The 72,089-nt window shown below is 36.3% G+C and overlaps 1 protein-coding gene and 2 long non-coding RNA genes across 4 annotated transcripts; 1 reads left to right on the plus strand and 2 right to left on the minus strand.

Annotated features, from left to right (window-relative positions):
• Positions 1–2,731: 2,731 nt before the first annotated feature.
• On the minus strand, positions 2,732–11,244 carry LOC143238736 (uncharacterized). Of its 2 annotated transcripts, none has more exons than XR_013020731.1 (2): positions 11,028–11,244; positions 2,732–2,893 (listed from the first exon to the last, which is right to left on the minus strand). It is a non-coding gene; the product is annotated as an uncharacterized LOC143238736 (long non-coding RNA). The 2 variants fall into 2 exon arrangements; XR_013020732.1 differs by having other exon boundaries at positions 10,985–11,244.
• Positions 11,245–17,804: 6,560 nt separating this feature from the next.
• Positions 17,805–21,453, plus strand: LOC143238739 (uncharacterized). Its single transcript, XR_013020736.1, has 2 exons — positions 17,805–18,670; positions 21,029–21,453. It is a non-coding gene; the product is annotated as an uncharacterized LOC143238739 (long non-coding RNA).
• A 29,474-nt stretch (positions 21,454–50,927) lies between these two features.
• Positions 50,928–52,681, minus strand: LOC143238734 (uncharacterized). Its single transcript, XM_076479239.1, has one exon. It carries the CDS (start codon positions 52,451–52,453, stop codon positions 51,494–51,496), a length of 960 nt encoding a protein of 319 aa, XP_076335354.1. The 5' UTR covers positions 52,454–52,681; the 3' UTR covers positions 50,928–51,493.
• Between the last annotated feature and the right edge of the window lie 19,408 nt (positions 52,682–72,089).

A 72,089-nucleotide genomic window follows, 5' to 3' on the forward strand; every position in this document is an offset into this window, starting at 1 on the left:
TCCGTGATGTGATTACAAAAGTTCTTTAGGCCTAATAACACAATTTAATCTAGGCAAAAATCAAGAAATATAAGTTTTCTTTATCTTTGGAGATCCTGTCACATCCAGACGATTCCACCTATTCACGTAAGCGTGTTCGATTCGCCTTCTTCCACAAGACGAGTTGAATAACTTGATGTAGAAATACAGCGAATGTTAAAAAACGTGAAACGGTAGTAGCCTCTACTTTAACGAAACGAGCTCAATTTTGAAACCATTCGAATCCAATAAAACATTTTTATTATATCCAAATAATGACAAAGAAAAATAATAAAAAAACGTATTATAATCATTTATTTATTTGAGCAGTCTATAAATAAAAGAGAGTTAAATTGGACTCTCTGCCGATAGAGGGATGATAGTATGATGTGAAAAGTTGGAATACCAATAAATTTAATATGAGCTATTTTTTTCTATTAATCAAGGGTTATTAACCTGGAATTAAAGTTAGAAGAGACAAATATAACTTTCCACTTCTATACAGGTGTCTGTACAAAGCATTATCTAGAATTTGAACATCAGTGTTACACAGACAATTTCTATCTTTCCAGTCTCATGTTTTATCTATATTTCCGTTAAATAACATTTTTTCCCTTTAAAAAGCACCAATCCCCAGTAGTACAGCGGAAAGTCTGCGAACTTCTAACCATGTTTCGAAACCCATGGTGGGCACAACACAGACAGCTCATTTTGTGCTTTACTACAAAGAAATAAACCCACTAAATGGGATTTCAGTATTTCGGGTTATATACTTAAATTTTAAAGTATGCTTAAAGGAAGGAGAAAATATTTATTGAAATTTAAAAGCACAATTTTTTTATTGAGGCACTTAAAATATATGCAGCATTTTTATTTTCTTCTGACTTGTAACTACAAGACGCACGTAGTTTTTTGTTGTTATTGTTTATAGTATGATTTCCTTTTCAAACTTGGACGTTTTCTTGCACGCTAAACCTAGAAAATTTCTTAAAACAAACCTGCTTAATCGTTATAAATCAACGTTGTGCGCTGTTACAGGTGTTATAAATGCTATTAGATACTTAAGGATATCTTCGTGTGAAACAATAAAAGTAAAACAGTGTTGCAGGTGTTATCATAAACGACATTTGTTCCGATACTTAAGCAAAGCGACATAAAAGTTATCTGTACTAGTCGTCCCTAAATGAACTGGAAGAATAGAAGGTAGGCAGTTAGTCACAATCACTCTCCGCCAACCCTTTGAACACTTTAATGGAACTGCATTATGTAATTTTATGGTAACGGGACACAAACCTTAGACTCACAGTTCGGCATGCTTACCGTTAGGCTACGTCAGCACAATAAAAATATATCTGTTTTCCATTTTGGAAAAATAACGACAACAACAAAAAACTGATTGTTATACAACAGATTATTTTGTATACAGTTTCAAGTAACGTGATAAAAACTGGTGATTCGAAAGGTAAACTAACAGAAAGTCTAAACGTGTGTATATATTTTTAGAGAGGTAAGAACGGGTGTGTGATGTGTTCATATGTGAACGTTTTATTTACATATTTCAGACTCTAGGACTACATCTATAACAGAAGCAGTACGTGCGTTGTTGCACGTGTGGAACATAATTAATTAAATAAACTTGTACGCGTTCATATAAAGGCAAGGCGAACGTTTCGAAGAATTCTCCGAAACGTAATATAATGAACTCGTTGTCTGTCGCATGAGTTGTTTTTTAAAAATTTCTTTACAAAGTTCTGCTACAACGCATGTCTGCTGACTGGAATCATTTTCTCTACTGTCTTCTCTTGGAAATTATCAGAGAAAAACAAAACATGCTTCAAAACCTGAGATAAAATATTCCAGTGATGCTCTTGTTGTATAAATGATATTCAAATCGTCTATTCTTGCTAACCCTATTTACTTGTCAAAAGCGTTATTTTTACCAGAGCCTGTAACTAGAGAGAGAGAGAGAGAGAAAGACTTCAGCTGTAGTCTGCTGTCCTAGTACAAGGTACACTGTCATTTTAGACCTCACTGAGTACAAGGTACTTACTAGTTTCCTTCACATAAAGTAGTATGAACATTATTCTTTAAGTACATGTGCTTTTATTCGCTACCCGTATGCACGTGCATCACGTTGTTTAGTTATTTCGTAGTCTCATATATGTACAAGATTCTATCGTTAATATGTATTATCAGTAGGTTTATCCTACTATGATAGACAGTTCTTCTCGACAAAAACACGGTGATTTTATTTTTCAGAGAAACTGTACCGCATATCACCAAACACAGTGTTTAAACAAAAACGGGCCTTCCAGAGTATGTACACATGTTTGTAAAGTCTTGTTTGTGTTGTGAATAAACCCGAATGTTCAGAATTTTTTATCTTTTTTTCTTTGTCGGTATCGAGTGTGTATTTGTGGTTAACTCGATATAACGTAATGATTATTTTAGTTGTTGATATCTAACTTGTATTTTTTAAACTCTGTAGAGAATATATATTATCCTCAGCTCTTCAGTCAGTATCCAACGTACGTGTTTGTTTAACTCAGTATACCGTATTGGTTACCTTCATTGTTATCTTTTGTCAGTATTTTACGTGTGGGTAGGTTAAAGAATATCCTAAGACCTAAGTGTACCCAGAATGTAATAATATTTACGTTGATTAACAAGTGTTATGTTACACATAAATAAGGAAACAACTTTACAAAACCTGTCAAACATAACACGTTTTATTTCTTGTCGTGAGTGTCGATACTCAACGCCAGGGGATGAAATGCTTGACTCGCGTCATGTGCACGGGTTCACCAAACGCTCTGCATGTGTTGATGACGTCATTAGCCAAAAATCAATACTCCAGCACGTGTGTGTCATTAACCTGGAAAAGAACAAACAAGCATTTTTAATACATACACATGTGTGTGAAGCATGTTATGAGAACTTATTTGATTTACGGTTTCAAACTTCAATACCCTAACGTTTCTTTGATAATCTACTGATAATATTCAACAGATTTTTTTCTGTTTTATCTATCGCACGACCTTCATAAAAAATTTCAACTATTCAGTATGCTTTGGAAGCTGTGCGACTTTCTTTATGTACGAATTTTAATGTTAATGTAGATGTGTATTACATTTTTAAGTCAGCCCAATCCCCAGGGGCACAGCGACATGTCTACAGACATGCATAGTTAGAAATCGGGTTTCGATACTTGAGAGTACAGATATTCCATTATGTTTCTTTGTGCTTAAATACAAACTAGAAAAAAAGTCAGCCCCAGAGATAAAAAAAAATATTGTTTTACTGAATTTCACACAAAGCTGTACTATGGCTGTCTGTGCTAGTCTTCACTGATTGAGCAGTGTAAGACTAGAGGGAAGGCAGCTAGTCATCACAACCCACCCTTAGGCTACTCTTTTAATAAATAATAGTGGGATTTAGCGTCGTTTATAATGCTTTCACGGCTGAAATGGCGAGCATGTTTGGTGGGACGGGGATTCGAACCCGCAACCCTTAGACTGCGAGTCATGCGCCCACGCCGGGCCATTTAGTAGTGATAGACTAGATGGAAGACAGCTAGTTACGACCATCAACTTTACTTTCTACCAACGAATAGTGGGATTGACTGATACATTATAACACTCCCATTACTGAAAGGGAGAACACTATTAACGACGAGTTTCGCTTACGCGACAAATAAACATGAAATAAACATGAAAGATGATTTTCAACTTTTCTATCTCTTATTGAAAGGCTTTCACAAAATCAAACGACTGTTACTCGGTTTCTTAAATTTTCTCCAAAGAAAAAAAAATTATAACAAAACAACAAGATAAATTAATATATAAACGATTTATCCTGAACATAGTTTTAAAAACATTACTAAAATTTAATAATAAATAAAATACTTGAACAAAAGTCTAAAATTAATAACCTAAAACACAATTCTCTCTAATTTCGAACATTGTTTATTTTCTGTTTGAAATTTCTCTTTTTTTTTTCACATTCTAATATCCGGCCATCTATTGTGTAGTTTCCGCTTAACTACAAAATAGACAAACAAGCAAATTTGATCGTTGTTGTTCATAGATTAATATACTGCCAACATACTATATATTTTCACCTCTCTAGCGGTGATTTTCAACATTTTTGTTGGTGTTTAGGTCCGATTTATAAGTCTTCCGGTGAGACTGCGGTAAGTCGAAGGGGCTACAAATTTAAAACCAGGGTTTTGATTCTTAGCGGTGGACACAACAGATAGCCCAGTGTTGCTTTCCTTTAAAGAACAACCAAACAAAAGAAGCCCGTCTGGAAAGTTTAGAATTAGCTCTAATAGAAAAATAAATGCTTCTGAGATGGATGATTAATATAATAATTTTTAACTGATGTCTGTTCTGAAAATCTGTTTGTGATCTTTTCACAATTTCTGAAAATCTTTGGATTGAAAAGCAAGAGGCCACAGTAACAAATATCTATATGTTAAGTGATGTTTTGAAACGTTTGTGAAAATTAGGAAAAAAATTATTGCATATGAAAAGAGACAAAAAACGTCTCAGAAAAACAAGCGTAAGTGGATTGCACATAAAAATAATAAAGAAAAGTGCAGAAAAAATCTAAAAAGTGTTGCACATGAAAAAAAGAAGTAAAGAAAACCACGCTTAAAGCGTTGCAGATACAGAAGCTGATAAGTCAGAACGTAAACTGCAATGTTAGAAATGTTAGGTGTTCTTCAACTGCAGAGGTATCTTAAGAAGTACGACTCATACATTTGGGGATACACTGTCTACCAGCGTTGAACCTTTATTAGCAGCTCTTCACCGTTATTAGTCAATAATGGTCACACGTACATATTAGATTGTCTAGAAATAAATGTCGTTTTTGGACTACGAAGTTTGGAAAAGTATAAACCAGCGTTGTAAAACATGCTTTAATCAAAGTAAGCACCATTTGCTTCAACACACTTTTGCCAACGTGTAACGGTGCTGTTTATGACCCTGCTGTAGAAATCAAAGTTTCTATGGTCAGTGAACTCCCTAAAAGCGTTTATTCTTCAAAAAGTTGTCAGAGTGTTTGAAAAAATGAAAGTTTGTACGGGAAAGGTCTGGGGATAAAGGTGGATGAGGCAGAACCTCGATTCCCAATTCGTTCAATTTTTGGAGCGTCATCTTTGACAGGTCTCATAACACCGATTTTGTTGATCTTCAGTCAGCTCATGTGGAATCAACTTATCCAACTTTTTTTGTCTTTCCAATCGCATTCATGTGGTTATTTATGTTTGATTTGCTTGTGCCTAGCTTTTCTGCAAGCTCACGTACTGTTGTGTGAGGGTCTGTCTCAACTGCTTTCCTTAACGTGTTTTCAACTTATGATAGCTACCTTTCACGACCTTAGTGATCTTCAAGACCTTCATCTCCATGTAAAAACCTTTGAAACCAACGCTGAACTGTACGTTCAGTAACATATCCATGGCTGAATGCTCGGTTGATGTTCCGTGTAGTTGTGGTAGCTTTTCGACCAAGTTTGAAGTCGTAGAGGAAAATCAGACGAAAGTCCTTCTTGTTCATACTGCCTTAAGGGTTGCGAAACTTCCTCTGAGTAAAATTGAAACAGCAGACAATCAAGACACCTTACAAGCGACAAACGTTGGATTAAACCAATCAACCAACGATAAGTCACTCAATATTCAGCTTCTAAATGTCATCGTGAGAATTCCGACATTTATTTCTGAGCAACCTAATATAATAGATTTGTATAGACACTGAATGGACAGTTCACAAAGGTGATGAGTGGTACTTGCAAACCTGTAGGTCGGTACTGACATAAAAAAACAAAAAAACAGCAATATTATAAAAGGAAGGGGGAGATACACAGGGACCGTATGTATTACAGATAAGAGGGGGAGATACACAGGGACCATATGTATTACAGATAAGAGGGGAAGATACACAGGGACCGTATGTATTACAGATAAGAGGGGAGATACACAGGGACCGTATGTATTACAGATAAGAGGGGAGATACACAGGGACCGTATGTATTACAGATAAGAGGGGAGATGCACAGGGACCGTATGTATTACAGATAAGAGGGGAGATACACAGGGACCGTATGTATTACAGATAAGAGAGGGAGATGCACAGGGATGTATGTATTACAGATAAGAGGGGAGATACACAGGGACCGTATGCATTACAGATAAGAGGGGGAGATACACAGGGACCGTATGTGTTACAGATAAGAGGGGGAGATACACAGGGACCATATGCATTACAGATAAGAGGGGGAGATACACAGGGACCGTATGCATTACAGATAAGAGGGGGAGATACACAGGGACCGTATGTATTACAGATAAGAGGGGGAGATACACAGGGACCATATGCATTACAGATAAGAGGGGGAGATACACAGGGACGTATGTATTACAGAAAAGAGGGGAGATACACAGGGACCGTATGTATTACAGAAAAGAGGGGAGATACACAGGGACCGTATGTATTACAGATGTCGACTAAAACTTGTCTGACGTACTAAAATGTTACACTTCTTAGTAATTCAGACGTTTGCGACGTAATCTCCGAATCGGTGAAACTACATGAACGAAGTGTGATTTTTAAAATTCTGTGAACAGGAACATTCCAGCCAGATAAAAGCAGACAGAGAATGCATTTCAAAACCTACTTGTTGTTTCTATTACTAACTAAGGTATATTTGATGTAAGTAATTTTGTAAACAAATGACATGATTAATACTACTTTGATTATATATTATTATATATTTTTTGTAATCCCTTAACTTAAATAATTTTATAAAATGTCCGGAACTCAGTGAAAAGTGAAATCGAATTAGTTGAGTAATTAGGATATTTCTCTCATATTCTCGTTTTAACATAATCTATAAGCCTATAACAAGCGGGATTAGGGTTAGGAGTTTAGATCTTTCCTATAGCTTATGAAAAGCATATTTAGGAGAATAGATCTTTTTCTTAAATTTTGTTTTAGCAGCTTACACCCAAACCGGGCCCTGCATGGCCAGGTGGGTTATGGCGTTCGACTCGTAATCTGAGGGTCACGGGTTCGAATCCCCGTCACACCAAACATGGTCGCCCTTTCAATCGTGGGGGCGTTATAATGTTACGGTCAATCCTACTATTTGTTAGTAAAAGAGTAACTCCAAGAGTTAGCGATGGGTGGTGATGACTAGCTGCCTTCCCTCTAGTCTTACATTACTAAATTAGGGACAGCTAATGCAGATAGCCCTCATGTAGCTTTGCGCGAAATTAAAAAAAAACAAACAATACACCTAAACCATAATAACAGCTGAATGATAAACCTAAATTTTCTGTTAAACTGTTAGTGTAATACCCCCTTAAAACAATTAGCAAGGCATTAAATGATCCGTGCCTGTCTCTTTTTCTTTTTGCTATTTTAATTGGTAAACCTGTGACATGTGTAACATATTGTTTGTTTGAAGTTGAACACAAAGCTACACAATAGGCTATGTGTGTTTTGCCTATCACGGATTTCGACACCCGATTTATAGCTTCGTAGGTCCACAGACATTTCGCTGTGCCACTGAGGACGTGTAAAAATGTCCCAATGATGATTAATCAGTACAAGAGCTGAACCACAGCTACCCATTATGGTAAACAAAAGTTGGATTAATCTAAAAACTCTCCCTACATCATTTTATCATATTTTAAAAGAGTCTGGAGCGAAATCGTCTCACATTGTCATTGTGAGTCAAGCTGAAAACTACGCATCTATAACTTTCTCACAGAAGTTACGAAGTGCAACCCAATAGACGTGGTAGTCTTACCACTTTTCAGTAGGACCCAGAATACCAGGAAACATTGGTAAAAATCAGTTTTGCACTTTTTCTTTTTCTTTTTTTAATCATTACCCAACTCTATTTTGATTTTATTAAACGTATTACATTAACTTTGTTTCACAGCGAGGAACGATCCAATATGTCTATTTATTTGTATTAAAATATCTGTGGCTAATTCAGAAATAAAAACTTGAAAATATTTTTTGTAGTAGTTTCCCTTATTAGACTGTTTGGTCAAACTAGGAATGCACAACCTAATCTGCTCAATAATAAAGAAAATATTTTAGTTTTCAGGCTACACTTTGCTCAGGCTAGCTCAACTAAATTTATTCGCTGTTAGGCCTAAGACATTTGCCAACTTGTGTCATGGATACCTTGTTTTAAGTTATTCGTCGAAATAAAAACTATATTTACAAAACTAAACTAACTAAGTAACTAGCTAGCAATAACAGAAATACTGACTAAAACATTCACTTACTCAGTCATCATCTACACTAGCGTAACTCGAGTTTTTAACTTGTTCAGATCATTTTCTAACATTTCAAAAAAGTTCTTGCCATCAATCCACGAGCTCATCACGAGACGTGAAACCTCCCCTGTGTAAACAAACTGTGCAAAAGCTTAAATAATAAAAAAAAAATAGCCTACACGATATGTTCGTGAAACCTTAAGTTTAACTCGTGTAAAATTTACTTAAATTAATAAGTTTTAAATACATTGTTTACAGTTAAGTATCATTCTAGATTATCCAATAATTCTTAGTTTTGGTTTCTTTTCTTCGATTTGATACGGTAACACTGAAACAAACTGAATACATACATATCTATTTGTTTCATGACAGACGTTTTTTGAAAGTTTTTAGAAATTAAACAAGAAAAATAATTCATACAAACGGAATCTATAAAGCTAGGATGGAGTGATTGGTAAAAATCTTTAAAAACCTATGGGTTCTTTCTTTTGCTGGACCTTACCCTCACAGTGTACGTAAGAATAATCAAGTTTCTTTAAAGTTAATGGTATCTCTTACGTCTTCATAGACTTCTCAAAATGATCTGCCAAAACAAATACTAAAAAAAAAAGAGAAAACTCTCAACTGGCTTCCAGTAAAAGAAGAGGTAGTCAGAACCGGTTTGTACCAGCAGAATTCACACCTGGACAAAACTAATTTTATAAGTCATAGCGAAATATGAAAAATAAAGCACGACACTAAAAGGAAAAACTACAGGACGAAGCAAATTAAGTCATGTGAAACAAAAAGAGTTATACAAACATACAACAACACGGATCAGATTTGAAGTAACGATTTTATTATTGGACCTGACAAATCACCGCGATCGAGAGACAAACAGATGTGCTTGAAATTTTGATCAGGGACAACATTGAGACCCCTATTTCACGATTTGACCTACAAACCTGGGGAAGTACTTTCAGATAAGTGACTAGCACAAGGAAACAGGTCATGTGGTCACGCTTAGTAAATATAGGATGAAACTGAAAGTGCCGCGCCCTGGTTGACCCCAAAAATAATAGGTGTAAAAAATAAACAATAGTCTGTCGAACGGAACGGCCTGCCCTTGAGACTAGTCCTAAACGGACTTTTCTCGGCCAGGGCTAACAACATTTAATTTGAAACACTGACATAATAACAGCATTCTCTATTGTTGTTATTGATTCTTTAAATATGTAAAATAACAAAGCTAGAGACTTAGGAAAACGAGGTTGTTGTAAGTGGCATATCGTATATTATATCATTATCCCAGAAACATGTACATTTCTAACCCATATGCAATAAACTAACCTAACCAGCATCAGTAACGACGCACATCTGATGCTCCCCAAGTTGTTTAACAACTATTAATTATCGATTATACTTTATATTCGTATTTTGTTTGTCCTGAAAATTCATGCGTACTTAATTACGACGGATTTAACATGCTTTAGTACACATTTCATATAACAATATATTAAAACCTTATTGAAGTTTTTAAAAATATACTGACGTTAGAACAACATTATAACGTTTATTTATTGACAGTATTCAGTACGGTAATGTTTAGCCCTAACTAAACCACACACACACAAAACGTACACAAGTTATATACAATACTAATTTTTCTCTTTATCGAATATAGCCAGTACTTAAGACGGCTTAACTAATATCAGGCGTGAGAAAGATGAACTTGAAGATTTACGTGTATACGATTAGAATTCCTTTTTTACTATTATAGAAGTTGTGTATTTATAAAGAACTGTTGCAATAAAAATATTAATTTGATCGCAAACGTTTTATGACCTCTCCAATTATATATATATACAGATAAACTGCATAAAGACATCCTTGACAGATAAGACCGGGTCAGGCATGGCAAGGTGGTTAAGGCACTCGACTCGCGGACTCAAATCCCTGTCACACTAAACATGTTCGCCCTATCAGCTGTGGGGGTTATATAATGTGACGGTCAATCTCACTATTCGTTGGTAAAAGAATAGCCCAATAGTTGGCGGTGGGTGTTAATGACTAGCTTGCTTTCCCTGTAGTCTTACACTGCTCAATTAGGGATAACTAGCGCAAATAGCCCTCGTGTTGCTTTGCGCGAAATTCAAAACAAGCCAAACCAGATAAGACCGATCGCCAAAGTAACTAGTGTGCTGGATCTAAATCGAAAGATCTAACGTTTGAGCCATGATATATACTCCTGAACTTGCTTTGCACTTTAGGCCACGGATGCTTTATAAAAGTAACAACAAATTTTGTGTATTGGTTAAGTTGCTGACTGGTACAAAATTAGGGACAGCTGCATCTAAGCCTTTGATCTTTGGCCTGACCCTTTCAATGAAACTGGTACTAAAACGTAATAATAAATAACTGTTGTTAAAATTAAATAATAATAACATTTTTGTAACTCTTGTTCTAATTCTGTGTTGTAAATAATTCCATTAAATTGATAATAATTATATTTAGTTTTCTCAATCTAGTTCATACCATAACAGTTGATGTATCTGCTAATAATATATACTGCATTTAGTCTACTGATTAATTTGTAACCTAGTCAGCATTATGAGATTACAAGTTAAAAAACAAATGTCATAAAACATTCTATAAGAGACAATGAATATATTTACTAGAATCTATATTCACCATTAATCAGTGTAACGATTTAAATCGTTCCCTTGGTATTTACCTATTCCTTTGTGAAGGCAGAAAAAACAAGAACACAAATTAAGACTAAATTCAATTTATCTTCACGTCCACCCTTTCAGAAAAAAAACACACTAAAGGACATATAGTACCACTGTCACTGCTCTTTAGCCTAACGCTTCAAACCCATCCGTTGGTAAACCTTCTCCTAGACTTTAAGATTGTGACGTGTATTTGATTAACTGAGAAAATTTTGTGTAGGCCTATTTATGTGTATCCGTAGATAAAATAGTTCAATATAGATATAAAAGATAAATTGAAATATGACAGAATTCTCGCACTATGTTTCGTCAAGAGTTGATCTCCTTTCTCGGTATACATTTTTATCAATTATGTTTTGTGTACTTTGTTCTTATCCAAGTTGCTGCCTAAGGTATGTTGAGGTCACAATATTTGTACTAGTTGCAAGAGAGCGGAAGTTCTTCCTTCTTTATCACTGAATTAAGTACAAGAGTCTAACTTTAAACAAACAAAGGATAGTGCTGTTGACAGGAAATTCGCCTCAATTAATCTACGTTCTTTGGGATTATCGGACTTAGAGCGAGTGATCTTGTAAGTTGAGGTTACAGACACTCATTGATAAAGTGGTTGCAGTATCTTTTTTGATGTGATAACGTACAAGAACATAGAAATTCAAAATTATTCCTAGTAGATGATGTTGTAGCTTGTTTGCAAAATCTGAGTCACCGCAATCACTTCACTAACCTAAAACCAATTTTCACGCTTGTCTGCTTCAATTTAACTCTTAAACCTAACTAGCTGAAACAATCAAAAACCACAGCATGACATAATCTATGACCAATTGATAGTTATGTAACTAAAATAGTCATAGTTTAACGGTAAGACAGAAATTACTTATACAACTTAGTACATAAGAATTCACGAATTAGAATTTAACACTTGTCTCAATCTATTTATAATGTATAATTCTAAATAATTAAAAACAAACTGTACAGTCGTGTTGGTAAGACAAAAGATAACACAGGAATATAAAAGAGCTACATTTTTTTTACCGAACGGTAAATCTTAAATGGTATTTTGTGTTACACGGATTTCCTTTAGAGTAAATGGGTAGGGTCCATTAAACAGAAGGTTCAACGAATACTGTGTTACTCAGCAAGTGAATGAATTTGTCACAAAGAAAGAGTCCATTCACTGAAATACACAATACAACAGTATTAAAAATAAGGCTAAAGACACAACACAAAATAAGGGTCAGTATTTTTGTTATTTTAGTATGTAACTGACAAGAGAGATAGTGTGAAAAACCTTTATTAGTTAAATGTAAGTTGAAAGAAAGAAAAATTTAAAAATTTAAAAACCTTCTACGTTGAATACAAAAAATAATAAAAGTTAAGCATATCAAAACAATTTGAAAAACGTAATGCTCACTTAACAGGAGAGAGCTCGACAATTTTTATAAAAATAACGCCAGGCTGGTCACGTCGCGCACAATACTAACGTTAACACTAAATTTGAACTATTCATTCATTACCTAATTCAGCAGTAGAAAAGACAACTCTCAGTGTTGTTTCACGAATGAAGTGCCACCTATATTTTTTGCAAAAATGAACAACGAGGGTGATTCTCACCTTATACACAGGGTTCGAAGAATGCGAGAAACTTAATCGAGCGACTTCCGTGTTCAAACGGAACTTAGATAAAATCGAAATTTCAGAGAAAATTACGTACTAAATAAGGAAATGCAATATTTTACTACCCTTTGCGTATATGCCATGGTTTGGTGGTTAACGTCGGAGGTTTGAATTCTATCACCATACTCTTACACTGCTAAATTAGGGACAGATAACGCAGATAGCCCTCGAGTAACCTTGCGCAAATTTCAAAACAAACCAAACGAACTATCACCATACATGTTCGTCCTTTCAGCCGTGTGTGAGTTATAATGTGCGGTCAAACCTATTAGTAGTTAATAAATAGTAGCCCAAGAGCTGGCGACAGGTGGTGTTGACTACTTATTCTATTGGTTCCATCACTTTTAAATTAGGGACAGCTACCACTGATGGTCTTCTAGCAGCTTTGTGCAAAATTCAACAAACAAATAAACACAATATGAATATGAGATACAGAAGACGATGTACTAAAAATTACACACAATAGAAATGTTTCTCATAACCCAGACCAACTTTAACATTACACACAATAGAAATGTTTCTCATAACCCGGACCAACTTTAACATTACACACAATAGAAATGTTTCCACAGTTCTCATAACCCAAACCAACTTTGGATAGATAAATAAAAGCTTCCAATTATCACAGTTTTACGTATTTAAATGGAAGTTGGGAAAAAAAACATACACTTCATTTTCATTTGGTTGTCGTTAAACGCAAGTTTAGCTATACAATGGATTATCCGTGTCCTGCTCATCACGGATATCGATAACTGAATTTTTGCGCCATAGTCCCTTAGAATTATCACTAAAGTATGAAGTAATTCTCTTAACCCTCTTGTACGCTAAACTATTTTAGAGTGGAAACAGCGAAGTTTATTGGTTGGAACACCCATATCTTTCTTGTTTATTGTTATATTATTAAAGACAAGTTTGTTTTTAAAGAATAATATTTCTGAATAAATATGAGCGACCCGTGTTAACTATAAGAAAGGTCAGGAGACATGGTATGTGAGTTAAGCATGCTTCCCAGTTTGTTGATAGATTGGTTGTTTGGCGTTTTAAGGTGCAAAACAACTCTGGCTATGCTATCTGCGCCAAACAACCGGTAAAAATTACACTAATAGTGAAACTACCATAAAATGTAAAAGTTAAAACAGTAAGATAAAAATTTTAAAACATTTGTAAGGTGGACAGTGTTACCATCGTCAATGACACTGACACTGTCCAGCGTCAGGAGGGCAAACCTTGGACAAAACACAGCACGACAGTAAAACGCGGGCTATTGTGGCCTGATTGTTACACAGACCACACGTTGGTGCATCAGTCCCAGATAAAAGAAAACGATGAGTTAAAAACTGTGACCAATATGTAGTCTAGTTAGAACAACTTCCTCCTTCAATCCTTACAGAAACAAGACGGCCAAAGTCCAATAGAAGGTTTTATCTGGAAAAGCTTGTTATCATGTTTCTCACTCCAAGTCGACTGGCAACTGGCGCGGAGCCGAGTTTTGAATACAAGACCACAGTCCATGTATGGGATAGGCACAGCAATGATAGCACCGGAGCAAACAGACCTAGCTGTGGTGTCAGCAAGCTCGTTCCCGCTAATACCAACGTGGTCCGATATCTAAAGAAAATGGATAGTAGATGTTATAGATAAATGTGCCAGTCGGTTTTGAATATCAGCGAGAACAAGGTGTGAACCAACGTGAAGCGATTCCAGGGCCAGTAGAGAACTAAGAGAGTTAGTATAAATAGTATAGTTCGTGTACTGCATAGCTTCTATATGATCTATGACAAGAGAAATGACATACAGTTCTGCAGTGAGCACAGAAACTGTACAGAGGATTCTGTGTGTAACCATCAAACCACAACATATCATGGCAGAGCCCACACAGTCACCTGACTTCGCACCATCTGTATAAATAGGAATGGAAGGATGGATCTGACATCTGTATAAATAGGAATGGAAGGATGGTTCTGAAGATGTTCAGCAGATAGAAGCCGATACTTCTAATCAGGAGTATCCACCTTCCTCAGATGGCTCAAAGAAAGGTCACACTTGGGGATATGAATAAGCCATGGTAGGATAGGTCAACCAGTGGTGACAGCAACGTCATCCAAGGACAAACTTAATTTAGACAGCTGCGCCTGGATACAAAGGCCAAAAGGAACAATGGCTTTACCTTAGAATTTAAGTATCCTGTCTTGATATTGGTAGGTTGACGTGGGACGTAAACGTTAAAATAATCATGTTTATTTGTTTTTTAATTTCGCGCAAAGCTACTCGAGGGCTATCTGCGCTTGCCGTCCCTAATTTAATAGTGTAAGACTAGAGGAAAGGCAGCTAGTCATCGCCTCCCACCGCCGATTCTTGGGTTACTGTTTTACAAACGAATAGTGGGATGGACCAAAACGTAATAACTCCCTCCCGGCTAAAAGGTCGAGCATGTTTGGTACGACGGGAATTCGAACCCGCGACTCTCATACTACGAGTTGAACGCCTTAATCCACCTGGCCGTGACGGGCCGTATTACGTTTGTAGATAGCATTATTCTGTCTTTGGAGTGAAGATTCGGCGCACCGCAGAAACGTCTTGTTTGTGTTTTCTTATAGCAAAGCCAAATCGGGCTATCCGCTGAGTCCACCGAGAGGAATCGAACCCTTCATTTTAGCAATGTAAATCCGTAGTCTTACCGCTGTACCAGCGGGGTACTGGCTGGACAAACCAGCGCGGATCTCCGACTCTAGAATGTTCTTTAAATCCCTTTCAACCTATGGATTGTTTTTTCACTATTTTATCTAAGTTTGTATTTGGAGGATCCATAATAAAAAAAAAAAGAATATTTCGGTGCCCACTGACCCCACCCACCATGAAGCCCTACGAGGGGGACGCACTACAATGTCAAATAAGAACACTGCAACAACGCCAGGGTTTCGTGAGCACTATACCCAAGCACCAGCATCAGATATAATGTCCGCATCACCCGTTGAGAACATCCAACACTGATACTTGGTTGACCCTTGCCCAAGTGAACCCGCTGATTGACCCTGAGGACGAGCAACCCCAAGGCCGCCCGTCTACAGGAATTCGAGGACCCTTCATTGGTCGCCACGCAGAGCAAACACGTGGGTGGATATTTAGATCTTACCACGTAGAGAAATCCACACTAAGGGAATCCTTCTCAGAGTAACATTCCTATTAAACAACGTTCATTTTGTTTAAATTTTGATTTCGTAATTGTGAAGGGATTTCGAAATAAGCTAACTATTAATAGTTTATTAATGTGTGATTGTATTCTTGTTGAAAATACCTGATGGTTGTATTCATGGCCATACATTTTATCAGTTTTACTTATTCACTCACAACAATTATGTAATTAAGAAAATGAAGGAAATTAAGTTAGTTAGTCCATTGTTTGTGAAACCAATTTAAAATAGTCTGAATCACCGAAAAACAAAAGCTATTGTTTGTTTTATTGAATTTCGTGGAAAGCTAACCGTCCCTAGATCTGAAGTGAGAGACACACAGTTAACACTACCAACCGCCAGTTCTTCTGTTACGTTGTAATATCGAATAGTAGGGTTAACCATCATGAGGCTGAAAGGGTAAAAATGTTCAAAGACGGGTTTCGATCCCACGGCCTGTAGTTCGAGCACCATAATCATTAACCCTTTGAAGTTCTGCTTTGTGCTTAGTTGTAAACTAATAACATTGTCACAGATGGAACTGTAAATAGTTACATGGCATACTATTAATTACAATTTAGGAAATAATACTTATCGCACAACAAGATTAAGGGGAGCTTATAATGGAAAGTTTCTTTCAGAGCAATACATACTGAGCCATCTGTGGTGTCTACTGCAGGGAAGTGAACCTCGGATTTTAGCGTTGTAAGTCTCTAAACTTACCGCTGTCCCATTATGGAGAAGAAACAAATTAGATTATTTGAAACACAGGCATAAAGAAACAAACTAGACGTTTTCAATATATTCTTAATTTATTTATGATATCCACTCATAGCTAGATAAATATTAACTTTATTACATAATACTGATGTAGTATTGATAAAAAATAACAACATCGTATCCTTGAGTTTCATTCTGTAGCGAAATATCGAGTTCATAATGACGTAAGGGATTTGGTTTTAGCCAACTGCCTTCTGTTATTGCGAATTCAGAATTTCTTGTTTCACACTTAACGTTGCTACCCTGAGCACGGGAGGAACACCTGAAGAAGCGAGTATTTCTGGAAGCCCATGAGTCACTCTTTGACGTCATGTTTCCGAGGAATGACCAGTAGGCACTGGTGTTAACATATAGGGGATTCGATCAGTCCCCCGTCCAGAAATATCCGTAAAAGATTTTAAAAGATGTAGTAAAAAAAAATAAAAAAATAAAAAAACGCATACGCGAAGAAGCTCACTGAACATTTATACTTAACGTTAATATGATGTTCACGTTAATCAAACGAAAGTTTAGAATGTTGCTTATATAAAACCATCTACACTCGACTTTAATCCCGCTATCTAACACCCGGATGCAAATTATTCAGAGAGTATTTTTTGGAGTGTCAGAAAGTACCAAGAATCATGGAGGGTTCACTTTAACCCTGTGACGTCACAAACCCTATCGGCAAGGTAATCGAACGGCATTTCTGAAATGTTAGATTTCAGTAAATTGCAGAGATAACATTTATTTACTTTCTTTTATGTCTGTTTTATCACAGATTTCAAACATCCTAAATTATCAACAAAAGTATAATTGCCACTACTTTGTAAAGTAAGAGCGATTTGGTTAACCTGAATATGTGGAAATGTTAAAAACAATAAAGTTGATACGGCATTGAATGAATTATCGTCTCCTAGCGTTCAGTTAATTTAAAACATGTTTACAATATTATTTATATCACACCTCGCCAGCTTCTATGAATTGTTTATGTCATATCGATTGTTAGAAAATATTGTTGGGCGGTTTGCAGTTAGATTTTGTTCCTTATATGAAAATCTTGGAGATTTGTATGTCGTATGGATGGTCAACAGTTCCTTGTAGATTTATACAAGTTCCTGAGACTATATATTCTTTGTTAAATCTGATAAAGTGTGCATTATGGATACTAACGACTTATGCGTATTTTCATATCCACGAATGAACGGATAATTGCACATATTCCTGTTTGATTTTTTTAGTTTTTATTATCTTTGCAGTCTATTCTGATTATATACGTTTTGAACATTGGTGTATATTTTGATGTATGACCTAAAAACACTCTTTCATTGGCTGTTAAAGGTCTAACTTTTAACGTTATATTTACTTGCAGCGTGGTGCAAGTTTGTTAAATATCAGCTGTAGTTTGATGTAAGACGATTGAACCTCAGTTGTAGTCTCATGTGATGCTACTTGACTTCAGCTATAGTCTGACGTGAGCTGACTGAACCTCAGTTATACTGTGACGTGAACTGACTGAATCTTAATTATAGTCTGACGTAAACTGATTAAACCTTAGTTATAGTCTGAAGTGAGTTGACTGAACCTTAGTTGTAGTCTAACTAAACCTTAGTTGCAGGCTGACGTAAACTGATTGAACCTTAGTTGCTGTCTGACGTGAGCTGAATGAACCTTAGTTGTAGTCTGATGTCAGCTTATTGATTCTTTACGTCCTAACGAGTTTGTTTGTTTGGTTTGAATTGCGCGCAAATCTACACGAGGGCTATCTGTGCCTGCCGTCCTTAATTTAGCAGTGTAAGATTAGAACTCGTCTTCACCAGTTCTTGGGCCACTCCTTTTACCAACGAATAGTGGGATTGAGCGTAAAATTATAACGCCCCCCTCGGCTGAAAGGGTGAGCATGTTTGGTGTGACGGGGATTCAAATCTGCGACCCTCAGATTACCAGTCAAGCACCCTAACCACCTGGCCATGCCGGGCCAATCCTGACGTGCAGTTGCGTATTATCCATTATCCATTTGACCTCTTAGCAAATAAGACAAGGTTAGATATTTATATTTCTTGTGCGAGTCTTAAATTTACACCGTCACCAAAAATCTCCTTCTTTTGAGTTTTACATTCTACATAAATTTTGTAAAAATTTTATTCGAGAATTTGGAAACGCACGTGCCTCTTTTGATATATTAACATTCGTTTCATTGTTGTGACTGTTGAACGTTTGTTTCACTGTTTCTGATAGTTTATCTTACTGATTTTCACCTAGTTAAGATTTGTAACGAATATCATACTTTATAACGTTCATAATTATAATTTAAAAGATATATGGGGGGACAGTGGGGAGCTGATACTTGGTTTATCTATCTTCGGTATTACACAATACATTGATTAACGATATTAACACAATAAAATCACAATATGAGTAGTACTGAACACATTGTACCAATTTTAATATCTTGTGAAGTAAAAATATGTGGAAATCACACATTAGACTTGACCTCTTACAGTACTGTATTAGCTTAATGAAATTATATTCATCTTAACTACAAATATATGTAGTTTTAATATTGGAATTCATTACAAAATTTGAACTTCCTCTATTCAGACCTAATAACGTGGTTACAAAATCCTTTGATCTTTGAATAAGAGGAAATAATCCAAGTTACAACCCTTAACGAACGAGGAAAGGACCTGTGAATCAATAGCTGATTCGTCACGAGGACGGAACTTCTGTGAATTTAATGTTCTCAGGGAATTTTGACAATCGAGGGAAGAATAGGAACTCATAATTACATTAAGTATTTTGTTTTTAGGCTCGATTTTAACAGATCCAATCATGACTGTCAAAACCAATCAAAAGAGCAAAACCTAAGGTTTCGATTTCTTTATTCAGTGATTTGTGATGACGAGAAATCCACTTTAAATAACAATGTGTTTCAGGACGGCTGGTATGGGTATTAAAACTTTTATTAAAATAAAGTACAGAACAACGTTTCGACTTTCTTAGCTTTAATAAAAGTTTTAATATCAATACCCGCTGTCTTGAGATATATTTTTATTCAGTCATTGTTTTGGTTTTCTTTGTGTTATTTCAGTAAGTCGATTTTGAAAGTTATATTATCATAAAGTGCTGAGTTTAATACTAAAATTATGATATTGTCTTTAATGTTTACGTTTATCAGATATTAACGTCAAGACAAGTGAGCTTTTGGACAACCATTTTATCGTTTCTAAAACTCTTGATTCTATTATGCAAGCTGGAAGGTTTTTAATATAAATACTGGAGTTTTACATATACATATGTATCTGTCTCTATCTATATATTGAAGATATATGTATATTCCTATCCCAAAACAATAGCATGACCTATTTAAACACTCATTATTAAAAGGAATATGAAACCAACTTACTCTCCAACCTAATTCAACGAGAGCTTAGTCGGTTGGAGTTTCTCATTAGGAAAATACATGTCAGACAGTGTCCCTTTCGAATGCTGCTCTGTATGTACGTAGCCCGCGGTACAGGCTTAGCCTAGATAGAGTGGGAATAGGAGATGGAAAGTGGGTTGTTTGCTGGGAATCTAGAACGTTGTTCCGTCCTGGCTTTGGAACTAAATATGAGTTGTTGTTTTTTTTTGTACGTCTGTTTTTTCCCAGTTACATAATTAAAGTACCCACTAGCCACAAGCCAAACGTATCATATAACATTTCTTAATGCGGAAATATTGGATGGTAAAAATATGAAACTTTTGTATATTTGAGTGTTGGTTTTATGAATCGTCGGACAGTCTGTGACGTTACGAATAATATTACGTAAAGTTTGCTTTTCTTTTTAAAGTTATGTCAGGAACAAAGATCCGACTTGAAGTGGATTCATAAAATCCGTAAGGAAATAAAACTGTTTAGAATAACTCATTTTAAAGCTTTCTGATTGAATGTAGTTTATAGACTATCATATTAATATCAACTCCTGTCAAAATTCAACATTCCTTGAAATAATTATAAGCATACGTCATCTCAGCAAGCCAGATGTAGAGTCACGTGGTCCATTCAAGCTTAGTCTTCGTTTGTTTGTTTTTTTTGGAATTTCGCACAAAGCTACTCGAGGGCTATCTGTGCTAGCCGTCCCAAATTTAGTAGTGTAAGACTAGAGGGAAGGCAGCTAGTCATCACCACCCACCGCTAACTCTTGGGCTACTCTTTTACCCACGAATAGTGGGATTGACCGTCACATTATAACGCCCCCACGGCTGGGAGGGCGAGCATGTTTGGCGCGACGCGGGCGCGAACCCGCGACCCTCGGATTACGAGTCGCACGCCTTACGCGCTAGGCCATGCCAGGCCAGCTTAGTCTTCACTCCTTCACTCCTATCTTAAAACAGTTGTTTTCAAACTGTTTTGTCAGTGGACCACTTTGGCGGGACAAAAGATCCACGAACCACCTTCCGGTCCTCTTCCACCCCGCTATCGCTTGCCAATGAAAAAACAGCAACAAAAACTCATCAGAAATAAAGGAAAGAATGGAGCTGCTTTGGATGAGTCCTCGTCCCATCTGGAAAGCCATCTTGATGAGTCCTCGTCCCATTTGGAAGGTCATCTTGAATAGTCCTCGTCGTCCCATCTGGAAGGTCATCTTGAATAGTCCTCGTCCCATCTGGAAGGTCATCTTAAACAGTCCTCGTCCCATCTTGAACTATCAGTAGTCCGTCGATCACACTTTGAGAATAACTTGGACTTAGATATGTATGAAAGCTGTTTATTTGCTGTAACATTTAATCCAATAACCAATTTTTTGTGGTATCTCTATAAAAAGAAACAAATAGAAAACAACACCTGGCTAATTTGTCGTCCATCACTTTATCTTTCTTAGTTTAACATCAAAAAAGCTGTAGTTTCACCGAAGGATAATGACATCACATTTATCAAATGTGAAATATTACACCATTATCCTTTCATTTCGAAGTTAAAAACAAATCTGTCTCATCTAGTATCCTCTTCTGTTATTATTATTATTTTATAAATCAGTTTCATTCAGCCTATGTATTTTGTAAAAATGTCTCTTTACCAAAAAATAGTGCTATGTACACATTTCAGCTCCTAGAAGTTTGCATCATAATTAATCGGGCATGCCCATTGCAACTCTTAATTGCAACTCCAATTGCAGTAATATTTCTTGTATTTTGTTGGCAACCTAATGCATAATTCGAACTCTGTAATATAAGCAATCCGTCAACGAAGTATAGTTCTTTAAAAAAATAATAACAAAAAAAGAAAAATTTCACATTTTGCAATCTCTTCACATATTCTTAAAAAACCACTTTTAAAACGAAGTTTGTTCATGTTCTCACTAAGACTTCGAATACAGTTTGTTACGTGAGTAAGGAAGTTTTACTTGGAAAAAACTTTTGTTTCCAAAGAAGGAAAAACTCACCAGGAACTCAGTTATAATTTTTGTTTGTTTGTTTATTATTAAGCACAAAACTACACAATGAACTACTGTGCTCTATCCACAGCCGGTTTCGAAACCCAAATTGTAGTGTGTTAAGCTGGGAGGTACCTACTGAGCTACAAGAGGGCTACCTTCGTCGGCCGTCCCTAATTTAGCAGTGTAACGCTAGAGAGAAGGCAGCTAGTCATCAACACCTATCGCCAACTATTGGGCTACTTTTTTTTACCAACGAATAGTGGGATTAAACGTCACATTATAACGACCCCATGGCTAAAAGGGCGAGCACGTTTGGTGTGTCAGCGATTCGAACCCGCGACTCTCAGATTGCGAGTCGAAAGCCCTAACTTCCTGGCCAGCTGGGCCACCTGTGGGCTTGTAATTCTCAAATTGAACATATTACCCCATCGGTATTGTTTGGTTGTTTCTTTGAATTTCGCACAAAGCTACACGGGAACTATCTATGCTAGCCGTCCTTAATTTAACAGTGTAAAACTAGAGGGATGGCAGCTAGTTATCACCACCCACCGCCAACTCTTGGGCTATCTTTTACCAACGAATAGTGGGATTGACTGTGACATTATAACGCCCCCACGACTGAAGGAGCGAGCATGTTTGGTGTGGTGGAAATTCAAACCCGCGACCCTAGGATCACGAGTCGAGTGACTTATCCACCTGGCCATGCAAGGCCACCTGTGGGCTTATAACTCTCAAAATGAACATATGACCCCATCGGTAGACATTGTGCAGAAAGTTCGTTGTGCAACTTTCGCTTAAACAAACAAGCAAAAAGAAGACACAGATAAATCGAAAATAAAAATACGTCTGTAACAGTTTATGTGTTGTACCACCTTAAGTTTATGTACACCGATACTATGTATATAACATTTGTCTTAATAAAAAGATATAACAAAAATTTCTGATTTTAAAGATTTGTATATTTTATTTAGTTTTAAAATTATTATTTTTGAAGTAGTTATCAGTTATGCTTTAAAACAAAATAAAGTATTAAACTTATGTTATATCTGAAATAGGAAACTTGGTAGTGTTTTATATTTAGTTGCAAGATTACTTATATATCATATAAAAACTCTCAGCAATCTGATGTTTACGTCATCAGGACTTCAACGCGCTGATACGACAAGTCGCCAAACAAGCCAATGATAATGCAGTTTTCAGTCACGTGGCGTCTGTACAACGCGTTATGGCAGTGTAGATAGGTAAATAACTGGGTCAAAAGGTATTGCTTGTCGACATAACCAATAAAACGGTCGTAATTCATGTTGAGACTTTTATTTTTAATTAAGTTTAATATATCAGTATGCATACCTTAATCTTTTTCGTTAACCTGTGAACAGGTCACAGAGATATGTTAGGGTTAGAGATTGCAAGCTTTAATCTTCTGGTTACATTATGTAATTTCTGTTTTACAAGGTGAGCAAACAGTTATGGCATCTACCTCTCAAATAAAGATAGTGTACATGAAAGAAATAATTTATTTTACATGTTCATATATCTCATACTGACATAGACTAACAAAAGGTTTGATTAATAACCCAAAATGTATGTGTGTTGGAGCCCCCCCCCGCTGATACAGTGGTAAGTCTACGGATTTACAATGCTAAAATTAGGGGTTTGATTCCCCTCGATGAGCTCAGCAGATAGCCCGATGTGGCTTTGCCATAAGAAAACACACATTGTCTGTTGGCTTTCATTTTCATAGCCTCCTACTGGCACAGCGGTATGTCTGCAAACTTACAATGCTGGAATACGAGTTTCGATACCCGTGGTGGGCAGGACACAGATAGCCCACGTGTTGCTTTGTGCTTAACTTCAAACAATCAACTATTTTCATAACATACGATAATACGCCTCCATGTGAGATGCGACATCTTCCTCAGTATATTAGGGTTAACCTTAGCGAAACCTTAAATAATTGTTTGTGTTTCAAATCGTCATTGTTTCGTAGACAACTTTATTATCAAAACGTAAGAAACTAATAATTATCACGACCTTTAAATAAATGGGGGTGTCCAGACTTTTTGCCCACACTGTAAAGTATTCATTCTCTTGTCATCTATAGTTTGTCACAGGAAACACAAGCTTATCTTATCAAAACGTCAAAAGATATAACCAGCAACGTAAACAGAGCCAATATTATATCAGAGTCGAAATTAGGTCTGTAACTATAACTTCCAGTTATATATACTACACTCTTGGTCAGAACGTTTGCATATTTTATAACAAATAAGATCATTATTATTAAAATGGAATAAAAATACACTTCATGTTGTCAGACTGAGAAGTGAATGTTATATTAAAGATTTACATATGTAATTTGTATAGTCAGACAAGTTATGTGGAACTCAAGAACCATTTGTCAGAACAGCGAACAATCTTATCAGACACCTGTAGAAACATGTAATTCAGTGTTTTATTTATCATGAGAAAACATTACGAAAACATATATTTAATAGCAAAATATAACACCAAATTATTATAAAGAGTGTATGCAACCTTATACCAGTTCATATTAAACATTCAACACTTGGTCGATCCTACACGTACTCTAATAACCTCCGCAAGGCTGAGTAGCATACTGTCGATAAGGTTATTGATGTAATCCACCGTGATTTTGTTACATCTCTTCATTAAAATGCTCAACTTATCTATAGTAACTAGTTTAGGTCGTGGTTAGCAATTTTCTTGTTCGGTTCTGCCCAACAGTTTTCGATAGGATTGTGATCTGGGGATTATGCTGGCCATGGCAATCTTCTAATTTCCTCCTGGTCAAGATAATCCTGTACAATATGCATACTTTTTGCAATGGCAATGTCATTCTGGAACATAAAGTTATTACCAAATCTTGCCTTAGCATATGGCAGAAATATCATTTCCATCTGATATCTGTAGGGGGAATTATGTTGTAGGGGAATTATTCCACTATGTTGAATAGCTGGCAAAACATGTACTTCCCCACCTCCCATGTAAAAAAACTGTCTTCTCTCCTCTGTTCTTCAGGCAAACAACAACCACAATTCCTATCATCAGCTTTAACAAGACGGTAACAAACTAATCTGTAAAGATAGCGTGTCGCCAGTATCCTAATTGTAGGTTCGATGCTATCTTGTCTTCATAACATCGTGATGGTTAATATCGTTTTACACACAGCCCTCGATTCACTGCTCTTTTGAATACACTGAAATAAATGTGTTCATACCATTCGTGTCGTAAGGTGTTGCAAGACTTCTTTCGACCTTTATGTGTTAACCTGATCAAAATTCGGTCACCTCGGGCAGAAGTTTCTCGTAGTCTACCAATACTGTCCTGGAATATAGTTTCCTGTAGTTCGATGACGTTTCAGTATTCTCGATATACGGGAGAGAGAGGGGTACCCTACTGTTCTATGCCCATTTGGTTTATAAACTGTATGGCTAGTTGAACAATTAGGCATCTATAACCTCTGACACGTGACTGGAATGATTGTACATCAAGTACAGAGAAATTATCTGATCAGAGTGTTAATCTGTTTCGGAAAATATTATACCAAACTCACATCCTCTTATACAAAATATATTCTATATGTGTATTGACGATTATACACTGTTACTACTCACACAGTTTACTCAATAACTACAGCTTGCATGCAGACAGTAACATTAATGTATCATAGAACAGTATGCAAACATTTTGGCCAATGTTGTACACATACGTGTGTGTGAGAGAGAGAACCGAAAAGCAACAGGAAACCAATAAAAAGACCTTGGTGTCTTTACAGATTGTAATAACCATACTTGTAGTTTAACAGACATATATACCAAGTAGTGAAAGAAACTCTTTCTTGTAGAAGTTACAATAATTATCAGGCAGGCGGAAGCACTACCTATGTAGTAATGGGTTGGATTGTTCATTGAAATAGTATTTTAAATACCTCCTCAATAGGTCATCAGAACTATACAGTGTTACCTTATATAACAATATCTATGTAATGACTGAGTCATAAGTTCTGGTAATCTTTGTAAATATTATAGTAAACAATTTTAATTTATTGTTCTTTTCTGTTACATGAAAACTGAGTAACTAAAATAATGGTGTGTGTTTTTCTTATAGCAAAGCCACATCGGGCTATCTGCTGAGCCCACCGAAGGGAATCGAACCCATGATTTTAGCGATGTAAATCCATAGACTTACCGCTGTACTAGCGGGGGACAAAATAATGGTGTCAGACAGTTTTACTGAGATGACATAGTTTCAAACAGAGTATCCACTTTTATAAGTATTGTTAACAATTAATAATAATTAAACAATAATAATTCTTGAAGGTAGCTTTGTTATAGAAACTTGGTGTTCCCTGAGAACCTTACGTACAGGATGAAACAGGATTTATTAGCCAATAAAAGATAAATAATAAATATTAGTTTGAATCTTATTATATTTAAAACTTTGTTATAAATACAACTTTCTCGTGTCTATTAACACACTATAATAAAAACAAGTAAAGAAAAACTTTTTAAAGGAAGTAAACGTAGGGACGGCTAATATCAGTCCTTCAGAAACAATGTAAACAAGACGGTAGGGATGGGTAATATCAGTCCATCAGAAACAATGTAAACAAGACGGTAGGGATGGGTTAATATCAGTCCTTCAGAAACAATGTAAACAAGACGGTAGGGATGGGTTAATATCAGTCCTTCAGAAACGATGTAAACAAGACGGTAGGGATGGGTAATATCAGTCCTTCAGAAACAATGTAAACAAGACGGTAGGGATGGGTTAATATCAGTCCTTCAGAAACGATGTAAACAAGACGGTAGGGATGGGTAATATCAGTCCTTCAGAAACAATGTAAACAAGACGGTAAGGATGGGTAATATCAGTCCTTCAGAAACGATGTAAACAAGACGGTAGGGATGGGTAATATCAGTCCTTCAGAAACGATGTAAACAAGACGGTAAGGATGGGTAATATCAGTCCTTCAGAAACGATGTAAACAAGACGGTAGGGATGGGTAATATCAGTCCTTCAAAACATGTTTTGTACTGTTTTTGAACGATTGATATCAGCCATCCTCTACATTTACCCCTTCTCTTGAAAAGTTTTCTTTACTTTTTATACATGTTAAAGCTTCGTCAAATTCTAGTTCATTAGTCTCAAGGAATAATCTACCCGATGTACACCAAATAATAATCTCTAATTTTTTTCTTCAGAAAACCATCGCATGATTGAAATGCCACCGTGAAATTTAAACACAAATTATTCTGGATTATTACCATATCAATGAAATTGCTATGTTATGGTGGGTGGTTGAGAAGAGTTAGAAGGAAAAAAAAAAAGTCTTATAAGTAGGCCTTGCTGAAATTTAGCAGCCATTAAATTAATTTGTTAGGCCTAATCAGCAAATATGTATATATAGCTTATCGTAAACGATCACCTACAACTGATTTTTAATTATTTAATTCTCAAATTATAACAACTAGTTATAATTTCAAAAATTACTGGTTTTAGGCAATCATGACAACGACTAATGTCCTATTACCACAACCTTTCCATGAGTACTTAAAGAAAGTCTCGAGCACGCTATTAAAGTAAATAAAAAACAAAACAAAAACATATTCTTAAAAATTACCAAAATTAATTATGATAAAGCGTTTACGTTGAGTCCTGACACATCAGCTCGCCCTTTTAGCCATGGGATCTAAATAATGTTCAATCAATTCCGCTATTCGTTGGTAAAAGAGTAGCCCAAGAGTTGACGGCAGGTGGTGATAACTAGCTGCCTTCTCTTTAGTCTTATACTGCTAAATTAGGGACGGTTAGCGCAGATAGCCCTCGTGTAGCTTTGCGCGAAATTCAAAACAAACAAATGATCATTATGTAGCAGAATCTTTGGCCTTATTTAAGTTATAAACTTATAAATATATATCTATAAACGTACTATATAATGCTCAAGGCTACACTGTGTCAGTTGGCGAAAAACACCAGACTAAAACGAGTTTTGTGGAACAGTGTGAATGTAAACATTATATGTGAAGGTTAACCGAGATAAACAGATACTTGTAGAGATACACCAAAACAGCTATTAAACAGTGTATTTTGGCTGTATTTATAAACAGAAATGTGATCGACTCGAGTCAGTAATTGTTGATTCAACCTTTTCATATTTTCACGTTTTGATTCGTTTCGAACTGTCATTCTCGTGAGGTACGTATTTCTAGATCGACTGGACTTTATAAAGATGATACCAAAACAAATAATGTCGTCTCAGTGTAATTAAAATTAATATTTCCTTTTAATATCGTAGAAAATCGAAGAATGATATGAATTGTTTCGGTAAAATTACTTTATCTTTTCTAATTTGAAACAAAATTTTGTAAGCCTTAAAATATTATATTTGGAAAGTGTTTCCATGTTTGTTTGCAGGTTATAGTTTTGCTGATGGCTGTATCACATTCTAAACAGTAAAGGCAATAAATTTATTAAAGAGAAAATTGTTAAAAACTGTTAATTTTAAAAAGGGGGAAAATTGCAGAAACAAGACAGGTAGCTAAAAGTAAAAATGCAACAGAAAAAACTAAACAGTCTTACGGTTTGAGACAAGGTGTTTAGATTATTTCCTGAAGCCATATGTTGACTATGGCTAGTTCTAGTTCGACACTTACCATTATCCATCACCGCGACTGACGTTCCGATGCTCGAAACTGAGCTTGGTGCTATCTTTTAAACTACGGCTTAAAGATTTCTGTTGTGGGAGACAGTCCAATGTTTGTGTAACATGGCCGAAATCGCTCATGTAGTGGTAAAAAAATTGTGATTCTGTCAGCAGGGTTGTGTCCAAAGGTCAGAAACTCTACACATACACAAATGGAGAGTAGCACAAGTATAGCTGCAAAAATAAATCAATAGTCACCATGGTACATGTGTCATACCTATCATATAAACATTAAATTACACCCAATGTTTGCACGCAGCTATATAAATATGCATGTAGTAGATTATAAGACTCTATATAAACCACAGACTACATTAAAATGATTGGGTGTCAACGGTTATACAACCACTGTTACTTGCTAGGAAGTCAAATAAACATAAAAACTACCCAATACAATGTGTAAAGACTTATTTAGTAAAATTGTCTAGGTTTTATTACAATACTCATAACTAAAATTGTCGAGGTTTTATTACAATACACATAACTAAAATTGTCTAGGTTTTATTACAATACACATGACTAAAATTGTCTAGGTTTTATTACAATACTCATAACTAAAATTGTCGAGGTTTTACTACAATACTCATAACTAAAATTGTCTAGGTTTTATTACAATACACATAACTAAAATTGTCTAGGTTTTATTACAATACACATAACTAAAATTGTCTAGGTTTTAATACAATACTCATAACTAAAATTGTCGAGGTTTTATTACAATACACATAACTAAAATTGTCTAGGTTTTATTACAATACTCATAACTAAAATTGTCGAGGTTTTATTACAATACTCATAACTAAAATTGTCTAGGTTTTATTACAATACACATAACTAAAATTGTCTAGGTTTTATTACAATACACATAACTAAAATTGTCTAGGTTTTAATACAATACTCATAACTAAAATTGTCGAGGTTTTATTACAATACACATAACTAAAATTGTCTAGGTTTTATTACAATACACATGACTAAAATTGTCTAGGTTTTATTACAATACTCATAACTAAAATTGTCGAGGTTTTACTACAATACTCATAACTAAAATTGTCTAGGTTTTATTACAATACACATAACTAAAATTGTCTAGGTTTTATTACAATACACATAACTAAAATTGTCTAGGTTTTAATACAATACTCATAACTAAAATTGTCGAGGTTTTATTACAATACTCATAACTAAAATTGTCGAGGTTTTATTACAATACTCATAACTAAAACTGTCGAGGTTTTATTACAATACTCATAACTAAAATTGTCTAGGTTTTATTACAATACTCATAACTAAAATTGTCGAGGTTTTATTACAATACACATAACTAAAATTGTCGAGGTTTTATTACAATACTCATAACTAAAATTGTCGAGGTTTTATTACAATACTCATAACTAAAACTGTCGAGGTTTTATTACAATACTCATAACTAAAATTGTCTAGGTTTTATTACAATACACATAACTAAATTTGTCTAGGTTTTATTACAATACTCATAACTAAAATTGTCTAGGTTTTATTACAATACACATAACTAAATTTGTCGAGGTTTTATTACAATACTCATAACTAAAATTGTCGAGGTTTTATTACAATACTCATAACTAAAATTGTCGAGGTTTTATTACAATACTCATAACTAAAATTGTCTAGGTTTTGTTACAATACTCATAACTAAAATTGTCTAGGTTTTATTACAATACTCATAACTAAAATTGTCGAGGTTTTATTACAATACTCATAACTAAAATTGTCGAGGTTTTATTACAATACTCATAACTAAAATTGTCTAGGTTTTATTACAATACTCATAACTAAAATTGTCGAGGTTTTATTATAATACTCATAACTAAAATTGTCTAGGTTTTATTACAATACTCATAACTAAAATTCTCTAGGTTTTATTACAATAATCATAACTAAAATTGTCGAGGTTTTATTATAATACTCATAACTAAAATTGTCTAGGTTTTATTACAATACTCATGACTAAAATTGTCTAGGTTTTATTACAATACTCATAACTATTTTTGCAGAAGGCTGTCGGAACAAAATTAAATAATAATAAATAGGGTCTGGCATAGCCAGGTGGTTAAGGCATTCGACTTATAATCCGAAGGTCGCAGGTTCGAATCCCTGTCACACTAAACGTGCTCGCTCTTTCAGCCATGAGGTCGTTATAATGTTATGGTCAATCCAACTATTCGCTGGTAAAAGAGTAGCCCAAGAGTTGGCGGTGGGTGGTGATGACTAGCTACCTTCCCTCTAGTCTTACACTGCTAAATCAGGAACGGCTAGCGCAGGTAGCCCTCGTGTAGCTTTGTGCAAAATTAAAAAAACAAACAAATATAAACAAATAGGCGATCCCTAGTATGAACCACTACATGCGTTCCCTCACCTCCACAAGTTAACTGGGGGATTGAATTTCGGGTCTAACCTGATTCCTGTTTCTTATTAACATCACACGCTACTGAAAGGTTACTTAGTTAAAACAGCAGTACTGATTTTTGATTAACACTCAGAGACGAATTCAAAACTCATACAATTACACAAACTATTAAGTCCTGCCTTTTATTAAATTACGCAGAATATAGGAATGACAGTATTTACTCAGTAATTATCTTTTCCTGATTATTGTTTAGTTCGTGTTTCGGATAAAGAAGCTGTTTATCCTTTCTATTATGAACCTGAGTAAGTGAAGGATTAGTCATTTTACTTCAGGACAGCATCACGATTTTCAAATAATAAAATAGAGCATATTCTAACACAAAAGTACGTTTGAAAGTAATTTAAACCTTATCCGCTAAAGGACGTATTTAGGGTTTGTTAGGTTTGTTTTGTTTTTTGAATTTTGCGCAAAGCTGCACAAGGGATATCTGCGCTAGCCGTCCCTAACTTAGCAGTGTAAGATTAGAGGGAATGCATCTAGTCATCACCACCCACCACCAACAAATATTTGATAGTTAACCACGAGTATGAACAGAGCATAAAAATATATATGTCTGTAAGTTTACTAAGCCTAAAAGGAAACAGGAAGTACCTGTGGGAGGACTAAGTTAATTACGCTGTGTTTTACAAACTTGTTTATTTCTGAATTTCGCGCAAAGCTACACGAGGACTATCTGCGCTAGCCGTCCCTAATGTGGCAGTGTAAGACTAGAGGGAAGGCAGCTGGTCATCACCACCCACCGCCAACTCTTGAGCTACTCTTTTACTAACGAATAGTGGGATTGACCGTTACATTATAACGCCCCCACGAAAGAGCGAGCATGTTTGGTGCGATGGGGATTCGAACCCGCGACCCTCAGGTTACGAGTCGAACGCCTTAGCCCACCTGGAGTTTGTTAGCAAGTCTGTTGTTAAGCAGAAGCTGCAAAGTGGGCTATTTACGCAGCAGGAGTCGAATCTCAAATTTTGGCATTATATAAGTTTTCAAGATTACAACGGTTGGCTTGTAGAAAACAGATTAGTTTATGTGTTAACGTATCGTATTAATAAATGACCTTGTAAGATGTCCAATTTTTGTTGCCAAAAAAAAATTACGTTATTGGAATGTCTCCATTGCATAGACCTTAACACCACACCATACAATGCCTAATTCTTCCGCATAGTTGCTTCAACTGGCAATTCGCCACTGAAAATCGAAGTATTGAATTACGTTTTGGCAGTATACCATGCATGGCGAATTAAAATGTGGCCCTAAGTTACATGATTTGGCTTTGTGCATGAGTGTAGAGCAACCTCTCAAAGCTGCATAAGTTCGTGAACAAGACCTAATCAAGTAACAGTTGTTTATACTAGGACGTGTATGAAATAAAATCTACCTGCTGAAACCTCTGCTTCGAGAGTACACAGTTTTTATTTTCCGTTTTGTGTTTTAGAGCTTCAAAAAGTTTGTGATTTAAATTAGGCAATTTTTTGTTGTTGTTATGATTTCGTGTTTTTATAGCTTACAGCTCCGTGAGGAGTTATCTACATCCATTGCAAGGAATCGAATCTCGGATTCCATCGTTGTAAGTCCGTAAACATATCGATAAACCATCAGGGGACCTTTTTCTTTTCAAATATCGCTAGATTTAATAGCAGGTAATTTCATGACCGAAAAACGAATAACAATGCTATTAAACATCGAAAAGCTTTATACGTGATGTATTATCTCTGTATCACGCATGTACCCAAGTGAGCTGGCTTATAGTGCTCAAGTTCGGAGTTAGATTCCTGCAGTGGGCCTAGTGAGAATAAAATTATTGTAAACAGATAAAACAAATATGTCAGGTATACAGATAGATCCATTTTGGCTGTTTTCCTGGCCCTTGACCAGGGGTCAGTATATTGTTCTGGGAATTTTCGCGGACGAATGAGTCTATGCAAGCTATTTGAGAACAATACTGCAAAAGTTATAATGCTCTAATGAATCCAGCACTATAAATGTGAAGTTATAATGTACGTTATTACAGTGCAAAAATTAATCAATGGAAGTCACTTGTACCTGGCCAGGATATGACACAAAACCTGTCCTGTTTAGGGCAACGATAATGTTAACAGATAACAATCAGTTCTCTAGAGCAACCACTATGTTAGCTGAGATAACTTTCAGTTCTCCAGCACTTTATCTATCTTAATTGTGGTCAAAAACGTACTTTATGTTTATAATAAAACTATAATTACGTTTTTTTTATTTCTTAAGCTCCTGTTCCACTTACGGATGACACCAAATTAAATGGATGGTGTTTTTGGTGTAAATTCTTTTTTTCTGAAGCCTAATGATTACACAGCAACACAGCCAGCCGTTAATATAAACACCATACATTTATGATTCAGTTGAAAACCACGTAGAGATATTAGATATGAAAGATTTGGAGATATTATGTCAATTATTAAGAACATATGTTTGTGTTTAATTTGATCACGAAAACCCCAATTTGATATGAAAATGTTGGAACACGACGACTCGAATGGAAAATAAAGAAGACATGTCAGAAAAATGTTGAAACATTGCACACTGTCTATTGTAACGATTAACCATTTAAGCAGTCTTCAAGTTTTATATTTGCATACAATTGAAAGTTGCAAACAAAATAAATAAACTGATAATGAACAAACTTCTATTATATAAAGTTAAAAATCAGTGAAGCATAAAACCCTGGATTTTCCAAGGGGGATTCTTCCCCCTTATTTCTAATTTGCATATCTATTTTAGAATGGTTTGAATTTCGCGCAAAGCTACTCGAGGATTATCTGCGCTAGCCGTCCCTAATTTAGCAGTGTGAGACTAGAGGGAAGGCAACTAGTCATCACCACCTGCCGCCAACTCTTGGGCTACTCTTTTACCACAAATAGTGACCGTAACAATATAACACCTCACGGCTGATAGGGTGAGCATGTTTGGTGTGACGGGGATTCTAACCCGCGACCCTCAGATTACCAGTTGAGCGCCGTAACCACCTGACCATCCCGGCCCATTTAAAATACTAGAAACGTCCTTGGAATGGTATGTTTTTTTTTTCTTATCACAAACGAGTCGTTTTGACATAAAGAATTTTCCTTTATAATGTTAGCGGATTTTATCTGTATTAACCCTTTGTTCATGATAGAGGAAAAATACTAAATATAATTATCAAAGACAATGAACAGAAACACACTTCGGCAGAAAATGGTTTCCAATAAATGTAAAATAAGTGTGTGTGCTTTCGTAAAGCAAAGCCACATCAGGCTATCCGCTAAGTTCATCAAGGGAAATCGAACCCCTGATGTTAGCATTGTAAATCCGTAGACTTACAGCTGTACAAGTGTGGGACTGTAAAATAAGCCCCTATTCTGTATTATTCTACGAAATAATAGTCCTATTTCGTATTTATGATGACCGAAAACGCAATCGTGATTCAATGTTCAGAAGTTTATACGTCACGCTAACGTCTCACGCGCTCGGTTGGTGATAACTTTTGGACTCAAGGTCGAAGTCAAGACTCAGGAGATGCGTTCAGCTATCAGAAACTTCGAGTGGGACCTCTTTACTATCTGAGGTTAACACATACGTCAAAACCTTACCTTTGTACCAGTATACACGACAGTGTTAGCAACAAGGGTATCGCTGAATCAGACATGAAAAACCACTTTAGTGACTAAAGTCTAAGTACAGACGAGCAGATGGTTCCAATATGGAATCCTAATATTTTACGTAATAAGACCTTATGTCGAAATATAACAATAAACGTCGATACATTTCTTGTGTTTGTGCTTGTAAAATATTCATGTTAAGTTTTGAATGAAGTATAGAGCTGTTTATTAATAAAGATTTATCTTTTGGAAATACGCAACAGTTAAGTTTTATGTAACCAGCATAAAGTAATATTTAGATCCCTGAGCAGACTTGGAAATATAAGCAAACAACAACTTAAGAATTATTATTCAAGGAAATTATATTTATAAAAATCTAAATAATTCCTTTTAACTTTTAGGTATTGTGGAGATCTCGTAATATGTAAATAATATACATAAAAAAGTTTCAAATTAGATATTTTAGAGATTGTTTGAGAGTAACTGAAAAACATAAACAAGGTTTAGAAACTGAGGTGGAATCCTCAAAGAAGGTTTGACATTAGAGTGATGAATACTTGGAATTTCATTAGAATAATTACCAAACGTGTTTCTGAGGTATTACGTGCACACAAGTAACCGCTCCTCCAATATCACTTTTAATGGTTCTTAAGATGCCCCCTCCCTATTAACCTCCCTGAGGTTACGTTAACGAGCTAGTATAATCAGTTATTTCTCCTTTTGTTCGGAGAATGTTACTTACAGATTCACGGAATCGATATGAAGGGAAGGCTTTGTCCAACCCTGATTGTCGTTAGTTTGATCATAATTTCATTTATTATACATTTATTCTGCTCTTCCAATTGTCAATAATATCAAACTATAGAGAAAATAAACATTCACTAGGTTAAATATATATACACACATTAGTACTCAGCCAAGGTTAAATATATACACACATTAGTACTCAGCCAAGGTTAAATATATACACACATTAGTACTCAGCCAAGGTTAAATATATATACACAGATTAGTACTCAGCCCTGGACACTATGGAGTATAGAACGTTAGGAAATATTTGTTTAACTTAACATATTGTTTTTACTGTAACAGTAAAAAGCTACAAACAAATCTCATCACTAACTTTTAAAAATGAAACAAAGATTCATTGTCGTACAAATCCATTCAATCAACAAAGTAATTGACAATACCAACTTCATTAGAAGAGTTGTTGTTCTCTAGTAAACTATATTTTCAGGTGTTTAGCTTAGATTCCTGTTAGAGGAAGTTTACAGTAAACATGACGTAACATTCTAGAAATTTCTGTAATTTGTACAAATGAGACAAAATAATCGATATGAGTAAACAATGTGTAAGAGATTCATTTGGAATTCAGTTACGTGTTTGTTGTAAAAGTTATCGCACTGGTCGAGTTAATCATTTAAATAAGTTTATTTGTAAGTTAGACTTACAATTAATCTTGGAATTTCTTTTGAAACGTTATTTATGAACTTAGGCTTACAACCTGTGTCAAAGTCAACGTAGCCTGAAGCAAATGTAAAACATCAAATTGAAATAACATTTTAATTCGTTATAATTACTATGTCCAAACTTGGCATTATTTATACCACATGACCCAAGAGTCCGGCCAACAACAGAATATGCAGCAACACTATAGTTAGAAGTGGGATTATTTTGGAGAAATTAAGCAGAACTTTGACTAAACTTCAACATGGAGGCGTTAAAAGAAAGAGAAAACTGAGGTACTGGAATCGAACAGAGAGAAAAGTAAGAGAGATTGGAAACAAGATCGATGAAACAATTGGAGATGCACGAGGAGATTATACCAATGTGGATGAAGTACAGAACGGCTGTGAAGACACATTTCAAAAAGTACAAAACGAAACTAGAGACAATGAACCATTTTGAAAAAAGGAAAATGGTAAATACAAATATCGAGCCAATTATGTCTCTCTGTGCTTCCACACAAGTTTATTTTGTTGTTTTTTAATTTCGTGCAAAGCTACACAAGAGCTATCTGCGCTAGCCGTCCCTAATCTAGCAGTGTAAGACTATAGGGAAGGCAGCTAGTCATCATCACCCACTGTCAACTCTTGGGCTATTCTTTTACCAACGAATAGTGGGATTGACCGTCACATTATAACGCCCCCACGACTGAAAAGGCAAGCATGTTTGTTGTGACGGAGATTCGAACCCGCGACACTCAGATTACGAATCAAGTGCTATAACCACCTGGCCATGCCGGGCCTTTCCATAAAAGATCTCCAGTCCAAAACACCTTGTACTGGTAAATCTGAAATAGAAAAACGTATTTGGTCCACTTGTTTTACCACTGGAGCTGGATCATTTGAGACTGTAGAATCTTCCTGAAGTATGTCAGGTCTACTTGTTTTACCACTGGAGCTGGATCATTTGAGACTGTAGAATCTTCCTGAAGTATGTCAGGTCTACTTGTTTTACCACTGGAGCTGGATCATTTGAGACTGTAGAATCTTCCTGAAGTATGTCAGGTCTACTTGTTTTATCACTGGAGCTGGATCATTTGAGACTGTAGAATCTTCCTGAAGTATGTCAGGTCTACTTGTTTTACCACTGGAGCTGGATCATTTGAGACTGTAGAATCTTCCTGAAGTATGTCAGGTCTACTTGTTTTACCACTGGAGCTGGATCATTTGAGACTGTAGAATCTTCCTGAAGTATGTCAGGTCTACTTGTTTTACCACTGGAGCTGGATCATTTGAGACTGTAGAATCTTCCTGAAGTATGTCAGGTCTACTTGTTTTACCACTGGAGCTGGATCATTTGAGACTGTAGAATCTTCCTGAAGTATGTCAGGTCTACTTGTTTTACCACTGGAGCTGGATCATTTGAGACTGTAGAATCTTCCTGAAGTATGTCAGGTCTACTTGTTTTACCACTGGAGCTGGATCATTTGAGACTGTAGAATCTTCCTGAAGTATGTCAGGTCTACTTGTTTTACCACTGGAGCTGGATCATTTGAGACTGTAGAATCTTCCTGAAGTATGTCAGGTCTACTTGTTTTACCACTGGAGCTGGATCATTTGAGACTGTAGAATCTTCCTGAAGTATGTCAGGTCTACTTGTTTTACCACTGGAGCTGGATCATTTGAGACTGTAGAATCTTCCTGAAGTATGTCAGGTCTACTTGTTTTACCACTGGAGCTGGATCATTTGAGACTGTAGAATCTTCCTGAAGTATGTCAGGTCTACTTGTTTTACCACTGGAGCTGGATCATTTGAGACTGTAGAATCTTCCTGAAGTATGTCAGGTCTACTTGTTTTACCACTGGAGCTGGATCATTTGAGACTGTAGAATCTTCCTGAAGTATGTCAGGTCTACTTGTTTTACCACTGGAGCTGGATCATTTGAGACTGTAGAATCTTCCTGAAGTATGTCAGGTCTACTTGTTTTACCACTGGAGCTGGATCATTTGAGACTGTAGAATCTTCCTGAAGTATGTCAGGTCTACTTGTTTTACCACTGGAGCTGGATCATTTGAGACTGTAGAATCTTCCTGAAGTATGTCAGGTCTACTTGTTTTACCACTGGAGCTGGATCATTTGAGACTGTAGAATCTTCCTGAAGTATGTCAGGTCTACTTGTTTTACCACTGGAGCTGGATCATTTGAGACTGTAGAATCTTCCTGAAGTATGTCAGGTCTACTTGTTTTACCACTGGAGCTGGATCATTTGAGACTGTAGAATCTTCCTGAAGTATGTCAGGTCTACTTGTTTTACCACTGGAGCTGGATCATTTGAGACTGTAGAATCTTCCTGAAGTATGTCAGGTCTACTTGTTTTACCACTGGAGCTGGATCATTTGAGACTGTAGAATCTTCCTGAAGTATGTCAGGTCTACTTGTTTTACCACTGGAGCTGGATCATTTGAGACTGTAGAATCTTCCTGAAGTATGTCAGGTCTACTTGTTTTACCACTGGAGCTGGATCATTTGAGACTGTAGAATCTTCCTGAAGTATGTCAGGTCTACTTGTTTTACCACTGGAGCTGGATCATTTGAGACTGTAGAATCTTCCTGAAGTATGTCAGGTCTACTTGTTTTACCACTGGAGCTGGATCATTTGAGACTGTAGAATCTTCCTGAAGTATGTCAGGTCTACTTGTTTTACCACTGGAGCTGGATCATTTGAGACTGTAGAATCTTCCTGAAGTATGTCAGGTCTACTTGTTTTACCACTGGAGCTGGATCATTTGAGACTGTAGAATCTTCCTGAAGTATGTCAGGTCTACTTGTTTTACCACTGGAGCTGGATCATTTGAGACTGTAGAATCTTCCTGAAGTATGTCAGGTCTACTTGTTTTACCACTGGAGCTGGATCATTTGAGACTGTAGAATCTTCCTGAAGTATGTCAGGTCTACTTGTTTTACCACTGGAGCTGGATCATTTGAGACTGTAGAATCTTCCTGAAGTATGTCAGGTCTACTTGTTTTATCACTGGAGCTGGATCATTTGAGACTGTAGAATCTTCCTGAAGTATGTCAGGTCTACTTGTTTTACCACTGGAGCTGGATCATTTGAGACTGTAGAATCTTCCTGAAGTATGTCAGGTCTACTTGTTTTACCACTGGAGCTGGATCATTTGAGACTGTAGAATCTTCCTGAAGTATGTCAGGTCTACTTGTTTTACCACTGGAGCTGGATCATTTGAGACTGTAGAATCTTCCTGAAGTATGTCAGGTCTACTTGTTTTACCACTGGAGCTGGATCATTTGAGACTGTAGAATCTTCCTGAAGTATGTCAGGTCTACTTGTTTTACCACTGGAGCTGGATCATTTGAGACTGTAGAATCTTCCTGAAGTATGTCAGGTCTACTTGTTTTACCACTGGAGCTGGATCATTTGAGACTGTAGAATCTTCCTGAAGTATGTCAGGTCTACTTGTTTTACCACTGGAGCTGGATCATTTGAGACTGTAGAATCTTCCTGAAGTATGTCAGGTCTACTTGTTTTACCACTGGAGCTGGATCATTTGAGACTGTAGAATCTTCCTGAAGTATGTCAGGTCTACTTGTTTTACCACTGGAGCTGGATCATTTGAGACTGTAGAATCTTCCTGAAGTATGTCAGGTCTACTTGTTTTACCACTGGAGCTGGATCATTTGAGACTGTAGAATCTTCCTGAAGTATGTCAGGTCTACTTGTTTTACCACTGGAGCTGGATCATTTGAGACTGTAGAATCTTCCTGAAGTATGTCAGGTCTACTTGTTTTACCACTGGAGCTGGATCATTTGAGACTGTAGAATCTTCCTGAAGTATGTCAGGTCTACTTGTTTTACCACTGGAGCTGGATCATTTGAGACTGTAGAATCTTCCTGAAGTATGTCAGGTCTACTTGTTTTACCACTGGAGCTGGATCATTTGAGACTGTAGAATCTTCCTGAAGTATGTCAGGTCTACTTGTTTTACCACTGGAGCTGGATCATTTGAGACTGTAGAATCTTCCTGAAGTATGTCAGGTCTACTTGTTTTACCACTGGAGCTGGATCATTTGAGACTGTAGAATCTTCCTGAAGTATGTCAGGTCTACTTGTTTTACCACTGGAGCTGGATCATTTGAGACTGTAGAATCTTCCTGAAGTATGTCAGGTCTACTTGTTTTACCACTGGAGCTGGATCATTTGAGACTGTAGAATCTTCCTGAAGTATGTCAGGTCTACTTGTTTTACCACTGGAGCTGGATCATTTGAGACTGTAGAATCTTCCTGAAGTATGTCAGGTCTACTTGTTTTACCACTGGAGCTGGATCATTTGAGACTGTAGAATCTTCCTGAAGTATGTCAGGTCTACTTGTTTTACCACTGGAGCTGGATCATTTGAGACTGTAGAATCTTCCTGAAGTATGTCAGGTCTACTTGTTTTACCACTGGAGCTGGATCATTTGAGACTGTAGAATCTTCCTGAAGTATGTCAGGTCTACTTGTTTTACCACTGGAGCTGGATCATTTGAGACTGTAGAATCTGGATCAGGTCTACTTGTTTTACCACTGGAGCTGATCATTTGAGAGAATCTTCCTGAAGTATGTCAGGTCTACTTGTTTTACCACTGGAGCTGGATCATTTGAGACTGTAGAATCTTCCTGAAGTATGTCAGGTCTACTTGTTTTACCACTGGAGCTGGATCATTTGAGACTGTAGAATCTTCCTGAAGTATGTCAGGTCTACTTGTTTTACCACTGGAGCTGGATCATTTGAGACTGTAGAATCTTCCTGAAGTATGTCAGGTCTACTTGTTTTACCACTGGAGCTGGATCATTTGAGACTGTAGAATCTTCCTGAAGTATGTCAGGTCTACTTGTTTTATCACTGGAGCTGGATCATTTGAGACTGTAGAATCTTCCTGAAGTATGTCAGGTCTACTTGTTTTACCACTGGAGCTGGATCATTTGAGACTGTAGAATCTTCCTGAAGTATGTCAGGTCTACTTGTTTTATCACTGGAGCTGGATCATTTGAGACTGTAGAATCTTCCTGAAGTATGTCAGGTCTACTTGTTTTATCACTGGAGCTGGATCATTTGAGACTGTAGAATCTTCCTGAAGTATGTCAGGTCTACTTGTTTTATCACTGGAGCTGGATCATTTGAGACTGTAGAATCTTCCTGAAGTATGTCAGCCACAAAAATTATCAAATCAAGTCCCAGAAGTTGGACTGTAAGTTCAATACATCGAGAATCAAACTAACTATGACGGACCATAAGAGTCATACCAGGCTCAGTTTGAAGTTATTTCTGAAATGAATGGGTGATATAAGAAACTATTCATCTTAGTGCCATTAAAAGGGACCAGCTTTAACAGTCCAGATGAAAGCCATAGAAACTATCAAGCATAGGTAAATATTTGGTCCAATAGGTTCGGAGTGATACACCAAAACTAAGAATGCAGATCAAATTTCAAGAAATAAGAAAAAAGATACTCTTGCAAAATCTGCAGAAGATTTGAAAAGACTTGCCCGGTTATCTTACCTGAATTCTCCGCATGAATGGATGGATATATTGACACATGACCAATTTATAGATGTCATAACAGACGAGGAAATGAGAGTCAATTTAAAGACAAAGTAGACTTACACATTTAAGAAAACTACCTACTGGTGATAGATCTTGAATCTATTGAAGTCACAGGTAAACAACTAAAGGTTCATTTTTTTAAGATACGGGATCATCAGATATAGCAGAACTGGAACCTGAAAACCTCATTATAAATAGTCTAGAAAAACTGAAAATATTAGTTAAACATGTTCTTATACAGAATGAAGGATGTAAACTAGAAGCTGAAAGGTGTCTTAAGTGTAACTTGAAGAAAGATATTATGAATGGCTATCAGTTAACGCCTTCATGAAATGAATATCCTCCCAAAGGATGTAAAAAAGTGGATCTTTTATAATTATTAAAATCATGGCTACTACACTGGAGACTAGGGGATTAACGCCTGTTCCATAGGTCAAAAGAACATATATTATGGATGGGTCTTCAAGTCCAACCAGATTAAAGGAATAACAAAGACCTAACCAGAGAAAAATAAAACAAACACAAGAAATTAGCCAGATCTATGAGGATGATGTTCAGCTCGAACATCTGCCCCAAAATGAAATATGAAGTTCATTATTTGAACAAAATTGTCACACGAATCCACTGGTTTATTAGTGGAAAACCTTGAAGTACACTAATTGACACTAATTACCCAGCTACAGTTGTTTGATCACACTTAGTAATGAAAGGTGGGGAATTATCCCCTAGAATAAAGAAAGAAGAGGAATTGATGTAAACAGTAAGAAAACATAAAGTTTTAGGAAATGGAAAGTTGGAAGTTTCCCTACACCTCATGATGTGTAGTTAGTTGATGTCGAGGAAAGTGCACTTGGGAACGTATTTCATGTGGAGACATGAACGTGAGGTCAGAGTACACTATAACTAATAGATCAGAAGTTAAACATTTATTGAGAACAGGAAGGAAGGTCACTGTTTCATTAAGAAGTGAAATACCCATACCGAGACTTATTGAAATTAAATTTACATCTAAGGACTGGAGTTTAGTGGAACCAAACACTCTGACATATCGTGGGGGGTTAAAAATAATCTTCACAGATTTGAAGAATAAAGATGCCATACACCAGAAGACGTACACCAGCTTGAGATAAAACAAAGGTAACCATGAAAGCAGTACTCACATGACTGGACCCTAACAAGGTGACATGATATGGTTGTACAATTCCTGCCACAAGGAAGGACGAACTTCAAAGTTAAGTCGGGATTCAAGAAGGTCATTTGGTGTTTTAAAAAGAACCAATGGTGTAGTTTGGTTTGGTTTGGTTTAAATTTCGCGCAAAGCTACACGAGGGCTATCTGCGCTAGCCGTCCCTAATTTTGCAGTGTAAGACTACAGGGAAGGTAGCTAGTCATCACCGCCCACCGCCAACTCTTGGGCTACTCTTTTACCAACGAATAGCGGGTTGACCGTAACATTATAACGCCCCCACGGCTGAAAGGAAGAGCATGTTTGGTGTGACGGGGATTCGAACCCGCGGACCTCATATTACGAGTCGAGTGTCTTAACTACCTAGCCATGCCGGGCCGGTGTAGTTTGCATAATCCAGAAGGACAGGTGGTTTAAGCCAAAAGTCATCCACTGTGGCTGTCTTTTAAAGAACAGAAGTGAGAAGCAGAACCATCTGGATAATTTGAAAGAAGACTGCCACAAAAGATCAACCTATAAAGTACTCAGAGTTTTATCAAGGACTGATGGAGAACACCTTCATGAGAGGCACCAACTGATAACAAGAGGCCATTTCATCTCTTGACAGTACCATTACTTTCAACATTTTTGTATATACGTTGTTTGTGAACTTAGTCCTACAACTTGTATTAAAGCAAACGAAACATGTAGCCAGTGTTGGCGTCAACCTCTTCTTGGTGAGCCAGACAAACAAGTTGAGGTGTTTGCTCTTTACGTGTTGTGAGGTCACATACTGTAGAACTGAACCAACTTTAACAGTGTTTGTCGTGTGCAGAGGCTACAGTGGAACCTAAGGCACATTCTGGCGTAGCTTTAACCTTGGCACTCCTCTTTACCTCCGCTTCTGCCCGTCGAAACGCCCAAATTGTAGACTTACGATGCTAAACTTTGGAATTCGATATCCGAGGTGAGAAGAGCCCAGATAGCCTCTTCTGTACCTTCATGGTTAACAAGAACCAAATGTCGAGAGTGTAACAAACGTTATCTTTATGTGAGTTAAATCTGGCATAATCCGTCTAACGATAGAACACGTTACAATAATACTCAACAATAAACACAACATAGGAGAAAACAAAAATTAATGGGCACAACAAATTCAGTGTAATAAGGTTCAGCCACTTTCTGTAATAAAAACAAGTAAAGCTGTGATACACACAATTTAATGACCGCTTAAACGATTCTGACTGCTTGCGTATGTTTTTTGTCTGATAAAATATTTCAGCCCTAACATAACATTGGAAGACTAAAATCATAAGCTAGAAATAAGAGTTAAAAATTGTTATTGGTACAATAAGTACGATTAACAATGAATGTGATAACTTCGTTTTGAAATGCATCATGGGAAACTTCCTTAAGACTAGTAGTTTCTGCGATGTTTATACTTTCGCTTCACAAGGTCTCGCTTAGAGATGAAACGCTTTATGATAAGGCATTAATAAATGTCTTACTTTTAGTATTTTTATAGCAACTTTGACCTAACCTGTTAATTATATGATTTAAATCATATATTAGGTATTAGCGTTATCAGTTAGATCAATAAAAAATTAGTAATTCTAATTTGACGACTTGACTTCAAGAAAATACAAATTTTATTAAATAGATCTGTGAAAGGTCAACTTCTAATGCAGTATTTTACAACTGGCTGGACTCTGTTATTTTCATTACTTATCTTCCAGCCATTCACAGGTCAAAGAGTGGTCGGCCCTGACCTAACAGTAATGTAGCGATATCTAAAATATATGTTTTCTGTGAGAGTTAAGCCTAATCTTTAACAACATAGATGTGTGAGCATGCTTTATAGTCACTATGAGATAAAAACAATGTACTTTTCACCGTGATATGAGTCCAGCTTATCCCTCTTTGGTGTTCAGGGTTACTGAAGAAAAATGAAATTCTCCGAAAGTAATTGGTCAAAGTGTAGACTGAACTGGACTTCACCTGAACTTAGACTTCGAGAACAAACAATTTTCGAAAAATGTAAGCTTATTTTAGGCCTAAATGTAAATGTTGGAATAAAGTAGTACGTTCCCCCAAAATAAATGTAAGCTTATTTTAGGTCTAAATGTAAATTTTGGAATAAAGTAGCGTTCCCCAAAATAAAACCAAAAACGTGTAGCATGTTTCCCGAAATAAAATCGTGAAGGAAATAGTTATTGAGAACATGTTGAATCATGTAACTATATCACACGCCTCTGTTTCATCCAACGATGTAATAAACGTGTAAAAGATAATGGTTTCCACTCACATGACACACATATAATTATTTCATTTATTATTTTTGTTTTGAAGTTTAAGTTTGATTTCTAAAGTTAGTTTTTGCCTATTTTCGTCGACAGGGTAGTTTCGGATGTCAATGTCCCAGATACGAACTATAATGGCACGATCCCTCTGGGGGCGTGCCCAAAGTGTTGTAATAATGTATCTCAGAACGGCTGGTATGGGTATTAACATTTTTACTAATAAAGTGTTAACCCTTATACCAGCCTTCCTGCGATACATTTTTACTTGAAGTGAGTTTCTCGTCATCACGAAAGTGTTGTAATGCTTACAGGTCAGATGAACATGTGGTGCCATAGCCTCCGACACCTAAGTACACTGTCTCCTACGTTACGGGAAATCCCAGAAAAATTCTCTGAAAATTAGAGTGAATTACTCTCATGAATGTTTGCTACACTTAGGCGGTGAGCTGGTTGTAACTATGGTGCTGTTCACCGAAGTTGGAACTTTGGTTATTCTCCGAGTTACAAACACATCCAACTTCTGCGATCTTATGTATGCACACTTTAATCTAAGTTGGGTGATATAAATTGCCACTAGACCTTGATTATTCATAAAATTTTGTTCTTTTTTACCTACACTCAGTTTCGCACAAATTGAAAACCACTCTTGCGTTGTTTGTTAATCGACGTTCAGATCCGGAGATCTAAGAAGTTGTGAGTACATTCAGAACCCAAAATGTACGTAAAAAACAACTAAACCTTGGACACTAAGGAGTGCGCGCACCCTGTGAGACAGAAAGATGAAATTTTCCTTGTACTCGTGTTTTACACGAAAATGGTCTGTTATTCAAGTAGAAATATCATGTAACACCGTTCCAACAATATTTGATCCAATAAATTAATGTATTATATACTAATTAATCTGAATGTTGCCATGTTACATATATTTGTTAGTTAACCACAAGTATGAACAGAGATAAAAATATATGTCTATAACTTTACTAATCCTAAAAGGAAATAGAAAGTACTTGTGGGTGGATTTGTTTGTTTGTTTGTTTTTTTAATTTCGCGCAAAGCTACATGAGGGCTATCTGCAATAGCCGTCCCTAATTTAGCAGTGTAAGACTAGAGGAAAGGCAGTTAGTCATCACCACCCACCGCCAACTCTTGCGGTACTCTTTTACCAACGAATAGTGGGATTGACCGCCACATTATAACGCCTCCACGGCTAAAGGGCCAGCATGTTTAGTGTGACGGCGATTCGAACCCGCGACCCTCAGATTGCGAGTCGAGTGCCTTAACCACCTGGCCAAACCCGGCCAAAATTTTTAGTTTCTTCTATTCGACTGAAAAATGTGTTTGACAATTGTTTTATCCAAATAGAACCATCTCTTTCTAATGAGACGTCAATGTATATATGCAACAAAGTGTCAAGTTTTTTGCAACAATGCGTAATTTGAAAAAATACAAGCAAAAATTACCAAATTACCTACCTAATTATATTCTTACCTTGTAACAAACAATCTTTCAAAATGTTTTCAAAAATGTAATAACAACAAATACAAAGATAGAATATATAAAAAAACTGTTTGGGTGAAATATTTTCCGTAAATCAAGAAAAACACATACTGGAAAAATATGAATTTTTAAAGTAATAGAAATTTCGAACTTTTGAGGTTTCTTGTATCCTTATCTTCCAAAATATTTGGAAAACTGCCAACAAGCAAAGTTTTTCCGCGTTTGTTTTTGGTTTTGACAGTGATTTGACTCAGGAGAATGTGTTTACAGCATGAACAATGACTGAATGGTTTTCTACCGCCTTCTGTTTGCTTATAATGTTCTTATATTTCATAATGAAACCATATAATGTTCTGTGTAACCCTGCTACAGAAACGTGTTTGCTTGCGCCCAAAAAACATCAGTAAGGTTCACTGTCCTCTCTCTATGTTTTACTATCATCTACACAATACTGGGTTTGAACCCTGCCCGTCTTTTGCTGTGTCCTGTATTTAACTTAGAAAGTTATCTTGACTGAAGGCCTTACTGAACTTACTACTGAAATTAGACACTTGTATTAAGTGATGGGTTTTACTTTCTTTCTTTTGTTATAGTGCCCCACTGGTATAGCGGTAAGCCTACGGATTTATAACGCTAAAATCAGAGGTTCGATTCCCATCGGTTGACTTAGCAGATAGCTCGATGCGGCTTTGCTATAAGAAAACACGCTCACTTTTGTTATAATCAACACCAAAAGTTGAATTAACACGTTGGTGTTAACAGACATTTTTAGTAGAAGGTTCTCGCTCTTATGTCGTACACTGGTGTTTAACGTTGTTCAATTAACATTGTATCTCTGCTAGTACCTCAAGATAACACCAAACTGCTTGTTTCCCATAATTATGTCCGAAATAATATCATACTCTGTTCTTAAAAAGTGTCTGAATAAATAATGTGGTGTTAAAAATACGATAAGGTTTAGAAAATATATAATTATTATTACAAATAATTATAATTATTTCTCACCAGTTACGAGGAAACTTTCACACCATTACAGCTGTTTTTATAACAAATGGTTTATATTGTATTCCTAACACTTCCAGGGCCTGGCATGGCTTAGCGCGTTAAGGCGTGCGCTTCGTAATCTGAGGGTCGCGGGGTTCGCGCCCGAGTCGCGCCAAACATGCTCGCCCTCCCAGCCGTGGGGGTGTATAATGTGACGGTCAATCCCACTATTCGTTGGTAAAAGAGTAGCCCAAGAGTTGGCGGTGGGTGGTGATGACTAGCTGTCTTCCCTCTAGTCTTACACTGCTAAATTAGGGACGGCTAGCACAGATAGCCCTCGAGTAGCTTTGTGCGAAATTCCAAAACAAACAAACAAACAAACCTAACACTTCTTTATCCCACCTGGCTTAATAAACTGTAATAGAACGAAATGTGTCGTGTGAAATGGATACGTTAGACGAAGTGTGGTTGAAAAGAAACTGTGCACTATACTTGTTAAGCCTAAGGGACTGACTGCATAAAGGTTATAGCATAAAAATCTTAACCCTAACAACTCAGAACAGTTATATTTAATTTATTAATTGTTACTTTAATTTACAGTACTGTTTAGAATGTTCAATAAATATATTTTCATTATTATATTTTTATTAGAGAGCTCGTTTTGAACTATTACGCTAAGTATACGAGCTCAGGTATAAACTTGTGTTTCGCTTACGATTTATGTATTAAAATTATTTAGCAAAGAGCAACAGATAATAATTTAAAAAAAAGTTACTTAAACAGGATTGAATCTTCGAGTTCCCGCATAAGAGGAGTATGCTGAGCCATTAAGTCTAAGGTTAAAGATTATTTCACATATGCAGCATAAGAATAATTATATACACAAGGGTATATGTTTCGAATTGCGCCATGAAACACCAAACCAATCAGTATGTTTCAAAATAAATAAATCCTTTAAGTAATGTTGTTGTATTATGTAGCTGGACTTTTAAAGAAAGAAAACCATACTAAACATAAAATGGAGTTGCCGTATTTAAATGGAAGTGTAAAAAATGAATATACTGACAATAAATATGTCTCTGTATAACATATCTTGTTGTATAAACACATTGTCTTTCTTGATAATCGCCAGCTTTAATCAAGATATTGAGATATTTTCTTTATTCAACTATTCATAAGGCGATGTTATAAAACAGTAAATGTTTATAATCACTGTATGAAGTAAACAAACTCAACTTTCTTTGTAACTATTTCACTAACTTTTCTTTTTCCTTCAATAATGGTACGAACTAAAGTATTAACAAAGAGTCTGGTCCACCATCAATAACGGATATCGATTAATATTTTATTTCGCTAGTGGGTAAACTTAAACTTTTGGCCTAATTGGTGGTCTTTAAGTGCCTGTATTGAAATAGTTGGAAGTGTATAATAGCTATAAAGGGCCTGGTTAAGGCGCTCGACACGTAATTCGAGAGTTGCGGGTTCGAATCCCCGTCATACCATACAAGTTTGTCCTTTCAGCCGTGGAGGCGTTATAATGTAACGGTCAGTACCACTATACGTTGGTAAAAGAGTAGCCCAAGAGTTGACAGTTAAACTAATAAATTAGGAACGGCTAGCGAAGAATACCCTGGTGCAGCTTTGCGCGAAATTCAAAAACAAACAATAATTGTAAAGTGATGGTGTTTTTAAGTTGCAGTATCAATAAGTTTTTTTTGGTAAATTTCTTGTGCGCATATGTGTCTAACTTAAATTCGTGTATCATATCAAATCTGTAATTATTTTCTTTCGCCCAGTGTGTTAGCTGTGGCGCGTTGAAAATGAATGACATTATGTCAGTGACAAATTGCACATCTTGTGCTTTGTGTAACAAGCATATTTAAACTTTAGGCCTAATTGTCAATTTGTAGGCTCTAGTTGGAATTTCTCTTGAGATGAAATGCTAATGCGTTATTTATTAGAGAGAAAGGTAAATAATTACGTTAATATGTTTCTTATAAATTTAGTGTTATAAACGTCGTATAAAACAATGCAGATAAAACATTATCCACTTTTACAGCTGTATAAACATAAATGTACTGCTGCTGTACAATAATTAGCCAATAGGAATATTGGGTTTCCATGCGAGCTAGCACGCATACACGCATCGATCTTTCAATTACGGAGATTTAGAACTTATTGGAGTCTCATGAGATATTAAGATTACAGTGAAAAATATCGTTAACAGCGAGGATACCCAAATAATAACACAACGTATTTTAATTTTTATAAACAACAAAGTATGGATGTTTATTGATTATACTTGTTACTAGGTTGATTTTTGGTTTCGCTTTAAATGTTTCATTACCAGATATTCTATAACTTATGGGTTTTCATTTTTTTTCTTGGAGTAATTTATTCTTTTCTTAAAACTTGCGTTTACATATCTAACACGATTCTTAAATAACTTACCAAAGTTTGCGATGAAAATCCCGGTAAACTATAAGTGATCGTCTTTTTGTTATTTATTGTCCAATAATGACGTCCAACATTAAATTTATGGTAGATTTATTAAAGAGGTCTAAAATGGTATTCCTACGCATCTGCGATTTGTATGAGAGTAATTTACTAAAAGAAATGTTAAATGTGCTTTGTTTCTTTATCACAAACATTAAGGAAATGTTTAGTACAACCGTGGTACATGTACACGCCGATATAATCATAAAATATCAGCCTCGACATTAATACAACAAAACGTATATGAGAGTCCTGCCCTAGTTATATAAACTGTTCTACCATTCAGAAGTTTTGTATATGTAGGCCATGTGTCTAAACATTGCACTTGTAACACCCATTTCGTGAAAATATACGAATAACAATTAATCTTCGTTTATCGTGAATAATTAAATGTAACAAATACTAACACTTTTAGTAAGTTCAATATTAAAAATCTCTACGAATTTATCCACCTAATAATACAAGTTTGTTTTTTAATGTTTTCGTGTAAGTTGAAGACATGATCGTAAATTCGAAACTATTACATCGACGAAACATTTAATTATTGTAACATTTAATAACAAGAAATGTTGGTTTGGTATTAGGTTTGACGAGACAAATCTATACATAAAAAATTTATTTACACCACAGTGTTACATTCGTTTATGTGAACGTTCCGTATCTACAATCATCCTATAAACTATCGTAAGAACTGGATATTTACATGTTTAACAGTCCTATAATATTTACAGTCACTTGTTACATAGTTGTGCGAGTTTAAATACCAACTGTACACAGACTAGGCCAATCTTTGTTCAACATTAATAACAAACCAAAGCCCATCAACCACAAATCCAATAGACTATAAAATGAACTTATAAGTTTTCGTGAATATTTAATATAATCGTTCAGTACAACAATTCTTAGAATTCATGATTATATATAACACCTATCCGGACATCTGTTTTAAAAAAGAACAAATATTTAATAATCTTAACTTTTACGATATAAAAAGCTATAATTATAACACAAGCAATTACGATTGTTAATGGACCAACAAGTTTCCTTATAAAATTATGTGTGTGAATACAAATGAATACAATATAGTTCGATACGTCAAAATCAAAGCAACAGTCTACAGTGTGAAACACTGGTCCACTAAAACATGCACACTCGGTAGATTCGGGTCTACAGATTTTGCAAGCGGCTTTGAAAATGGTCGATGTGAACAATCTTAGCGATTTCTGAGTCCACGTTTTCTTGTGGTACTCCAACATTAGTGAGTAATGACCGTAATACATTCAGTTCTTTGTTCAACAATTCTACCCGACTACGTAAAGACTCGTTTTCACGGCTGAGTTCGGAAACTCTTCGTTCGGTGTCGCGGCTGCGTTGTTTGGCCTTCTCACGAGACTTCCTGACAGCGATATTGTTGCGTTCCCGACGACGCCGATATTCGTCACTGCCCTTATCTACAGTTTTTTTACCCTTGTTCTTTCCGTGGGTTGACGTTCGGTAACTACTGCTATTACTAGAACAACTGTCTAAGCTATTCTGCATTCCTTCGGTCAAGTCCTGTCCAAGGTCGGTTCCACCGAAGCTGTCCAGCAGCGACGAGGTGGTCGTCAGGGTCCTTGGTACAGACGAAGACTCGCAAGCAGCCACCGACCGCTGCTGTCGATCTTTCACACTGGAGAAGTCACCAAGAAGTCCCAAATCAAGAAAATGGTCAAAATTATTAAAATCAACAGGTTCTTGTTTAATCTTTATGCCGGGATTAGCAGCCCCGTAACGCTCAGTTCGAAGAGCAACCTGTTGAGGCATCCCCGGGATAGAAACAGTAGCGGACGGAGCAGGCTTGCTCCACGTCTCGGTGCTTAACAGTTCTATGGCGTTTTCAGCGACGTTACTACTTGTTTTTCCACCGTTAAAAATCTCAGAAAAAGTGTCGTTCAGAGAACTACCCTGAGAAATGTTCGAATTAATAAAATTTTGCAGGTCAATTGAAAACTCTGGGGAATTCAGTTCTGCGAGCTCTGGTTGCGAACAATCAATATTGACGGGTAACACTGAACTACCAACGCTCACGTTAGGCTTAACGTCTTCAAGTTCGTGAAGCGAACCGTCATACAAGTACGGTGATTCCATGCCTGGAGAAACATTCAAACATGGTGAGAGATTACTGGTTATGTAGTCCACACCGACATGTGCCTGGTATGAAGCCGTCTTGCTACAAGGGCTACTTGCCCTCGTTGATTTACTTAACAGTAAAATGATTGCACAATAAGATGAAACTACGAGGAATCGTTTAACTTTTCTCACTTCGATAACTTCAACTCACGCACGTATAGTTAATAACATTCTGATTAGTGCGTAGTAAGTACAAGGTATATATCAACTTTTAACGCATAATGTTCGTCCGCGGAACAGCACGTGACACAAAATGACGACTTTACACAGTTTATTTTCACACAACTTTCACTATTACTAGAAATCAACAAGTTGTTCAAAAATGATTTACTTGTTCTATTATGTCCTGATAATTGTTTAACAATAAAATTAAGGTAAATTTACTACGGGATTAATTTTTAGTTGCATAAGTGTTAATCTATTCATACGCTAGTAACGTCATAGTTATAGCTCGTGATTGGACAATATGAACTTGCCTCTTCAGACGTCACAAGAAACAATTTTGCTGCGTCACGTTAGCGCAAAGCACAATGTTCGTGAAAAGTGGTGTGGGTATGAGCGGTGTAAACTGGTTAGGACTGTATGCACAAGACAGAATGATCCTTTCAGACTAAGCCTTGTATCTGTATCTGGGAAAACAACTGAAAAAATTCTCTATTAGAAGTGCAAATAGAAAATTCACACTATTTATATATTAACTTCACTTTTAAAAGTTTTGTTGAGATCTGTGCCGAGACAGTGCAAGAATGAATAGTTTCTATGTTTGGCGAACGGAACTAGCGTATTGTTTTTTTAAAAAAGTTAAAGCGATTTTCATAATTAAAGAAATCTGAATACATTATACAGTGTAGTTTGATATTTTTAAAATGGAGTATTGAAAGATATTGAACTTTTAGTGATGCAGGTAAAAAATAAGTGTAATTTGATTTAGACAAACTTATAAGATATTGTAAGATTACCAATCTATTTACAGCATATACGTGTATCACTTGTTAGTCTTCTTGTCGTAAAACTCGTAGCCAGTTTTAATAAATTTAATTTATTTCGTATGCAAATTAAAAAAAGCTTTTAAGTGTGACTATTGTTAATTTGGACGGAATACAAGAGATTGTAAAATAAAAACATTTCAGTATTTAAACTGATTTAACTCAATTATGAGTTAGGTTTGTTTGTTTGTTTTTGAATTTCGCACAAAGCTACTCGAGGGCTATCTATGCTAGCCGTACCTAATTTAGCAGTGTAAGACTAGAGAAAAGGCAGCTAGTCATCACCACCCACCGCCAACTCTTGGGCTACTCTTTTACCAACGAATAGTGGGATTGATCGTAACTTATAACGCCCCCACGGCTGAGAGGGCGAGCATATTTGGCGCGACGGGGATGCGAACCCGCGACCCTCAGATTACGAATCGCACGCCTTAACACGCTTGGCCATGCCGAGCCCTATGAGTTAGGGAATAATTTCTTGTAGAATTGAATTTGGTAATATTTTATACTATTTCATTAAAAATTTCCTTTGTAAATTTTCATATGTATTATATAGCTAAGACAAGAGACTCGTTAATTCAAATTCTCACAATAGCTGGCAGTAATTTAATTTAAAAAATAACATTATGTCTTAAAGAATTAATACGAAACATCAGTGTTTGTTCAAACGTAAATCTGTCTAGTGGGCGTTCTGAGCTTGTCAGCGAGAAATAGTGCATGGTATTTATTGTAGATAACAAAGTTCACAATATAATTGTTTACCTTCCATATTAGCTTTATTTTAAAATCTTTATTATGCTGCATATAAGAGAAACATAAAGTTTAAAGTGATATTGACATCAGAGAAGCTACAACCGGTACCAACAGGTGACATTACACGTGCTCAGACACGGCACACACCTTAACAGTGGTTGGGAACAGTATCACTACGTGGCGCTTGCGCATTAGCCATGTAACTTTCCACTGGGAGCGTGTTTTTGTACGTGCTGCTAGTAACTGGAATAAACAAGGTGCCGCCGATGATACCAGTGTTGTCATGGTGACACGAGATTAGTACGAGTAGATTCAATATATATATATATATTTTTATAGAATAATATAGCAATTTAGAAGCATAAATAATTAATTTACCACCGAACATTTTACGTAAAGCCATCCTTTGTTCATATAAAAGTTGTTGTTTTTTTCACATTTCTTTTCACTTCTTGTCATTTACTGTGAATATTTATTTCAGTAATTTCTCACGGCAGAAATTATACTTTCTAAAATTATCGTTACTAAGTGGTAGATAATTTTATTTTCAACGAAGTACGTCACCATTTTCTGCACGAGTTTACTTTGTCTTATTAATTCATGTGCATATAAGTTAGTTCACAATAATCACACCGAAAACAAAATGCACAATTGGAACGTTTTTATGTTTGATTTCCACAAAGTATGCTTTTAATTTAGACATCTTTAGCTACACATAACTGTAGGTATGTAACACTAGCGTACACGACTTTGATCAGAACACATACTTGTGCTGTTTAAAAAGTTTTGATTTAATATGTTGAACCTACAAGAATGCTATGAAGAGTACAAATAGAGCCTAGCATATTGTCGCTAGAGTTGGCCCGACATGGCCAGGTGGGTTAAAGTGTTCGACTCGTAATCTGAGGGTCGTGGGTTCGAATCCCCGTTGCACCAAACATGCTCGCCCTTTCAGCTGTGGGGGCGTTAAAATATCACGGTCAATCCCACTATTCGTTGGTAAAAGAGTAGCACAAGAGTTGGCGGTGGGTGGTGATGACTAGCTGCCTTCCCTCTAGTCTTACTAAATTAGGGACGGCTAGCACAGATAGCCCTCGAGTAGCTTTTCGCGAAATTCGAAAACATTGTTGCCAGAGTTATTTGGTAGACGAAGCTGCTAACATGATATGCTAGAGTTAGAAAGTTTATACAAGTAGTCCGTACTCCTAAGATATCCATGAATTTTAACAACCAAGAGATTTTTAGAAACACTTAGAAACAAGAATTAATTATAAGTACGAGAATCAGAATCTGTTTAAGTAACGAAAAAGTTAGTGGAGTATTTACGTCGGTATTAGTATCGCGTATATTAAGTTACTCGATCGACTAGCCATGAAATTGCACAAGTAAACTTACTTGAACGTTAGCTGTAGTAGTAGTATTGGGGAATAAATTCTGTTGAAAGTGAAAACGTTATTAGAGATATAGGCCTACAACTGCGTACAAGTAATAGTAGCCTGCATCAAACGTTAAAGCAGAAATTACTAATTTTCTTTTCGGCATTTAGACTGGACTTCGCATTATTTTCATCAAATAATTTGAAAGAACATGCCCAGCTAAATTGCGTGTCACAACATTGTTAAAATAACTTTTAAAAGAAGTGTAACCAATCAAGTAACATGTTACAATATTATTAAAATAGACATAATAATTTGTTACTTGCAAATGCAACAACCATCCACATACAAACCTAATATACTATTAATATTAGTTACATTTATGTTTGATTATTCCCTATTTGTAAAACGTCAGAATATATTGTATTATTTTGTGTTAAGAATACTGACTTGATGTATTGTAATTACACTGTTTCAACTTTTGATCATTAAGGCTCGTTATATTTGTGAATCTTACTACGGTAGAATACATAAATGTCTGTGTATATGCTTAGCTTTATTTTTATTATTTTTTTTAATTCCACTATCTTGTGATGGTCAACGTTTATCGAAAGGTTACGTGTGCTTAATGTCCAAAAAAACGTGTTTAAACTATTTAGAAAGAATATTCGCTAAGAAAAAAATCACAACAGAAAACATGAAAATAACAGCATTAAAATTGTCACTTTAAAAACTATCTAATAAACGAATTCGCCTTTACAACCATATACTAATTAATATTTACCCTTACCGTTATCGTACAGAATACTAATAATTAATAATAAACACACAGATATGGTGACCTTTTTTATGATTTTTCCAGTAGATAGTTTTACTTTTTTTTTTGTTTGAGGGGGTTATTTATTTAATAAGATTTATATCACCCTAAACAAAGAACAGATCTTAAGGTATTGTCAACATTCTCATTTGTAATCAGAAATTATGTTACAGTTGTTTTTAAAGATGTTCATACACGTAAAATTTGAAGTAAATAATGACACAGATGCTCACTAATAAATTTGTAATCATTTTTTTAGTAACTATGTAATTAATTAAATATATTTATTGATAGAACGTTACAAGACACCAAAAACCTAATCCAGCAAGATTCGTTAATAAATAATGAAGTAAATAATATTGGGTGTTTTCCACATTAGATACGGTAGCAACATCACATAAAAATGGGAAATAAAAATATTAACAAAAGAATCAAGGTCGACACGTGCAAGTCGTATGATAAAAAATAGAATATAAAGTACGCCAATTTTTTATTCATGCGCCACCTGGCGGCTGTAAGTGTAGTTTCATTCAAGGTTTGTGTGTTTACACTAGTTTATTTTTATTATTATTCATTGTTGATTCGTTCTTCACACAACTTATCTTATTTTCGCTCACTGTACTATTTAATTTTCATTGGAAAATTCCCTGTCCAAGTTTCCACTCCTACATTTATTATGTCACGTGTAACATGATTGTACACTCATTATTTCAATACTACGTGGCACGGTGACAGAATTTATACTGGAAAGAATTTCAATAACTTTTTTTTTAAATATTGATTGAAAAGTAGATCTTTCTTGTTATTATCAAAATGGAAGTGAATGAATAACACATTCAACTTTCGTACAAGCAAAAAGTTACAAGATAAATATTCATATATTAAAGACACTTTAAAAATGTATCAAAGAACTGCTGAGGTATTAACAGTTTTATCGATAAGCAGAGAACAACGTTTCGACCTTCCTAGGTCATTTTTGTTAACCTGAAGATGACCTAGGAAGGTCCAAACGTTGTTCTCTGCTTATCGATAAAAGTGTTAATACCCATACCAGCCGTTCTGATATACATTTTTATTTCAAGTGGGTTTCTCGTTATCAAGAATAAAGATACTATATTTCTGCATTAAATATGCCCCCGGCGACTCAATAGTAATCCTAAGGGTAAAAATCGGGCTTCGATACTTAGGGTCAGCAGAGCACTGTGTAATTTTACAATAAACAAACAAATATTAAACATAATTTCTCGTGCACCAGATTCATGTTACATTCGGGTTTAAGCCCCGCAAATAATTAAAAAAAAAAACCTCTAGAGAAGGCTTGACATGGCCAGGTTGTTAAGGCACTCGACTCGTAATTCGAGAGTCACGGGTTCGAATCCCCGTCACACCAAACATCCTCGCTCTTTCAGCCGTGGGAGCGTTATAGTGTGACGGAAATTTGTTGGCAAAAGAGTAGCTCAAGAGTTGGCGGTGATGGTGATGACTAGCTGCTTTCCCTATAGTCTTACTCTGCTAAATTAGGGACGGCTAGCGCAGATAGCCTTCGTGTAGCTTTGCGCGAAATTTAAAACAAACCAAACCCTTTAAATGCTATAAATTTTATGGATTACAAGTACTGACTTAGGGGACTGAAAACTAATGCAATCAGAAATTTTTAGTTTTTCTATTTCTCGATATGTTTTGCTGATATTCAACCTGCTTCACGCATAAAAGTGTTAAGTTTGATCGTTAGAGTTTAGAATAAAAATAAGTTAATTAAAAATGTTTACATTATTTGGATTTCATCAAAACGTGGTATTATTGGTTGGAGTAGATACAAGGTTTGATCAGGTAACTTCAAGAAGAAACAGTCCTTCTGCTAGGCTTAGCTTAATCCCCCAACTTAGTCTTTATCTGGACAGACTTCTGTCGAACTAAATATATTGTTATCAGAAGTAAGCGTTCACTCTATAACCTGCTAGTACAATTAACTAAATAAATGTACCTGAAGTCAACAGGCAAACTCGCTTTCTTTGTCCAGTGAACAGCTTCACCTCGTCACCTTTGATTCCTTACAGCATTGGTCAGCTGTTGCTCTATTGAACGTCATACTCGGTCAGCAAAGAATATTCTAGTGCCAATCCGTTTAACCTGGCTGCTATAGGCATTAGTGCAGTATCCTTTTGGAGAAAATAGACACTACCTCCTTTAGAGAACATAAAAATGAAACAACTAACTATAATAAGGTAATTTTAAGCACTTTCTGGACTAAATGTCACCGCTACTACAGTATGGAAACTAAACAACTAAAATTTTGTTTCTATAAATGTCCATGTCACTGACGTAAGTAAAATAATAAAAATTATGTGCTCGCATATCATACAAACTGCATTATCGGGCTACGAAATTCTTGCCACACTGATGGATTTCATTACATCTTAATATTTTTCTTTGGATATATAAATCAATTTTAAAATCTGGTATAGTGTCGGGTGGGCTTTGTTGGGCCATGGCTCACCCACTCGTCACCTAGGTTTCTGTATGACGGTTTTAGCGCCCCAATATGTTACATTTAGTTATTTTTAGCTCCCTCTAACTTGCCTCCAAAGGATTATTTATATACCCCTGCTTTTTCATCGTAAGTCAACCCCTAATTTCTTACCTGGCTACGACACCGCCCTTTTAGAGTCGTATTATTGTTTATCGTTAACACGGTGTATTAAATCACGATCAAAAGGACTGTAACACGTTTGTGGGAAATACTGTGCATACAATTTTGCTGTTTTTGTGAATGACGTCACTATTACAAAGGTTGTACAGAGAAATTTACAACAGTCAGTGTATATATCCTAAATGTTAACATCTTGCATCCGGTATATGGCCAGGTGGTTAGAGCGCTCGACTCGTAATCTGAGGGTCGCGGGGTCGAATCCCCGTCACACGAAACATGCTCGCCCTTTCAGCCGTGAAGGCGTTATAATGTTTCAGTCAATCCCACTATTCGTGGTAAAAGAGTAGCCCAAGAAGTGACGGTGGGTGGTAATGTCTAGCTGCCTTCCCTTAGTCTTACACTGCGTAATAAATTTAAGATTTCTCTACTAACGATATTATTATGGCTCAAATAGTGATCACACATTGTTAAAAAAAACTTGATTGTCGTCTTTTAAATTACTTCAATATGACGCAGCCTATTATCAAGGTACTTAAACTTGTTGTTTAGAATAAAGCTTTATAAGGGAAAAAGTGTGAAATACGTTTTTTTATTTTTTCGGCTAACTTTGGTTGTTTTATAGGTACCTTCAGCAACATAGATGGCGCTAAATTCTCGGTAGTGCTGACACTCGGAAACTTCTAACAAGTTATGCCATTGGTGGTTCTATTTATAGAAGGCTTGTTTTTTTCTTTAATAACATGCATGACTATCATGACCATAATGTAAGCTTTGAAGCGTTAATGAACGTATAAACTTATGGATTTTGATATTTGTTCCATATTTGTGTTTTTTTGAATTTCGCACAAAGCTACTCGAGGGCTATCTGTGCTAGCCATCCCTAATTTATCAGTGTAAGACTAGAGGGAAGGAAGCTAGTCATCACCACTCACCGCCAACGCTTGGGCTACTCTTTTATCAACAACGAATAGTGGGATTGATCGTCACATTATAACTCCCCCACGGCTGAAAGGGCGAGCATGTTTGGCGCGACGGAGATGCGAACCCGCGACCCTCAGATTATGAGTCGCACACCTTAACACGCTTGGCCATGCCGGGCCAATATCTGTTCCACAATTGTGTGAAGATTGTGAAGAAGTGTTTTCAACACGTGTATTTTAAACCACACATTACTCAATATAATGGATATCGGACCGTATGTGTTTTTCTTATTGTAAAGCATCATCGGGCTCTCTGTTGAGCCCACCGAGGGGAATCGAACCCACTGATTTTCAGCGTTGTAAATCCGTAGACTTGCTGCTTTACTAGCGGGGGACCGTCCATATTTATAATCGAACCCACTGATTTTCAGCGTTGTAAATCCGTAGACTTGCTGCTTTACTAGCGGGGGACCGTCCATATTTATAATCGAACCCACTGATTTTCAGCGTTGTAAATCCGTAGACTTGCTGCTTTACTAGCAGGGGACCGTCCATATTTATAATCGAACCCACTGATTTTCAGCGTTGTAAATCCGTAGACTTGCTGCTTTACTAGCAGGGGACCGTCCATATTTATAATCGAACTCTTGTACTAGATATCTTGTGAAAAATTTTTTTATCGTTAATATCTCCCGAATGTACTAAAACCAACTTGGTCTTAACGAGATGTGCCGTCTACCAAAATCATAATATTAAAAACACAGCGCATACCAATAAAGAACGAAAAAATATTGTGCGACATATTCGAGGTCGTTCCCATGACTATTGTATCAGTGTTATCACGTCTATTTCTGTTGCAGACTTCATAATAGATATAACAAATGAAATAGACTGTATCCGAGTAATTTGTTTTCTTTTAATCAGGGTGAGCCCCCGGAAACAACATCCCTCATCCAGGAACTGTGCCCCAAATTGGACCTAAACAATTTTCAATGTCGTGAATAACATTTTTTCTGCTTTTTAAAAATTTGTTTGTTCTTTTACTTTAACATTCTAATGAATTGTAATGTTTATTTTAGACTCGTGAGAGCACAACATCCCCCCCCCACAAAAAAACAACAAAAACATCAAGCCTTTCCCAGTAAATAAATATATTCATCTTCCAAGAAACAGGTTTGTCTTCTCACGATAGAAGAAAGATGTAGCCGTAAGAATTAAATCGTACTTCCCGCCATATGTGCATGAGCAAGTGGAGTGAGCACGTGAACAACAGCGCCAAAAATAATCTGTGTTGCGTCAAGGTCCAAACTAACACCACATTGTCAATTAAAATGGTAGGAATTGAGTTAATATTTTTTAAAATACTCGACAACAACGTAACCACCTGTCCCAATGTTTCTTTTTGGAGCAAAAACAAATAAACTGTGCATTTTATCTTTCACAGTTTATATTTTTCAAGTTTTACAGTAAATACACGTGTGCCCAATGTTTGGATCTGCGGTAGATAAAATTGCGCGTTAAAGTAAAGTAACCACGATGTCAGTATCATTTAACGTATTTCAAGAGAAGATGGACTTTTGGTGATAAGATCACAGAATTATAACTCACAATCACTTTCGAAATCCAGCACGTTAAAGTCCAAATGTACTTCAGAATGGCTGGTATGGGCATTAACACTTTTATTGATAAGCAGAAAACAACGTTTCGACCTTCCAAGGTCATCTTCAGGGTAACATAAAAGTTAAAGTCCAATTTTATCACAACTCCATCTGGCACGTGCCAACGTTTCTTGTGGCGTAACCAAAGAAAAATACATGAAGAAGACATTCATAATCGAAGGTTAAAGGACAAGTTCAAGTCCTATCGTGAATTAGTAAGTAAACTGTTAGATCACGAAAAGTGAAACAAATCACTAAGACTCTGAGTTGGTCTTACTCGTAAATAACCTCCACGTGCCAGTAGCAGTAGTCACGGAAGGTCACAGAAACCTTGGTACGTCACAATCTCCACGTGTGATAAAGACTTACAAGATTTATAATCGTATAACTCCAACATTTTAAAACTATCAAATGCCTTGGCTAAGAAAACAAACACAATTTCTACATCGTCCATGGTCACACTGTCTTTTGTTGTAACAAGGACAAACAGGGGTTCGGTTTTCTACAGGTATTAATTATCTTTAAGATTCTAAGTATAAACTAAAACAACAGCCATTTAAAAAGAATTGGTGTTCTATTTGCATGTTTCAGATTTCGCCCAAAGAGAGCAACACAAGGGTTATCTGCGTATAGCCAACCCCATTATCGTCTACAGAAAAAAATGGGCAGCCGGATAACTTGTCCGGGTCCAGGCATTAAGTAGAACCTGCACAAGTTTTCCAACTCAGCCCACTATATTGGTTAGATATTTTTGGAATTTCACGCAAAGCTACACAAGGGCTATATGACCATCCCATCAAGTCCGTGTGGACAATTCCTTGGTTCTGAATTGTTCACGTAAAAGAGTTTGTAGAATCAACTCATAAACTACGTAATTAGGGGAGGAAATTTAGTGAAAATATTAGCTCTGGTTTTATAGATGTAAAGCTACACAGAGGACTATATGCGATGTGTCCACTGTGGGGTATTAAACCCCGGATTTTAGCATTGTAAGTTCGTAAACTTAATAGTGACTGGTTGAAATGGTTCATCAGGATATTCAGACAGTTTTCCCCGTCTTAGAAATACAAAATAGAATTAGCTAGGGTTTTGATGAATAGGAAAACAGAGATATTCCGGACACCCCTTCACCACAGTGATGGAGTTCAGCTTACTCCGTTTATTCACAATTTTTTCTAAGTTTGAAAGAGCATAGTTGATTGTGCTGACACTAGATGACACGGCAATAGTACTGTCAAAAGGCTTATTGGCGGCATATAGTTTTGGGAACATTTTTGTTTCGGAATTTCGCACAAACCTACTCGAGGGCTATCTGTGCTAGCCGTCCCTAATTTAGCAGTGTAAGACTAGAGGGAAGGCAGCTAGTCATCACCACCCACCGCCAACTCTTGGGCTACTCTTTTACCAACGAATAGTGGGATTGACCGTCACATTATACACCCCCACGGCTGGGAGGGCGAGCATGTTTAGCGCGACGCGGGCGCGAACCCGCGACCCTCGAATTACGAGTCGCACGCCTTACGCGCTCGGCGATGCCAGGCCTGTTTTGGGAACAAACTGGTAGGTTATCAATCGGAGATCCACATGATACTCGGATACTGGAAAGCGTGGAACAAAACTTTTCAGTGTTCGCTAAAACCATTCTTCACTGTAGGGTTTGTAGCGAAAGAACTGCACGAGCAGGGGTGTGTGAAAATGTGGAAATTCACATGGTTCCATATTTGTGGGTTTTTTTTTTAAATTTTGCACAAAGCTACTCGAGGGCTATCTGTGCCAGCCATCCCTAATTTAGCAGTGTAAGACTAGAGGGAAGGCAGCTAGTCATCACCATCTACGTCAACTATGGAGCTTTAACACTTAGCCGTACGTACTTCTATGTTTTTCGATGTAAACATGTGAGGACAAGTTTATTATATAACAACCCTTTGTCTGATCCCTTTGATAAAGGTACTGTATCCGATTCACAAGTGCTGGATAACGTGTTACAGTATGAATCCATGTCAATGTACGTATTCAGTGATAGATCACAGTTACCATCAAGTCAGAAACCACAATCCCAAACATAAATATAACAGTAAAATAGGTATTAATAGGTGGTTAGGGTACTCAAATTACAATATGAAGATTACGGGATCGAAACCGTCTCTTGGAAATACTCACCTGATCAGTTTTGAGGGCGTTATAACGTTAGGTTAAATCCTACTATATGTGGCTTGAAAGTGGACAGTGAATGACGTTCACCAAACGCTTTCCATTTAGTCCATGACTTTATAATTATAGAAGGCTAGTACAGGCAGCTGCCGCATCAGCTTTGCGCAAAATTCAACAAACAAAATATATATTTATGTGCGTGGATGAACGTGTAGTTCAGAGAAGTTTAAGTTAGCCTATAACAAATTATGAGCGTATGATTTTAAGGGCATTGTTGTCAATCGGTTTCTACCCTAATTAGTATTTACACGTTTAACGTAACGGAATGTTATGTTTGTATTATTGAATAGAAACACGTTGTTTTTTTTTCCCACCCTATAAAAGTTATATCTAACTATCTGTTTGGTTATCGAATCGTTTTATTGTGAAATGTCTGCGAAACAGTTATCTACTAACTGTCGACAGATAAACCTTCATGAATGACACTGTTTACCATAATAAGCACAATCTTCAGAATGTGATACGGTTGTAGGAAACGTATTACGTCACAAATTATTATTAGTTGAAACAAACATTTTTAGGAAACTTGATAAACTCGTTTGTCTCTGTAGTAGGAACTTGTTTTGATGCAATGTGTATTTATACTAGATTTTATTTACAGCCTTATTTAACTCATTAAACAGCAGTTCTTATTTTTTGGGACAAAAAAAAATCCGGAACTCCATTTTCCTGTTGTTCCTCCCCCCCTCTCCCACGAGCTTCCCATGTCTTTGGACTTACAACGCGAAAAGTAGAGTTTCGATAACCGTGGTGGGCAGCGCATAGGTAGCCCCTTTGTGTTTAACTTCAAACAAATCAACCCCATGATAATACCAATCGAAAAAATAAGACCCTCTTACGATGTTTCAAAATTTCTCATGTAACAAACAATAACGTAATGACGTTTAATTTCTTTAATAGTCCTCAGCTGTAACACATTTAATTATATGTATTACACTATGTAACAACATTTTTACTTTTTCTTGTTCCTGGGCAGAAAGTGTTACTTCCCAATTGTTTATGCCTAAAGTAAATGGAAAAGACCTTTTTCTCTTCAAACTTTGCTTTTGTGGCCTGGAAGCGTATAACGAAAACATGATGGGAGACCATATTTGGGGTCTGATACGAGAAAGTGATTTACATTACTGTCGAAAAACTACTCACTTCTAAACATTTTTCTTCATTTTGTATAACTTAGTATAAATACATGTAAATCTTGATTCATATGTTGTTTTATTCAGATCTTATGTAAATGAAAATGTGCAAATTTGCCCGTTTTTACATAGAAAATAGGTTAATTTCTAAATTTCATTATACAGGTCACAAAAGCAAAGTTTAAAGGGAATAATTGCCATTCTGCACTTTTACAACATAAGCAATTAAGAAATAACACATACTATCCAGGAACAAAATTTGTGTTACATAGTGTTATATTTGTACAGTCTGTTACATAAATAAAAGACATTCTGCCTTATCAGAAGAAGCGATTTGTATAATGTATTATTTATTTTCTGGTGCCCATTCGTTAACACTCCTACGAAAAGTGGGGTCTAATAGGCCCCAGAGCAACTTGAAAGGTTATTAATATTAGGCTAATAATTTTGTATTTAAATGAAATTGCCATTTAAATCCATTAATGAATGGATTAACGAGATTCCCACTGTCCCTATCTACTATCTAGCGAAACCACAGCCAGGGGAACGGGCTTGGAGAAATCAGGACGAGAAACGTCTTTTCGTAGGAGTGTTAAAGGTATATTTGTCCGGCACGTTCCGCCAAGAAGTACTTGTTTGATTCACTAAAATAAAATCTATCTTATTAGCCCCCCCTCCCCCGTGATGGGCAGAGCACAGATAGCCCATTGTGTAGCTTTGTACTACAAAATAACAACAACAATTATCTTATTAATTTAATTAACGAAGCAAAATAAACAACGTTTTTAGATTCGTTAAAAATACAGTTTATATAGGATTATGCACATGCTGGTCACCTAATTAATTCACTGTAATAATTTTGTTCCTTTGTGTACACCTTTATGTCTGCAGACGTAGTGAGAGATTTTCAAATTTTTACAGTTGGCATTATGAGCCATAATATTGAACAAAGGCCTTGTCAGAGAACTGAATATCTAGAATGGTTGACATTACCATTATTACATGTTCTTTATTTCATTCGTGTTTTAGACCTAATATTTAATAATTACTTTAAACTGTAGTTTGAAAAAATATTTTCAGGAAAATGTTAATCCATAAACCCAAGCATTTTCGAGAGAGAGGGCTGAGGCAAGTCTTGGATCTCAGGCCTAATGGCTGTGCTTCGTGGTAAACTAAATTTTAAGTCATCACTTATAATTTATTTCCTAAACTTATAGTAGGATAGACGTTTTGTGATCTAGGTGCTATTTATAGAATCAGCTATTTTGGTATGTAGTTATTACCATTTCTGTTCAGGTCATTTATTGATTAGAAACGTAATAAGATGTTAATAGTATAAAAACTTATTGTAATACTTTTGTTTTAAACGAAATGTTTCACGCTGGGTGATCTATATTATGCTTAGCACAGATATCGAATCCTGAATTTTAAAGTTAGAAGCCTTTTTTTTTAGAAAGTTTTAAATGTTATGTTGTATAATACCACACTTAAACTGAATTCGGTAAATTAACATTACGAAGAGAACAAAAGTGGACAGAGTTGAAAGTTATTACATTTTCTCAGTAATAACTAGCAAGCTACACGATAAACAATGTGGTCAAATGAAGTAAGCCTAGTTTAGTACGTTAAAAGCGTTGTTACGGATTAACTATTATAAAGTTCTCAGAAGTATGCTGAACTTCAATCTGTTGCGTTTTGAAAGTGAAAGCGTTGTATCAAACTATTTTTTTTTACATTTTTTTAATAGTCATATTTTTATATAGTTTTTAAAAGGTCTCTTACGTTGTCTAGTATTAATTATGAAAATCTGCAGTAGTGAACGTTCACAACTTTGCGATAGTTAAGCATATTGTCATAGCTGTTTACATTGTTATCCTCTCTTTCGTTTTCTAATCTAGCTTCGCATAATCTCGTTATTGCGTAAACAAACTAGGATTTCAAATACTTTAGTCATATCATGTTAATGATGGTTAGATAACAATCAGTAACAAGGATATTTAATGTTTGTATCATACACGGAACTGTGAACTCATAATAACATGTTTATTTATTTATTTTTGCAATTAGGAAGAAAGTAACAGAAATATCTGGATGCACAAACACGATTAATACTTCTTCCACAGGCCTAAAATATGCATTGGTAATGTATACTATTGGTTTTATTTCTCCAGTGGGTCCAACACGGCCATGTGGTAAAAGCACTCCACTTGTAATCTCAGGGTCGCGAGTTAGAATTCCCGTCACACCACACATGCTCGCCTTTTCAGTCGTGGGGGCGTTATAAAGTGACAGTCAATCCCACTTTTCGTTGGTAAAAGAGTAGCCTAAGAGATGGTGGTGGATGGTGATGACTAGCTGCTTTTCCTCTAGTCTCACGCTGCTAAATTGGGGACGGCCAGCATAGATAGTTCTCATGTAGCTTTGCGCGAAATTTAAAGTAACAAACAAATTTCCCAAATGCAATAAGGTATTTGAAATTCTATGCTCATAAGGGTATTTAGTTATTTTTACAACAGTTTGGCATCATCAGTATTTTAAGTTTATTTCTTTGTGTAACTACAATATGTGTGTTTCCAATAATAAACATTTTTTTACTTATAAAAAGAATGAAGGCTCTGTGATTAAACCTTAAATAAATAAATTTGAACGGATAATTAAACAGTACACGTACAAGTACTTGTACGAAATATTATCCATTCGTATGTGGGAATAAATAGTGCCACACATAATTACATACTCGAAGCCTCGGTTGTTTTAATACTCGCGGTGAGGCCTAGCAGCGATAGTTTATTGTGCATTTTTGAGCACAAACAAACAAAACTACACGTAAAATATAGAACATAATACACTGCCAAATACTTTGTTTTTCACTTTTTAGTGGCCCAGCGAAAAGTCTATGGATTACAACGCTAAAAACCGGATTTCGATACCCGTGGTGGACAGAGCACAGATACCTCATTGTGTAGCTTTTTTATTAGCTTCAAAACAATAACTTTGCTTTTCAAACTGTTCGTGGCGTCATCTATTGAGTATCTTATTAACTTTCACTTGAATATTTGAATTGTAACAATGTTGCTTTAATTATTATTATTATAACAAATGTTTATTACAGTACGAGATTTTTTCAGTTCATTTTAAGCCGATTCAAAATAGCTTTTGCATTTTTTTGTGAAGTTACAACATTAATATAATAATCACTGCATTTAACTCGTGTTGTTGTTAGGCAACAAACCGTATGTTTCTTCTTACTTAAGTTACTCCCGGTGTAATTTTTCAAATATTTGTGTAAATCGAACGGCTGTCCAGTCATAATAAAATTTAATCTACAAACGTGATTATTTTACTCTAACAAAATATTATATGCCAGCTGGAGTACGGAATTTGTGTAAATTCGTGATAAACCTTTCTTATGTTATGAAAAGTTGCTTCCAGGATACGTAATTGTACAAAAATTCCCACGAAAACTGCAAAAAACAGTTTGGAAATTATTGGAGTTTTGTATATTCTAGTTACGACAAGGCAAAATTTTTGTTATGAAATTACAAAAATGACACCCTTAAGTTCGTCATAATGCTTGTTGTTTTGTAATTAAGCACAAAGGGCTGTCTGTGCTCTGCCCACCACGGGTATCGAAAACCGATTTCTAGCAGTATAAGTCCGCCACTGGGGGGCAGTCTTAATACTAATTGTAGTGGCATATAGGAATAAAGAAATACAATAGGCCTATCTAGTTTGAACAGCAACATGTTTTGAAATCACTAGTGTGGTTGACTAAAGATCTGGATAGAGTGAATCATTGTCGAAAACCCAGGATTGCAACTGTTGTTACACATCATGGTCTTGAAGCAATTGGCACTCCTCATGTCCTCAAGTGAACCAACAGTTCAGAGCAGCAATTAAACAACAATACTCAGAAAAACACTTCATAAGGTTGACCTCTGTGCCAAATAACTAAATGGTTTGAGTACCTTTAATCCATCATCACTATCTTCATTGGTGTCAAGAACGTATGTATGGGACAAACAACACGGAGAAAATGTCACACAAAAGACACATGGTTGTTGAAGTTTGTACAAAGATTATCAAGGGATATCTATGCTGGTCATCATTTATTTTCGAGGGAAAATAGCTACAACCCCCAATTGGTAAGTGTGATTTTTTGATTTTTTTTTACAATAAGGGTAACAAACCAAAGAAACTCAGATCCACAGTCTAGCCTGCTAACCATTGGGCCACACTTTGTTCAACACATATAGATTTGAAGATCCTGTATTATTTATTTGCAGAGTTTTAGATGACAACCCAATATTTTAACTTACACTAGCTGTAGGTCAAGAAAATTACTGCCTGTTGAAGTCACTAACTTTGCAAATAAATGTCCTTTACCTCTTACTATAATTTCACTGTAAAATGCCACAAAGGCAGTACACGATTGGCGACGGGTAATACAAGAAAGAAGGCTTATTTATTGGTTTAATTTCGCGCAAGGAGTTTCTGCAGTGAAGCGTATCTATACTCGCAAATATGGAATTATGACGCCGACCAATGTCCTTACTTTAACATTTACATCACCGCGTCCACATGTGACCATCAAGGCAGGTTATCTTAATTGCAAGGTACGGCCATACATTCCAAATCCTTTCAGATTTTCCCAGTGTCAGCAGTTTGGTCACTCGAAGACATCATGTCGTGGTCCCTTGACGAGTGCTCATTGTGTTGACAAGAACTACGATGCTTGTGAGTATGAAACGGACCTTCATTGCGTTAATTATAATGGCTCTCACCCGTCCTACTTTCGTTCTTGCCCTAAATGATTGGAAGAAATAGAGGTGTATCATTTGAAGACGATTCAAAACATTACTTATCCTGAGGCTCGAAAGTTGCTGTCCACCACTTCATCTCGGATGTATGCTCCTACACTTCGTTCCACTACTACAGTCAGTGGAAGTGCAGACAGATCTCTCTGTGCCTCCAAAAGAATCATCCTCAAACCATATGAAACGTCGTTCGACCTCCATTTTTTAATAAAGTTGATGAATCAACTTCAACACCCATCTCTGTCCCTAACATTCACTTCAGCAAGCCCCAAGATCCACTTCCTTTGGTTACAGGTACAGGTATTTTCTCGAGTACATCTTCTTCTCCCACCCCAAGATGCAAGACGATCATTCGTTCACGTCTTCAGTCGCTGGAATCTTCCAACGACAAAGACCCGTCCAATCGACCCAGGTCAGGATCCATGGAGGCTAACAGGCCTCCCTTGAGTAAAGAAAAAAGACGTGGTCGAAAACAGAAGAGCTTTCCACCCAATTCGCCTATACATAAATAAAAATGGCCACCTTGATACAATGGAACTGTCGAGGTTTACATTCTAATCCGGATGACATCGAAGCACTGATTGCTTCCTACCATCCTGTATGTCTTTCCTTACAGGAAAGATTTCTGAAACCTGCCAATACAGTCACCTTTCGGCAGTTTTATTTGTACAGAAATGACAGGCTGTGTGATAGACGAGTGCATGGAAGGGTGGCACTGTTGATCAGCATGTGTCCACCCTGTCTTTGCCACTCGACACACCCTTGGAGGTCATAGCCATCAGCGTTTCCTTTGATCATACCATCACCGTTTCTTTTCTCTACCTCTCTTCTGAAGAGACCTATGATCAATCACCTTGATGCTTTAATTGAACAGTTGCCATATCCCGTTTTAATCCTGGGGGACTTTAATGGACATAATTCCCTCTGGGGAGGTACTGACATTGATGGGAGGGGTTGCTCCATAGAGCATATGCTCTCTGATCACAACCTTTCTCTTTTCAATGCTGGTTCTTCTACTTATTTTCATGTACCTAGTCAGTCCTTTACTGCTATTGATCTCTCAGTTTGCTCCCCTTCATTATTCTTCCACTTTTCATGAAGGGTTGACAATAATCCACGAGGCAGTGACCATTTTCCTATAATTTTGGCCGTGGTTGATGCTGGATCAAGCCAACTGGCTCTCTTTCACTGCTGTTGCAGAATTTGATCCTGCCATCATCTGTAAGCCATCAATAGATGATTGCATGACAGCAGTGATTGACTGTGTTACACAATGTATCCCTAAAACCTCGACACGTTTTCCACGATATCTTCGTCCGTGGTCTAATCCTGCCTGCCACATGGCACGAAAGGATAAAAAACGGGCCTGGGATACTTTTTTTATAGGTATCCCACACTCGAACCGCATCACTTTCAAGCAGGCCCATGCACATGCTCGGCGGGTAAGACGTCAAAGCCAGAAGGAACCTTAGATTAAGTTCACGACCTGCATATCTTTACCCACCAGTTCCAAAGTCATATGGGACAAGATTCGAACGATCAGTGGGTAATACAATTCTGTCTCCCTCTCGATCTTGCTCTCTGATGGCCAGGAAGTAGCTGATACCAGGAGCATCGCCAATACTCTAGGTGAAAGTTTTTGCCGGGTATCTAGCACTTCTGCGTCTTGTTCCACCATCTTAGCCATCAAGACTCGGGTAGAGCAGTCACCTCTTTCCTTCTAGCTGATTGTGTCTATGACTATAATTGTCCCTTTACACTGGTAGAAATCAAACTGGCCCTTCATCAGTCTGGTAGTATATCGGTTGGACCTGCTGATGTACACTATGACATGCTGCGCCATCTATCTCCTGCTTGTGTTGCTATTCTTCTGATTGTTTTTTAACCGGATCTGGCAGGAGAATGTTTTTCTTGATATCTGGTGCCAGGCTATTGTCCTACTTTTCTCTAAGCCTGGGAAGGATCCAAAATCCCTTCCAACTACTGTCCATTTGCTTTGACAAGCTGTCTCTGTAAGACCTAAGAGAAGATGGTTAATGCTCGTCTTATTTGGTTCCTTGAATCAACCAACCTCCTCTCGCCCACCCAGTGTGGGTTCCGACGACAGCACTCCACCATAGACCACCTGATTCGACTTGAAATGTCAATCAGAGAAACCTTTTTCAAACAACATCTTGTATCAATATTCTTTAACCTTGAGAAGGCTTATGATACTACATGGAGGTATGGCATTTTGCGATGCCTCCATATATATGGGTTACGTTGTCATTTGC

Source organism: Tachypleus tridentatus, chromosome 13, assembly GCF_004210375.1.
Source record: "Tachypleus tridentatus isolate NWPU-2018 chromosome 13, ASM421037v1, whole genome shotgun sequence".
NCBI classification, from domain to species: domain Eukaryota; kingdom Metazoa; phylum Arthropoda; class Merostomata; order Xiphosura; family Limulidae; genus Tachypleus; species Tachypleus tridentatus.

What these genes read in the sequence shown, in the direction of transcription:
- LOC143238734 (XM_076479239.1), bottom strand. Translation starts at nt 52,453, where the DNA reads ATGGAATCACCGTACTTGTATGACGGTTCGCTTCACGAACTTGAAGAC.